General features: G+C 46.3%; 1 long non-coding RNA gene across 1 annotated transcript; it reads left to right on the top strand.

Moving 5' to 3' along the window:
* The first annotated feature begins 37983 nt into the window (after positions 1-37983).
* On the top strand, positions 37984-39114 carry LOC116874097. The gene is made up of 3 exons (XR_004383927.1): positions 37984-38011; positions 38216-38324; positions 38916-39114. It is a non-coding gene; the product is annotated as an uncharacterized LOC116874097 (long non-coding RNA).
* Positions 39115-72089: the final 32975 nt, after the last annotated feature.

The raw sequence follows: 72089 nt of genomic DNA, 5'->3' as shown, positions 1-72089 counted from the left end.
CAGAAGATTGACACCCTCCCACTACCCACTTGAGTTGAGTAATGGCCCCTCCTTGCAAGCTACAAAGGTATAAAATGACCCTTCACAGGTCACCTCAGTGGGCTGACTTGTCACTGTTTCGCCATACCACAATCCATAGAAATGGGTTATATTTAAAATGTGCTTCTTTTCATAAAGAAAATTGGAAAATTAGCAAGTAGTCATTAAAAATATTAAGAACTATTAATCAATGTTAAATATATCATGTTCACGGGGAAGAGCAAAAATGAAATTCCATGTGCATCACAAAGATCTTCTTGGCTCCACCTGTCTCTTGGTGTAGGCACTGCTGACATGACCAGTTCTAGGTAGACTCTGGCCATCTTCTTGGAGCTGCAGCCTGACTTTGTGTGCCCCGTGGTTCTTGCACTCACCCTGGGACTTCTCAGTTAACACCATCACTCATCACTGGGACCTAGAGAAAACCCACACACACCTATGCAAGAGCATCCCAGAAGTGTTGGGGGAGTCACCCCCTGGGGAAAGCCTCTGACCAAGGAGGGCTGGGAGCCAATGGAAAAATGCTTCTCTCTTTGTCCCTCCCACCTACGGAAGGTCTTCATATGACTCCTCAAATCGTTTTGGGTCCAGCAGTCAGCTGTGGCCAAGTTCCTAATATATTTGTGCCTACCCCACTCCCCTACTCCCCTACTCCTCATCACCACTCCCTGAAATCTCGTACCTCAGTCAAATACTTGCACAGAAACTGTTGTCTCAGACTCCGCTTTCCAAAAAACAAGACTGAGACAAGCATCACAATGTTAGAATAAAATGTGTTTATAGGGTCAGGAACTGCAAGGAAAAGGCCTAATGTGATGGTAATAGTTGTGCTGCGGGTAGGGGGAACAGGATTGATTTTGTTTCCCTTTTTCCTATTTTAAACAGTTTCTTAAATGAAGCTTTACATTTGTAGTGAAGAAACTCACATTTAAAAAATCATTTCCAGGGGCGCCTGGGTGGCTCAGTGGGTTAAGGCCTCTGCCTTCGGCTCAGGTCATGATCCCAGGGTCCTGGGATGGAGTCCCGCATCGGGCTCTCTGCTCAGCAGGGAGCCTGCTTCCCTCTCTCTCTCTGCCTGCCTCTTTCCCTATTTGTGATCTGTCTCTCTGTCCAATAAATAAATAAAATCTTTAAAAAAAAAAAAAAGCCTCTGCCTTCGGCTCAGGTCATGATCCCAGTGTCCTGGGATCGAGCCCCGCATCAGGCTCTCTGCTCGGCGGGGAGCCTGCTTCCTCCTCTCTCTCTGCCTGCCTCTCTGCCTACTTGTGATCTCTGTCTGTCAAATAAATAATAAATAAAATCTTTAAAAAAATCATTTCCATTTTAAAAGTCATTGTCAGTGCTGAACTGTTTAGAACACATGATGGGATGTCATTTGGAGACCTCTGCTCCAATGTTCATTGAATTCCTTAAGGGGCAGGGGCGAAGGAAAGAGCCTGGGAAGGCGCACTGCTGTTTGCGGGGCATGCCGGGAGTGGAGTCCAGCGGCCAGAGTGCTGCTAAGGAGAATCTGTCCTCTCTGCCCTGTTGGTTTCTGAATTTGCACCAAGTGGTCCTAGGCATTTTGACCAGCTCCAATTTTGGCATTTTCTTCTACTCACAAAGTCTCTATTAATACTGACACATTTAAACATCTCAGAAACATATGGGGCCCTTCTTTGGGAAAAGCTCTTCAGTTCCAATTGGGTCTCCTCACCCCACCTAGTCAATGACCAAGGTTTGTGGGGGCCCCTGGTGGAATGGGGTAGGAGGTGTGGGTCCTGCTGAGGGACAACCTAGGAGTTCCTATGGGCAGGAACAGTCAAGGCAGCATTTCTGGGTAGGAAGAAAACTGTTGGAGACCAGAGGAGGACAGGTCAACAGAAGGAAAGTCAGGAGCAGAGGAGGGCAGGGTAAGCAGGGATGTCCCCTTTGAGATGGTCTGGAATCTTATAGCCCTCCATCTTGAGACTGATCCTGGCAGGTGACACACTTGAGGCTGTTAATTCTAGTCAAAGAAGGGAAGCAGACACCTGGACATTCCAAACCCCAAATCCCTTTGTTAGCTGCATTTTCTAGCGACGTTTCCAGAGTCGTCCAGATGGGTTGGTTTTGCTTTTCATGCACTGATTTGGAAAATATCCCCAGAGAATCCCTGGTATTCTGGGAAGCCAGATGATAGGGCTTGGGGTAGTATGTTGAGCACTCTCTAGGCTTCCTTACACTCCAGGGAATCAATTCAATGCTCTGGGTAATGAAATGTCAGACTCAGAACAGGGTTCCCCAGGGCCGACCTTGTGCCTATAGCACCTCCCCACCCTAACACACACACTGACCCTGAGGCTGCCCTGCTTGTATCTGAGCCTTGAGAGTTTTTCAAACACACTTTCACAGTGCCCTGGAGGTGGCTGGGTCAAGCCTTCTGGCCTTCATATTAAGTGGTCTGTCCATTATACCCCAGGCCAGTAGTTTGCCAACTTCTCCTCCTCAAGATCCATACACTTTTAAAAATTATTAAAGATCCCAGGGCACCTGGGTGGCTCAGTCAGTTGGGCATCCAACTCTTGGTTCCGCCTCAGGTTATGATCTCATGGATCGTGGGATTGAGCCCTACATCGGGCTCTGCATTCAGTGGAGTCTGCTTGAGATTCTCTCTCTCTGCCCCTGCTCCTGTCCCTGCTTGCTGGCGAGCTCTCCTTCTCTAAAATAAACACTTTTTAAAAATATTTAAAATTCTTTAAAAATTTAAATATATAATATATATAAATTTAAAAATCAAAAAAAAAATTATTGAGGATCCCAAAGAACTTTTGTAAGCCCCATGAGAACAGGGATCACCCTTTTCTTAACTTTGTGTGCTCACCCACTCCCCCATTGAATATGCACACAGTAAGTAGGTGGTCCATTCTTGTGTCAGGATGAGACAGAGAGAGGGTGGAAGGGCAATGGAAGGAAAGACCACCCCAGGTCCAATGTCACTGTGGTGTTACCCACCCCACCATCTCACCAGTGCCTCCTCTAGATGTCCCCACTTTCCAGAAGCACCTGCCCCTTCCAGAATGTTGGACAGTGACCACTGGTTAGAGCCTGCAGCCGGTCATGGCTACCACCATAGAGCAGGAACATATATGGAGCACTTACTGTGTACGCTTACTGTGTACCAGACAGAGTTCTCTCACTTTACATGGATGGTATTTACTCTTCAACAAGAGCAACCCTATTTCTCAGCTGTTATTATTAGTACTATTTTTTTTTTAAAGAGCTGGCATATACTAAGATATTAGTTTCAGGTGTGCTACCTGAAATTCAGCCTGGAGTATTTTTACAGGTGAGGAAACTAAGGCACAGAGAGGCTAAATAACCCATCCACAGTCACAAAATTAATAAATAATGGAACCACAGTCCGTTCCAGGCTCTGTGAACGTAACGACTGCTGGATGCTGCTTCTCAAGGTGGGAAAGAAGAATGTGGGAGGGACTGCCACAAGATGCGAGGACATGAATGCAAATGACAAGAGGAAAACGGACAGGGAAGCAGCCTCTGGTCCACACTCACCACTTCAATCGTGTGTAAATATACCCAAGTTCAGTGGTGTGCAGGTAAATGTCTAACCATTCACTCTCTTGAGGGGCAGAGAACTAATGAGTAAGCATTTGCCCATTTGCAGGGTGCAAACGTTCCCTTACCATGGCAGATTTCAAGAGACCAATGGTTTAACACTAGTTTACAAAGTTTCTGAGTATTTAACAAGGTGCTCTTGGGAACCAGTATGAGCCTGCTCCAACAGATCACTATCCACGCCAGTCCAGCATCACTGATGTGGCTCCTTAGGTACCCAGCAACACACAAGACACTAACCAAACAACTGCTGTGATTATTATTAATCTCATCATACAAATGACAACATGAGTCTCCAAGAGATCATTTTCTCAGGGCTACAAAGCTGGAATGAGCAGGGACTCAAATTCAAGTCTCTAGACCAGCACTGGGCAGGATGGTGACCACGAGCCACACGTGACTACTGAAGACTAGACGTGTGGCTGGTCCAAGCTGAGATACGCTGAACATATAATGTACACACCAGATTTTAAAGACTTTGTTAGAAGAAAAAAGAATGTAAAAGACCTCATATATATATTTTTACATTAACTATATGTGGGAAGGATAGTATTTGGGGTAGGTTGGGTTAAATAAAGTACATGATTGAAATTAATTTCTTTATTTCCTAACGTGGCCACCAGGAAATTAAAAGTTAGATGTCTAGCTCACATTATATTTCTATGAGCATGACTCTAGACTCCTAGTCTAGTGCTCCCTCCCAAAGCACCAGGCACTTCTCATAGTCAGAGATACCCAAATCCCTGCAGGGATTCTTGTGTGCAAGAATGCATGTGTACATGCACACACTTATGCAATCCCACCTGTGCAGAGGACTGCTCCCACTCTCTGCCTCCCCCAAACACTCACCACCCCCCTCAGAGCCCCTTAGCTGCCATAAAGGTACGCAACCTCCGTGGCTGTCCTCAAAGCACCTGCCTGAGCACCTCATCCCCTACCCACCCCCACCATCGACCTTGACGGAAATGGAAATGCTGCCGGGGAGCTGACCACCTGCTGGGGGTGCCCCCCACGCACAGATCAGCAGGGCTTTATCTGGCTGAGTGGTGGGCAGGGGGCAGGCTGCACCTCTCTCACCAGCCTTCTTCTTCTTTGAGGAGCTCTTCCAAAGGAAGGACACTGATCTCGATGTGGCAATATTACAGTCCTTGGGTTACAAGAGCAACAGCTCGGGTGTTCAAGATGAGAGTTGCTTCTGTTCCGACCCTGCTTTTTCTTCCTCCTGCTTTCTGAATCTTCCAGCTTGAACTTTGGCAGAAGCTTTTCAGAAGCCCAACGCTGCCAACTTGTCAGAGCATTTGCACACCTTCGTGCATGTGTATGCGTGTGTATGTGTGTGTGTGTGTGTGTGTGTCAGGAAGGCAGGAAAATCAACACGTCTTCTGCCAGCCTCCTCTCTCTACCTCATTCACAAGCACACTTGCTCAGCACACCAATGGCTCTGCTCTGGCCTCACCACGCTGGTTCCCTAATTTTTAGGAGTTTGGCTTTTTCAAGTTCACAGCTGTTGGGCATCTCCAAAGGGTTTGTTTAAAAAAAAACAAAAAACAAAAAACAACCAACAAACCAGACCTCTGTCTCAGGAGACATGTATCTGACAATTACATGAAGGTAATTAACCAAACGCAGACTCTGGGTTCTATAAACAGACACGGTCACAGCCCTCACTGTGGCCCAGCAGGACCCTGTTTCCAGAGGTCTCGGCAACCCCCGGCATCCATCAAAACAGCCAGCGAGGGTTTATCAAGACGCATGGCAAAACACAGGTAGGCTCCGGAGATAGAGCCTTCCTGCTTACAATTGCTTAATTAGACGGAATCTTGCCTGCTGGATTCTAATCAGATGAGTTTCCGTAGATACATCTGACTACACAAGGCTCTGGGCTGATGGGGGCAGGGCAATGACAGAAGATTCTAGAACCTGTGCTATGCTAGGATGAGGCCTGTGTAGTCCAAGTGAGGTACGTCTCCTGTGTCACACTGCCATTTCTTCGTTTTGAGACCTGCTCGCGGGGCTGTCCCTCTGGGCCTTAGTTCTTTCCTCAGCAAAATGAGATGGTGGTGAGTCGGCCTCCTGCAGGCTTGGCAGTGTCAGGGCCGCACGTCACGGAAAACCCCAGTTCAAGCCCTTTTCTCAGTCGTTACTTCACATAACAAGAGGCAGAAGAGGGTGCCCCTGAAGCAAAGTGTAATCAGCATTCGATGATCCGATGTCATCAGAGGCCCAGGTATTTCCTCTGCTGACTGTACTGCCTGGGACATCTGATGACCACGTAGCCAGCCCGGGTGTCACATCCCAACTCACACTGCTCAGAACTAAAGAGAGCCCAACTCCCCCCCCCCCCCCCCCCCCCGCACTCTTTCCCAAAGGCTCCGCCCAGAGACGGCCCCTCTCACATCTCATTGGAGAAACCTGGTCACATGCCCACTCGTGAGCCAATCATTGGTAAGGGGCCAGGGACCACCGAGATTAGTTTAGGGCAGGTGTGGCTTTAACCTGTGTCACCTTTGGGTTGGCGGAGGCAGGCTAACACCTGAGAAACACCGAGGTTCTGTTTACAAGGAAGAAGGTGGGGGTGGATGTCAGGTGAGCGATCTTCAGTGTCTGTTATGGATACTACTTATATTTAATTGGAAAACAGGGCAGGTCTGGTCCTGTCCAAACTCTCCCCCATCCTCTTTTTTTTTTTTTTAAGATTTTATTTATTTATCTGACAAAGAGAGACACAGTGAGCGAGGGAACACAAGCAGGGGGAATAGCAGAGGGAAAGGGAGAAGCAGACTCCCCGCTGAGCAGGGAGCTGGATATGGGGCTTGATTCCAGGACTCCGGTGTCATGACCTGCATAGAAAGCAGGAGCTTAATGACTGAGCCTCCCAGGCACCCCCCATCCCCCATTTCAATGATCCTTCCCCCCCCCCCCCTTTTATCCCTCTATTCTACTTATAATTGCAGGGAACATAAGCCAAATCAACTTGACTTTTTTTTTTTTTTTTTAAGGAATTTATTGACTTACATTAACTGAGAAGTTGAAGGGGAGATGTGAGCCATCTCCATTCAGGGGATGGAATAGTATCATTAAAGAGGGCTGGCTCTTTTGCTCATCCTCTTCATTAGCCGCTCCGAGCCAGCTTATTTCTCAGGCAAGCTCTTTCTCTCTCCCACTCTACTCAGCAGGTACAGCCTTTGGCAACTTAAGGCATCCATGACCCTCAGTAGCAGGTTCTGGAAGGAGGGTGTGGTGTGGAACATCCTAAGTAGAAGGCACATTTCAGGAAGTTAAGTCTGACCATATGTGGGCTGGTTTAGAGAGAGGAGAACAGAGATAGGGAGACCAGATAGAGGTGAGAATTGACAGGAAGCTGAGTGGGGGCCCGGGGTTGGAGGGGGCACGTGTGTGGTGACTAATTCTCTGCCTGGTCCTTCCCAGCAAAGAAGAGTCTTGGTCCAAACTCCTGATCCTGTCATTCAAGACCTGACCATCTCTCCTGGAGCTCATCAGCACAAACCCTTATCTGCTTTTAGGCAGATCACGAGAACATGCCTGATGAAGCCCTTGTTCCACCTCTGCCCCCTTCTGGGCCTGTCTGCTCAGCTGCATCTTCAACCAACCTTCAAGGCGGAAGTTCACCCCATAGAGCTCACCCCCTCCTGACACACCCTTATAAGGCTTTCCTCCTTCCTTGAATAAATGCACTACCCATTCCCGTCCACTCTTGGAATCCGCATTGTCTTCTCCATCTCGTCCCCACTTGCAGACTTGGCATCTCCACCCCCAGGAAGGAGTCTCTCCTGAAGCAGGAGGAGTTTAAGGAATTCCCGGGATTCCATATGAAGTTATTCTGGTTCAGCGCTGACCTTGTGTCCCAGTATGGTAACTGGGTCCCTAACTTGTGCTCTCCGCAACAATGACATCCAACATTTCCAAGCACTGAGAGCTCCACTGGTGTTATTTCGTAGTAAAAGCAACACTAGGATGTTTCCTATCTTACACAGGCAACTGAGGCACAAAGAAGTTAAGTAATCTACCCCCAATCAAAGGAGAGAACACAGACTCCACCTCTTGAGGAGAAACTGGCGAACCGTTAGAACAGCAGGTGGAACTGGAACTACTGTTGGAACCGTTTATAGAAAATGCAGTCTACCACACCTTGCTGTCTTTTTTACTTTTTAATTTTTTTTTAAGCTTGCACTTATTTATTTATTTATTTATTTATTTTAGAGAGACGGCATGCACAAGCAGGGAGATGGGGCAGAGGCGGAGAAGGAGAGGGAATCTCAAGCAGACTCCCTGCTGAGTGCAGAGCCCAACTCAGCGGGGCTCAGTCCCACAACCCTGAGATCATGACCTGAGCTAAAGACAAGAGTCAGGCGCTTAACCAATGGGGACATCCAGGAGCCACCCCTCCCACCCTGCTCTCTTTTTTAAAAATAGCTTTTGATTTTCAAATAATTTTAGAATCATAGGAGTTGCAAAGTTAGTACAAAAAGTTTTCTATTCCCTCCATCCTGATCCCTCTACTGTTAACATCTTAAGTAACTGGGAGATGTTTATCATGGCACATTTAGCCATTAGGTTTCCTTAATCTCCAGAGAGTTTCTCTGTGCAGTTTCTTGGTCTTTTCTTATCTTTCATGCCTATGTTACTTTTGAGGAGACTGGGTCAGGTGTACACTCTCATTTTGATAAACATCAACTTTCATATCATGCTTCAATGCTTCCATTTAAATTTTAAATTTAAAATTTAAAAAGTGTGTAAAATCCGGGGTGCCTGGGTGTCTCAGCTGGTTAAGTGTCTGCCTTCAGCTCAGGTCATAATCTCAAGGTCCTCAAGTCCCACATGGGGCTCTCCTCTCAAGGGGGGAGTCTGTCTCTTTCCCTCCCTCTGCCCCTCCCTCTGGCTCATGCATTCTCTCTCTCTCTCTCTCTCTCTCTCTCAAATAAATAAATAAAATCCTTAAAAAATAAAATAAAAAATAAAAAGTAAAATCCTCTGACCACTGTAAAAAGTAATAAAGGAAGCTTGTTTAGAATGCAGTCCGAAGACAGGAAGGAGGAGCTCTCATGCCCTACCATTCATCTTCTATTGCAGACCCAACTGGAACAGACACACCTTGCAAAGTAATACTAAGTTAGCTACTACTTTACTCTCCTAGCAGGAATAAGAAAGGTTTCCTCCTCTCCCAGCAACAGCCCAGCCAATGAGACACTGTCACAACTCGGCCAATAAGAAGCTACTATGCTTGGAACTCCCAGTTTACTCCAATAGACTTTTTGTTTAGAACAGCCCTTCCCACTACCCCCCTTTCCTGTATAAAAGAGTGTTCCTCTTGTTTGTTCTCCAGGCTTGCCTATGGTTTTCCCTGGTTTGCCTGCAGGGGACTGCAATTCTCTCCTATTCCCAAATAAACCCTTTGTGTGTGTGAGTGTGTGTGTGTGTTGGTAAAATAACTGGTAGGTTTTTTTTTTTTAAAGATTTTATTTATTTGACAGAGATCACAAGTAGGCAGAGAGACAGGCCGGGGGTGGGGGGGAGCAGGCTCCCCCCTGAGGGGAGAGCCCGATGTGGGGCTTGATCCCAGGACCCTGGGATCATGACCTGAACCAAAGGCAGAGACTTTAACCTACTGAGCCACCCAGGTGCCCCAGGTTATTTTTTTTTAAGATTTTATTTATTTATATGACAGAGAGAAAGTACAAGCTGGGGAGGTGGAAGAAGCGGACTTCCCACTGAGCAAGGATCTTGATGTGGGGCTTGATTCCAGGACCCCAGGATCATGACCTGAGCCCCCTAGGCACCCCTGGCATTTTATTTTTAAGGTTAACATCACAAACTACCTGGTTGTGTGTTTTTCCCACTGTACCGGACCCATGACTGTATAGAGATTGTGATTTCCTCACCCCAGGGATATGAGCCTCTTTCTTATCTGGAAAACTATTGGCTAACCTGAGCCTCAGATTCCACATATGATAATAAAAGAGGTATAGGGTGGGCTAGATGATCTCCAACCTCAGCCCCAGCTTTAAAATTTTGATTCCATAGGACACCTGGGTGGCTCAGTCGGTTAAGCTGCTGCCTTTGGCTCAGGTCATGATCCCAGGGTCCTGGGAACAAGTCCCACATCGGACTTCTTGCTTGGCAGGGAGCCTGCTTCTCTCTCCGACCCTGCCTGCTTGTTCTCTCTCTCTCTCTGATAAATAAATAAATGAATGAATAAATAAAATCTTTAAAAATTTTTTGATTCCAGGAGCATCTGGCTGGCTCAGTCAGAAAAGCGTGCAACTCTTGATCTCAGGATTATGAGTTTGAGCCCCATAATGTGAATAAAGATTACTTTAATAATAATAAAAGGAGGGGCGCCTGGGTGGCTCAATGGGTTAAAGCCTCTGCCTTCGGCTCGGGTCATGATCCTGGGGTCTTGGGATTGAGCCCCACATCGGGCTCTCTGCACTTCAGGGAGCCTGCTTCCTCCTCTCTCTCTGCCTGCCTCTCTGCCTACTTGTGATCTGTCAAATAGATGAAAAAAATGATAATAATAAAAGGATGTCATTTTTTTTAAAGTAGATTCCATAAAATTTCACTAACTTTTTTAAAACATATTTTTTTTGAGCCTGAATAACTGGACCAATTTCTGCCTCGATTTTAAAGCAATTAAACAAATTGAGTCTTGTAAAGTCTGAAACCCAAGTGGCCTCTGTCTCTAGGCATTCCCCTCACCCCTACTTCACCCCTCCACACTCGAGCCTCTGGGAGAGCAGGGGTGAGCGTCAGGACCCCTCATGCCCCAGCACTCCGAGCATTTTGGATGAGACCAATCCCTTGCATGGGGACAGCTTAGATGCTGCCATGTTGCTCTGTTTCTATTACAAGTTCACAAACCCCTATAACTTCCAAGTACATTTTTTCCCTTCCAAAATACACAGTTAAGTCCTCCAGGGGAGCAACTATTTCCTTTCTGTCTTCTCACACTGCGCCTACTATATCCACCTGGGGGTGGGGGCGGTCCAGCCATGTTGTGGAATGACCCACTCGCTCCTCGAGCAACAGCGGGCCTGGCTCGGGGAGCACCCTCGTGGATGAATTTGCCATTTATTTATTCGACAAATATTTTTTGAACATCAAATATATGCCAGGGGCTTCTCTAGGTGCTAGACCCTATTTTCTTTGGAATAGGGTGGCCAGCCTCTCAGACAAGATGGCGCTGGAGCATTACTCTGAAAACCTTCCACCAGTTGATGGGTAAAGGGATCAGCAAGATAAAAGGAAGTACATGAGATACCCAAGCGATGTGTGTCTGGGTTTCAGATGTTTTATTCTGACAAAATACCTTATTGGTTTTGCTTCCTTTTGTTGGTTGGGCTCAGGTTATTGTGTTTTGTTTTGGACTCAAGTGGCCTATTCATGAAGAAAAGCCAGCGTGCATTAAAGCTGTAGAAATAAAATGCAATAAAGGTAATAAAAGGTAAAATGAGGTGTTTGGGTTGCGATCCCACCTGCTTTAGAGGACAGTTAGGCCCCGTGATGGGGGGCAGGGGTTAGAGGCTCATTGTAGGGCCAACCTTGCTTAGAGTTTTTCACTCTGCTCTGCCTTCCTTGAAACCAAGAGCTGTGATCTGGAAGTCACTAGACAACAGGAGACACCCAGTTCTTCTGGAAACCTAGCCCTCCTCCGGCTTGGCAACCCCTGCTCAAAGGACCTGCCAACCACACTCTGAAACAGCCTACCCTCCCTCAGGTTCTGGATGCATTTGGCACAAACCACATTTTTGAATTCTCTGTGCTGGAGGCACTCTCATGTCCCTCGTCTCTCTCTGTTGAAGAAAGAAACTCTTTTCCTTTCAAATGGAATCCAACAGTTTAAGGGGAAAAAAAAATCTATTGAACTTTGTAACTTCCTTTGGTCTCCTGGTAAGACAGATTTGGGTTTTGATTCTTTCAAAATGAGAAATTTGCCTTGTTCTGTAAGATCAGAGATTGGAGGAGTTTCTCTCTTTTCTCTCTCTTCTTTTTTTTTTTCCTTTTTGAAGCCCCAGGGGCGCCAACTGTTGAGGGAGTGGCGTCAGCTCAGAACTCCCCTGAGTGGCACCTGCTCTCCCAGGAGCATGACTCCCCAGCCAGCATGTGCTCCCCACTGCTGGGTTCCAGCCCTGTGTCATCAGGCAACCTCAGGGGGTACCATTCTCATCCTCACCCATGATGGGGCGATGCTGTGCCTGACCGATAAGAAGTCCTCTTAATGGACCCCCAAAGGCCTCGGTTGTTTAATGGAAGGAGTGAGCTCACAGTGAGCCTGCCTCGACATTGCCACGTGACCTTGAGCAGGGTGCCGAGCCTCTCAGATCTGTGTGCCAAGCGTAACATCTGAGGTTGTGCCAAACTGGACATGCTGGGCTTTATTCCTCGGACTGATGCTGATGTGGCAGGAGGCCACTAGGTTCAGGATCCTGAATCGGCCAGACTCAGCTGGCCCCATAATAAAACATAGAATAAAGTGTTCCTCTCATCCTACGCACCAAAAAGCAGGATACTTTTCTTGTTCCTGTTTTTGGCGGCAGTAGCCCCTGGAAAGAATACTTTGCAGGATAAAAGAATGAATGAGGAAGCAGAAGAGTGTCCTGGAGGGGAGGGGTGGGGGGGTGAAAGATCCACGTGCAGATGCAGGAGAAGACACCTTATGGGTCAACACTTCTGCTTGCTGGCATCTGTCCCTCTCACTCCACTGCCGGTTTCTCTTTCGGAGAACTCCTCCTGACCCCCTCTGCTCTGGAGGAACAAGGGGCCAACACATGTCCTGGGAGAGGCCAGCAGCCCTGCTTCCCCAAAAGATGGAGTGTGGACCCAGGGCCAAGCCCTGGAGCAGAGACCCTCCATTCCTTCCTGCTGTCTAGCTCCCCAGGGCTGCCTGCTCCTGTCTTCCTGAGACCCAGACGTTCAGCTCCGTCTTCAACTCTGTGTCGCCTCACATCCTTCCACCAAATGCAGCTTCTGTTTAAGTTAGTCCAAGTCGGATTCTGTTGCTTGCAAACAAGGGATTCTAACTGTCATGAGCATTTCATTTCTTCTCTCCCTCTCTTGCAACCTCATCTAAGACAACAATGACAACAACAACAAGGATAGGAGGGAAGAAATGAGAACAGATAGGGTGACATTAATGGGGTTTTTTAAAAAGATTTTATTTATTTGAAAGAGAGAGATAGCTAGAGAGCACAACCAGTGGGGAGGGAGAAGCAGACTCCCCACTGAGCAAGAAGCCCAGTAAGAGGCTCGATCCCAGGACCCCAGGATCATGACCTGAGCAGAAAGCAGATGCTTAAATGACTAAGCCACCCAGATGCCCCAACATTAGTGTTTTTAAGATTTGTTTTAGCCACAGAGTCATTTCCCCCTGATTAAATCGAATGTGCCCTACCCAAGAGAGATGAAACAGAGCTCCTTTTTTGTTTCAGCTTCCGCCAGCCTGTAACCCACAGCTGGCCAGCAGACTCTGCCTCCTGAAAAGTAATCAACGGTGTTGGATATTTTTCCCTTCTAGCCTGGTGAAGGGATACCAGGAGCCACCCCTGCCCCCTGGATCTGCTTCCTGAGATCCACAAATCCCAGCCACCACTTCCTCTGTTAATACTCACATGGGAGAAATTTCAGTTTCCTTTCGGGGTGGGGGCGGGGGAGGGTTGGATCAGGAGAGAGGGGGAGAAACAGCAGCTTTTAGGGAATACTGCCTGTGCTCCGGGGACAGCAGGGAGTTTCATATATGTTTTAGGTAGCACACTACACCCACAGGGTGGCTTCTGTTACTATCATTTTGCAGATGAAGAAACTCCAAAGACTAAGACACAGGCTGGAAGACGCACAGATACCAGTGCAGAGTTGGGATTTGAACCCAAGTCTCTTGTGACCTAACACGGGGAGATAGTCACTCATTAGGCTCTGATCTGGGGTACACAGTATACCTCTCCCTGCACATCGGTACTCCCAGCAATCCCTGCCCCGCTCCTCATCACACAACCCACCCCCTGTCACATTATTTCCTGTTGGCCCTTTGCTCTCTTTGTATTACCTTAAATCCTTCTGTTTCTTTTCTATCAACACAGGTCTTTGCTAAAGTACTGAGTGAAAGAACCAGGAACATATGGAAAGAATACAGTTTAGAGGTTAAGAATACAGGGTCTGTCATCAGACGGCCTGAGGAAATCCCAACTCCACTGCTCACCAGCTGTGTGGCCTTGGGCAAGTCACATAAACCTCTCTATGCCCCGTTTTCCTCACCTGGAAAATAGATAATAAAATTACCTACCACGGTAGGTACAATAATAGCCCCAAAGTTGTTCACCTCCTAATCCCTATAATGTATGAATATGTTACATTATATTGCAAAGGGGAAGTAATCAGCTGGCTTTAAAATAAGAGTATTCTGGATAGCCCAGCTAGCCCCAATGTCAACACAAGGGACTTTAAGTGTGGAAGAGGGAGGCAGGAAAGTCATTGTCACTGTGGAAGGACTTGACTGGCATTGGTGGCTTTGACGATGGAAGGGGCCCTGAGCCAAGGAACAAAGGCATTCTCTAGAAGTTGGAGAAGGCATGAAGATTAATTCTCTGTAAAGCCTCCAGAAAAGAACACAGCCCGGCAGACACCTTGACGTTAGCCCAGTGAGACCCATTTTGAACTTCTGACATCCAGGATTGTCGGAAAAGAAACTTGTTTTAAGCTATTAAAGCCATGCTACTTTGTTAAGGCCACCCTACGAGACTAACACACCTCCCTCAAGGGGTCGTTGTGAGGATTCTAAGAGAAGCTGGCAGGAACGCAGTGAAGTTGTCTGTCCTTGTTGGTTGGTGTGCAGCAGTGGGGGCTGTGGCGGGCAGTGCAGAGCTGTGCCCATTTCTTTTGACCCCGCCTGTCCTCCCATCCCTAAATGGAGAGCCCTGTACCTTCAGTGCCCTAATTACTTTGGAACATTGCTTTATAATCACACACCCAATGACTCCCTTCATCAGGCTGAATTCTGAATTGCACTTGAAGTGGCCCTAACAATGTCAGTCCTCTGATTAGCTTCTTTCCGCGCTCCAAAATGAGGGCAATCAGAGTGGAGGAAAGATCTTACCATGTGCCCTGGGAGGGAGGCAAGGGCAGGGGATCGCACTATCCTAATTTTCTAATTAAGGCTTTAAGAGCTTTTAAAGAGCCAGCTCATCTCACCCTGCAGGCCTGTGGTCATCTTCCCTCCAACCCCTCCACGCTCACAAATTCTGATTTGCCCTCCCAGGATCAAGCCAAGCTGCTTTCAGCATCTTCTCCACCCAGGTCTCTCCTTCCCCAGAGATTATAACCCAGCTGTGAGTCTGTCCTGCCTGCCCCTGAGATCTGGATCAGATTCCCCCATTGCACGGCCTGTGGAGTCCCACACCTTCTCTGAGGTCTCAGGGATTTTCAGGTGGGGTCTGGTTTTCCCATGGTCACATCTGCCCAGAGGAAGATTTCTAAGGAAGCCAATGAACTCTAAACTCCAACTGTGGGAGGTCGAGTGAAGTGTTCATATGGTCACAGGCTTCCGTAAAATCGTCAAAAGCTTGATATTTTTATATTCTTTTTCTTTAGAGAGATCCCACCAAACTGTAGAAACGTCAGGTATTGTGAAATTTGCCTCTGCCTCTGAACCTGGGTCCCTGGCTCTTTGCCACAGGGCCTTCGCCCCCATCCAAAGTTGAGACCTTTATTTCCTTCCAAAAGATGTCAAGGTGTTCCTGAGGGTGGTAGATTTCTCGAAAGTAAGTGAGTGTGTGAGGGTGCGCTGGCAGTGTGAGAAAGGGTTTATAACTTACAACTAGCCATCAGGTATCCTCATTCTTAGAAATTTCCTTTGGCCACCAGTATGGGCCCTCTGTTTCTGGGACCTTTGCCCCGAGGGACCCTCTCAGTAACTCTGGCTTCCTTCTGCCTCCTTGCTCTTTACTTCTACTCAGGAGCACAACAAATTCGTTTTGCTGCCTCATTTTTAACCATTACTTTTGGGTTCTTACCTTGTATCCACTCTGCTCGTTCTCCAAGGAGTCTGCCATGCTATTTTTCCCTGGCTGGCTTTCCTAAGAAGGTATGCTTTTTTACAGTCACTACATGCGATGAAAAGTGTTGAGCTTTTCTTTCTGAGGTTGGAGTGAGCAGACCCAAGGGCCTGGGGGATAACATAGGAATGGGGATACAGGGAGCAACCTGCAAGCAGAGGTGACTGGGAGAAAGGAGGTTGGCTGAGAGCCTTGGTTTAACCACAATCAAAGAATGTGTCGATTGAGATGATGATTCTAGATCCATTTTTTCTCCTTAGCCTTTTCAAAATCCCCAGGACTTACAGCCAGCTGAATAACCCCAAGAAGAGACCATTCCTCCTTTGTGCCTATCTGGACCCTAACAGTTGCTTGTGGCGGCTCCCGTAATACTTTATTGCATGTTTTTGTTTATGCATCTGTCTATCCCCCTGCAATCCTCTGCTTGTTGATGCCCGGACAATATGTTATTTCTTTTTTTTCTGTATCACCCCCATATAGTGTATTGGGCCTGACCCAGTAAACATTTCTTTAAAAATTCTTACTTATGAAATAGTGACCATATTAGTGGTTATACCTTGGAGTAATTTTATAGATTGAATGAGATGATCATCTAAAGTTCTTAGCTTTAATCATTAAAGATCATCTAAAGTTCTTTAGCTTTTTTTTTTTTTTTAGATGGTTGGGCACAGAGGAAATACATACTCAAAAAGTGTCCTTTGTTCATATTATTCATTCATTCATATTATTGAATGAATGAATGAATGAATGAGATGCTTTGGTTTAACTCATTAACACAAGACTACACAGGCCTGGAATTCCTTTTGTGTCCTTTTTCTTGCTATAGAGAACTACAAACAAAAACAAAATGGCACGAAAAAAAGGAAAGGAAGAAAAAGCAGTGGAAATCACAGCTACTCAGTTATATACATCTACAGATATAGCTTTTTCCCTTTTAAATTTCCGGGGGCCTGACAGTAACTAAAGACAGCTCCACCCATCCGCGGGAGGACTGCATCCACCATCAGCCAGAACATGCTGCCTTCTTGTTTTCGGAAGAATCACTAAGTTGAGGACTGGCCACTCATCAGACACACAGAGAATGTTACCTACACTCGCTCTTAGCTATACAGGACCCCTATAAAGTGCCTACTGGGTGGTAATGTGCAGCGAGAACAGAGAGGTGGGTGTTGAGACTCGGGATGAATTTATAATTAGGGGAAAAGGTATCAATGTGGGGCTTCCAAAGATGAAGGTCAGCTGGGGGGTGTGGGAGATGTAGTATCTAGGACGTCAGGGACCAGAATGCCAGCAGGTGGGGGAGGAGAGTGGGGTGGAAAGGGTCAAGGAGAACCCACAGGAGGGGTGAGAAAGGTGGAGGGTCTGATGGGGAGACCGAGGGACCTGGAGGAGGACCAGGGGCAGCGGTGAAGGAACGGGAGCAGAGAAGCAATGGAGGCATGGGACCCAGCGATTCGACTACAATCCCTTTGGAGAGGTGTGGGGATTGGCTCAGCCAAAGGAGCCCATGGGAGCTGAACCGGAAGTGGAAAGGCTGAGGGGTGGAAGGAAGAGGGAGGCATTGCCCTGGAAGCAGAAGTGTGGGGGAGAGGAACAAGTCCCAGTGGGTCCCACTGCCAATGTTCTCAAGGCCCCGTCATGTGGCAGGAAGGGATCGTGGAGAGCTGGTGATGCAGCTTAAGGCCGGAGGAATCCAGGAAGAGGGAAGGCGATTGCAGGGCGGAAGCCTAGACAGGAAGCCCTCTCAGAGCCAGGCTTTCTCAACGGTGGGGAGACCTGAGCGTGTTTATGGGCAGAGGGGAAGGACTCAAGGAGAAGGAGAAAAAGAAGATGGGAAAAGGGTGACTGACAGAGCCAAGTCTTGGACGAGGTGGGGAGGAGAAGAATCGGAAAGCCTGGAAGACTTCCAGTTCCCCTAGGACAGGCAAGAAATGAAACCCATATAAACCCAGAGCCCCATGTGACCCTGTCAGGGGATGGGTTGCATTTAATTAAACAATAAGCCTGCAGTTGAAAACAATAGAAAAGTATCCTACTAAATTCTTCCAAATCTTACCCCAGATACTTCTGTGTTTCTCTCTCAGATCCCCAAACCTCCTCTTTTGATGGAGACCATTGGGATCTGGTCTCATTTTCTCTCCCTCTTCTTCCCTCCCTCCCTCCGTCTCCCTTTCCAACCTTCTTCTCTTCCTCCTTTCCTCAGACTCTATTACAGAGATCAATCTAACCACTCTGCCTTAGTCTTAAATATCTATTCACTCAAATCTCATGTTTAGTCCTTCCTTTTTACCCATTCTCTGGATTCTGCAAAACAAAGGATGCTGACACAGTGATGTGCCAAGTCCTTCCTCCTTAGAAGGAGTAGGAGTACAAATACTTACTACTTGAAATCTGCTCTTTTAAAATCTCTACTAGAGGAGAAAGGGGGGAAACAGGGGGAAAAGACACCGTGAGGCAGCCGTAGAGACACAGGGAGGAGACAGGGGGCGCAAGATGGTGCAGCCAAGTGAAACCTTTAGGCCTCACTGAAGGTCTAGGCTCCCATGTCTGGATAGATGTAGTGAATCCAGAGTTTTTGGCCCAGACTTTTCCCCAAAGGGCAGCTAGGGAGGACCGAGAGGAAAATGCCACCAACCTTGTCTGGGTATTGGGAGGTGGATTGCAGGGTGGATTGTCGGGTGCTTTTCTGACGCAGAATGTCTCCTAAATGCAGAGTGAGTGCACATTATCAGAAAATCCACCTACACAGCTCAGGAAAATAAATAGATTCCCAAGCTGACTTGATTTTTGATAAGCACTGATCTTTGACTTTATAATCAGTTGCAAATTCTGCTCAATTCAAAAGGCCAGCTGCTCTCCTGTGGAAACCTAGATTTTGGGGGGGTGGGTGAAGAGAAATTTTTTAAAGTATTAATTTTTATTTTTTTTAAAGATTTATTTATTTATTTATTTGTCAGAGACAGAGGGAGAGAGAGCAAGCGAGCACAGGCAGACAGAGAGGCAGGCAGAGGCAGAAGGAGAAGCAGGCTCCCTGCCGAGCAAGGAGCCCGATGTGGGACTCGATCCCAGGACCCTGGGATCATGATGTGAGCCGCTTAACCAACTAAGCCACCCAGGTGTCCCAAAAGTATTAATTTTTTAAAAATATTTTACATTAAGAAGGCAATGTGTTTATTTGTAGTTTACAGTGAATTCCGTTAGGTCCCAGAGTATTCTAATTATTTGGAATTTACGAGGACTTTAAGAGCCATCTATGCCATTTCAATTACCCTGATGTGTCTGCCCTAAAAAGGATTACATAATAGTAGCCTAAGTTTATCTGCTAGTATGTAGTTTGCCTGGAAATGATTTCTGTTTCCATTATACCAAAGTTCCATAGGCCATTTTGGAAAACACTGTCATATATGTTACTACTAGAGCTGGGAAAGACTTCAAGGGTCTTGCATCTATCCCTCTGCCTCCTGGAAGATCTCTGACATTTGAAGCCAGCGATTGTTTCAGTCTGTTTTGGAAAACCCTCAAGAGTCAGGATTTCAGTCTCTTGTTTTTAGTACCTAATCACTATTCCTACCAGGATGTTCTCTCCAGAGAACTTGATTTTCTCCAGCTGCAACTTAAGCCCAGGTCTATGGGAAGCAGTAATGAACAATCAATGTGGTTTTAAGTGCTCATTTCCCCCAGGGTTAGCACATTTCTGGGGGTGCTGATTATCCTCTCTTTGCATCTTCCCTCGTCTCATCTTTGCCTTACTTGGTGTGTACCAGGAAGAAGGTCCCAAGGACTACATCACCAGAGATTCCCTCACCTTCCAGACCCTGGTTGAGGTGGCCAATGCAAGCTCCTGGCAGAGATTTAGATGGAGGAGGAGAGCAAGAGAGGGTCTTCTCTGTTGGGCACTGCTCTGGCCCTGGCCATGATCCCATGACCACAGCTTCTATAGGGTGGCCCTTCTTTCATGGCTCCAGCTCTCTCAATGCTCCTTGAATACCTTTTCCTCCTTGCCCATCTGGTCCAGGGTTAGCACAGAACAAACCCCCTCCTTCCCCCATTGTGGTTGGTCTCTGGGTTTCCTAAATCTGTGTGGACTCTGTCATAGCCTCTTCGCTGAAGTCTCTTGAAACGCAGGGCTGGGTTCTCTTCCAGCCAGGGCCTTGAGTGATGAACTGGATGCAATATGTTTTAAGCCTTTTTACATGGTAGGAGCACCACATCAGATATCACATTTATCCCGTCCTCCCCCCACCCTGGGTTGCCTCAAAGGATCTGGGTTTCCCAGTCGTTCTGAGATCAGTGGGACTTCTGTGGGTCAAGGACAAATCATCTGGGCCCGCCATGAGCAGGTGCTGGAGTGGAGAGCTCTGGGTAATAACAAATAAAATCTACTCTTCGGTCTAGTGCCAGAGGGGAGCCAACAGAGTAGACAATGCTGACTCCCTGGTCATTCTGTTAATGATGAAGGACACTTGTGGGGCAGAGTGGGGGCTGCAAAGACAGACCCTGACCACAGACCCGCCCCCCGCTTCTGATGCCCTCACTTCTGACACTTTGCTTTTGCCCCCGCTCGCAATTCTGTTCTCTACTCAGCAACCAGAGTAAAGCTTTCCAGCTTAAGTCAAAAATGAGCCAAAATCCTCTATAGTCTCCCCAGCTCACCCACACAACACCCAAAGCCCTTAAAAACCTTCCACAAGGCCTCAGTGATCAGTTCCTCCCTTAATCTTGGTTCTGACTCTCCCCCCATCCACTCCCATGGGCCACTCATCCATGGGCATTCACAGCTGAGACAGCCTCCATCTGGACCAGGGTGCACCCTGGGTGCTGGCAGGTGCTGCTCTAGTAGCTGCAGATACAGGGGTCAGCAGCAAAGCCCCCGCCCCCGGCACTCCCCTTGGAGTCCCCGGTGGGGCTGGGTGGGGCAGAAGCCAAGCACCCGGGCTCTGGCTCTGCGGGGATACAGACAGAACCCGCCTGCGCCAACACTCCGACAGCTGCTTCCCCCTCGGGCCCAGGAACACTTTGCCTGAACACAGTGACTGAGCCAGAAGACTTAAATGTGTGGTTTTAGGCCAGAGGGAGCTCCAAGTGTCACAAAGGGACATAGTCACAACATGGCTGAACCAGTGATGTGTGATTAGGGGACTCTGAGCTTAAAATTGGCCTCTGCCTCTTGGTGGCGATGTGGCCCTGGGCATGGCCCTGGCTTTTCCAAGGTTCCCGTCCTCAGCCCTCATCTGTACCACAAGAGAGATCCTAGAACCTGCCCCATGCTGTGTGGGTTCAGTGAGAGAGTGCTGGGAGCTCTGGCCCTGCACCTGCCCTGAGGAAATGCATGCACCCAGCTGTGGCCATAGGTATTATGAGCAGGAAAACGTCGTCAGTGTGTGCTTCCAAGACACTGACACCTTCTCTCGCAACAGAAGGGCACAGCCCAGTCACCAGAGGGGACAGGCTCAATTTTCAAGAAACGTGCACTAATGAGAATAATATACTTTTTTTTTTTTTTTAGCAGATCGAAGCACCCCTCCCAACCTCCTACCTTGGCCGGCTGCTTTTGGCTCTTCCCAGCGTTTCAACATCTCCCCTTTCCTCTCATCAGCAAGGTAGGACAGATGAAGGTGGGGAGACGAAGGGGTGGCAGTCCAGCCTGCGCTGGGGTGTCCCTCAATGGTGAGCTCTAAGGATTAGTGGCCGACCGGCCAAGGCTGGCAGCGTGGTATTGACTAGCCTGAGCATCCCTTTCACTGAAAACTCGGCCTTCTAGGCTGGGGGCAGGGTGTCCTCCTGTCCTTCTGGGACTCTGCATTCTGCCCAGGCTTATCCCACTCCCAGGAATGTCTCCCTCCTGAGGGGCAGCGAGCACAGAGTCTTCTGTCTCAGTGGTCCCCTTCTGCTCCAGGGCACCATGGCAACAATCATACCTCCTCCAGCCCAGGCTCTTGCAGCCCCTGACTCCCAGCACTGCTGCCGTCTGGCCCAGGTCGATCGACCTCAGGAGGATCCACAACCATTTAGAGCAAGTGTCCCTTCCAGGTGCTACCCCTTCTGGGTGATAAAGCTGGTCTGCTGACCTGCTTCCAGAGTCACCCCGATAGCAGGAGGGCCCTCCTCGAGGTCCTTCCACCAACCCCCTGGTTCTGCACACTTCGAGGAACTGGTATCTGTGTCCTCACTACGTTTTGAGAATCTTGAGGACAGTACCCTGTGTGTGTTCACTTTGTACACATTACAGGTGCTCGCAAAATGTTTGCACTGAAAGCCTTGGGCCAGGCCTGCACAGTGTGCTGGGAAGGACTGGGCACTTACCAAAGATGGACAGCTCCCTGGTTGGGAAGCTCACCCAGAAGCCAGGAGCATGGCATCAAGGCAACCAAGCAGGGGCTGAGGGCAGGGCTACCAGGATTTGCATTCGAACTCCACCGTGTAGGTAGCGCATGACGCTGGGAAAGCCTTTTAAAACTTCCATGCCTCAGTTTTCTCATCTGTACAATGGAAGAGATCGAACTATCTTTCCTTCCCTATCTACTTGAGAAGACTAAATGAGATCATACCAGTACAGCACGGCAGATGGGTCCCGAGACAGAGCTAATGATCCATTCGTGTTGACTGGGAATAATTAATAATCTGGGTAAACTAAGGGGAGAAAACTTAAACAACAGAATAATTCATGTGAGCTATTATTACATATACGCACTGAGAAACTAAGGAAGCAACTACTTACACATGCCAAGGAGGGTTACCTGTAGCCGGTGGAATTATGGATGACTTTTAGTCGTATTTTTCAAATATAATTTTCTACTTTTCTACTGTGAACTTACCTAAAAGCACTTTTGAAATTAGATCATCGAAAAACCAACTTGAAAGCCACCTGGGACCTGTACCACCTCCCCCCGCCCCCATCCTGCATATGATTTTAGTTTCTAAGGAGACACCCCTGCTGCTTCCAATCGCCCAGGGAGTCAGAGGAACCTGCTGAGACATTTCAGCTGGAGTGGTTGAGGCTACGTTTCCCCAGTATTTTGCTTGTACTCCCAACTAGAAAATGAGACATCTTGTGTTTTGAGTGAATCTCTCCCATTAATCACGGGGATACTCAGGTCTATCCAGCAGAGTGATTGGTATAATTACAGCCTCCATCTGCAAGGATAACGCCTGCCGTCAAGAGCAGCGAGTGTAAAGCGAGCCTGGGGCTTCCTGGAGCTTGTAGAGAGAGGCTCCGTCCTGGAGCCTCGCAAGCCAAAGGTGAGAGGAGGGCTGGGTGGCCCCGAGATTTCCGGTGGAGACAGAAGTGTTGTGATAGCTTCAAAGAGGGTTTCCCTGGGACTGTCCAGTATGTGAGCAAATGCAGTGTCGCCTGGCGTAGGAGACAAGGATTCCTACCATCCAGGAGGGGCCTTAGGGACAGATTACCCACGTCTGACAAGTGATTTCTCCAGCCAGGCTCTGTGTCTTTTTTGCCAGTGAAAGCAGTTTGTACCCATCAAAGAGTTGTGGACTGGTTTTGAAGCTCAGCCACACACTTCACACTAAAATGTCAAAATTTTAGAGCACAAATCAGTGGACGGAAAAATGACCAATAAAGCATATCCATTCCCAACCACGGGGTCGGTCATCTTCCCTGGCTGTTCCCTGCTCTCTTTGGTAGCGATGACTCCCCACAGGTCTTTGAACAATGCCAAGAAGATAAGACCCAAGCCGGCTCTGGGAATCGTAGAAAACCTCACGCCCCTCACTGGTGGTGGTCCACAGCGTTAATCAAGGGAACAGGTCTCGAGCAAGGAAGAAAACTTTACTAGTGGTTCCCACAAGTTGCGGCCTTCCCTGTAAATAATTATATAAAACCCAAACCCTACTCTGCCTTCCCTGTAAATGATCATATAAAACCCAAACCCTACTCTACCTATATAAAACTCAACCCTACCCTTCTCTACTCAGTCCATCACCATAACAACCTTCATCCCCTAAGAAAAAGAGAACCTATCAAGACAGACAGGATGAACAGCCCTGGTTTTTGGCATTTCGAGATGTACAATATGTATCAGTGAGCCCTATAACTGTCCCCAGGGGCTCCTGCTGCCAGCGATGATCCTTAAATCCCTGTTTGTCCTAACTTGGCACCCAACCTCAAAATAGGCTGAGCTATGTTAATCATGTCAGGCAGACAGGAGAAAGATGAAGACTTGGAACTACATCTACCCAATTGCACCATAATCCCCAGAGGAAAAGAACGGAGCCCGAAAATAGGGTGCCCCTGGGATAGGGAAAATGCGATGTTCAGAGAAGGGATTTGCTATCCTAAGGGCTAACCAAGGGGCTGTGGCTACTGCTCTGGGAGGTCACGCTTTGGCATCTGGCAGTGGTCTGGCAGTGGTCCTGGGCATTTGGAGGGAGAATTTTGAGAGACACTGGTGTGTCCGCGGCCTGTCCCATTCTCTAACCAGTGGCGACCTTCAGGGTTTTTGCTTTGTTTTGCTTTGCTTCTGCCTCTCGGGTCTAGAAGAACTTCAGTTTTGGCCCAAATCGAACTCAGAACCATACCAGGAAGGGGATCTTGGGAAATGCAGTTCTTGGAATCAACACGTTGGCAGTGGGACAATCTAGCACAGATTGCTAACCGAACTGGGAGGAAGTCATCTCTGCCAAAGAAATGCAGGCCCTTGGAGGACAGGAGAATGCCTGATCTGGAAGGCAGAGGGAAGAGAGCGGGGATCCAGGGCGGGCTTGGAGTCCTCCATCCCTCCAGCTGTCTATTAGAGTTCGCCCCAATTGCAAGATGAGAATCTTCTCTGGGAAGTCAGTACAGGAAATAGACAGAAACAAATGTCATACCAGAAATGGAGCACTTACAAAGGGAAGGGTTAGGGAAGTGGGGTCTGGGGGCCACTCCTGAACCATAGGCTTCACAACCAACCCCCCAGACGAGACCCAGAGTCAGGGCACCGCTGTGACTGCCTCCAGCCATGAAGCTGCCACCGCAGTGAGTGCAGAGCCGGCCCCCACGACCACTCACATCCTCCTGAACTCGCCACCAGCAGCCTCTGCCTCATGTCCAGCCTCTTGTATTGGTTTGCCTGTGCCACCAGAACCAAGCACCTCAAGCCAGGGGACCTAAAATCAGATGCATGTGCTCTCACAGTTGGGGAGGTTTCAAGTCTGAAGTCAAGGATTTGGTGGGGCGCTGCTCCCTCTGAAGCTCTGGGTTAACATCTCCTTGCCTCTTCCGAGCTTCTGGTGGTGGCTGTCAATCCTTGGTGTTCCTTGGCTCACAAATGCTTGACTCCAGCCTCTGTCTCTCTTGTCTCGTGGAGTCTCCCTGTGTGTCTTTGTCTTCACATGGCATTTTCCTCTTCTGACCAGGACACCTGTCATATTGGATTGGGCCCCGCCCCCCAGTGACCTCATGTTAACCTGATTGCATTTGCAAAGACCTCATTTCCCAATAAGGGCATATTGGCAGGCACTGGAGGTGAGGCCCTCAACTTGTCTTTGAGTGGGTGGGGGACACAGTTTAGCCCATAATGCTCCCTAGCTGTGCAGGGGGGTGGCATCTCTTTGGTAGGACCTCTTTCACATTCAGACCCCCAGCCGAGGAATCTAGGAAACAAGAGTTCGCTTTCAAGTTCTCCAAATCAAATGAGGGGAATAGAGACGGGCCCGCCCGTCTTTGTAACCTTCTGTGTAACCCTTGGCTTCCACACCTGTAAGCAGGGATAATACCAGTCACTATGTCTCACGGTTTGTGTGAGGATTGAGTTAGACAATGGACTCAAAGTCCCGAGGGCCAGACATATAGTGAGCAGTCTACAGATGGTAAGTATCATTCAGTAATCAAACTTATTACATTTCTTCTGTATCCATCGTGGTAGGGAATTGGATGAATCACAGAAGTATGGATGAACTGTATGTAAGGGTCCCCTGGCATGTTTAGGACTTTATGTAAGCATCAGAAACTCCAGGAACCTTAGCCAAAGCATAAATCTCCCGATGTAAGGGTTTTCTTACTCAGAGCTGTGGTCCACCGGAATATCAAGAAGCTAAGGGATTTACCTCTGGAATAGGTTTCTCCAAGCTCTGTTTGTGATTACCTAACTTTGGTTGATGCCAGAAAAAGAAAAGCAGGAGTCAGTTTATGTGTGGGTGTTTACTTACACCAGGACTGTGACATGTTTATGTTCCTGACAAAGAGAAGTAGAATTCATGTCAACCATGTTTGGGGTTCAGATCCCAAGTGCTTTTTTAGTTTTAAAATGCACAGTGGAAAAAAAAGTAACTTTGTGATGATCAGCATGACTTGGATGGAGATGCACCCTTTTACTATTTTTTTCTCTCTCTCTGTGAGTGAGATAGAGCAATTGAGGCAGAAATCAGACTTTCATTCCTCAGACTGGGCCATAGGGAAAATTTTGCCTACTAAAAATAAAACATCACAGTTCAATAATTTAAAAAAACAAACAATCCAGTACAAAAATAGGTAGAAGATTCGGCCAGATTTTTCACCACGGAAGATAAACAAATCAATGGCTAGTAAGCAAATGAAAAGATACTAAGCATCTTTAGTCATCCGGAAAATGCAAAGTAAAACCACAAGGATACATAATAGCACAGTGATTAGAAGGGCTAAAACAAACAAACAAATCAGCAACCTATACTGACAGCACCAAGTGCTGATGACAGTGTGGAGCCACTAGAACTCTCACCCTTTGCTGGTGGGGATGCAAAATGGTGCAGCCTCTCTGGAAAACAGTATGGCAGCATCTCTTTAAGCTAAACATTAATTGGGGCACCTGGGCGGCTCAGATGATTAAGCGTCTGCCTTCGGCTCAGGTCATGATCCCAGGGTCCTGCGATCAAGTCCCGCATCAGGCCCCTGCTCAGTGGGGAGCCTGTTCTCCCGCTCTCTTTGCCTCTCCCCCTGCTTGTGCTCTTTCACGTGCTCTCTTTCTCTCTCTCTCTCAAGTGAATAAATAAAATCTTAAAAAAAAAAGAGGTAGACATGAATTGACTATATGACCAGCCATTCCACTCCTTGATGTTTACCTAACTGAGATGAAAACCTGTGTCCACACAAAGATGTGTGTGTGAATGTTCACAGCAGCTTTCTTCATAATCATCCCAAACTGGAAGCAACCCAATATTCAGCTGGTGAGTGGATGAACAAATTGCACAGGACACATTCAGTGGAATACTAGGCAATAAAAAGGAACAAGAGAGCAATTCATGGAACAACACAGATGGATCTCAAAAACACTATGTGAAAGTGAAAAAAATAAAAATAAAAAAAGCCAAACACAGAAGACTATGTGAGAGCATTTATGTGAAATTCTAGAAAAGGCAAAACTGTGACAGAGCGACCCAGTGGTTGCTTGAGGCTGGTGGGGGTAAGGGGGTGAGGACACAGGGACACAGGGATTTCTTAGGGTGAAGGGGTGTTCTCATCTAGATTGTGATGGTGACTACTTGACTGCATACAATTACTCCAACTCATCCGACTGTACTCTATAAATGCATGAACTTTACTAGATGTAAATAATACATGAATACAGAAATAAGCATGAGTTCTGATGTGACAGCCTTGGGGAGACAGAGCATTCTGAGGAACAGGACTGGGGTGCCAGGGCAGGAGGGCTGCTGGAGGGCCTGGCTCCCCTCTGTGATGCCTGGACCCAGTGATTTCTCCTTCATGGTAAACGCACCCGTTATAAGCTGGACCCTCGTACAGCCAAGCCCCGTTCCAAGAGGAGCTGTTAATATCATACCTATAGAGGTTTCTTTTTCATTAAACAAATTTAGTGCTTTTTTATTGTCGTATTGATTTTTATTACAGCTGCAAAGGGAGGTGAGGATAGATATCATCATATATCAAATAGCAAAACAGGAGTGGTGAGGGTGAAGCTAAAGGAGAAAGCATATGTGAAGGGGAAAGTTCACTGACGACAATGACAAATGACATCGGCCATAGTTTTATGTGCCTGTTGTGGTTGTGGTCGGCATCGCAGCGTGAATCCAGGCTTCTGGCATGGGAGAAGCATCACAGATTGCTGGGAACAGGATTAGAGCACTGGTTCCCCAGCCCTTCCATCCCACCGACTTCCCTTTATAACAGACATTTTAGGAGACCCTTTTTGCTATCCTGAATTTAATAATCTACCCATACACAGGATTTTTTTTTAAATGAACACAATGCCTAATTGTAGAAGAAGGAGGAGGAAGGGGAGGAAGAGAAGCAAAAGGAGAGGAGTGTATAATAAAACAGCATTCATTTCAATGTGCTTGAATGCCTGAGCACGATTCTGCTAGAAAACACCATTGACACAGACACGCATGTGTCTGCTCTGAAATGCAGACTGGGAAAGGTGAGTTGAATTAGCAACTCAAATACCACCAGTGGCATCGCTAGTGGTGACATGATTTTCCCAGACGGCGAACAGCTCTTGGAGAAATTCCAAACAAAACAGTATCAGCCAGGGTTCCAGACTGTAAAAACCAGGAAAGGCAAAATAAGATCCTAGGTGGAGAGCTCGGGACAGACACGATTTGCAAAGGTGAGGGCTGGGTGCAGGGGCCCTAGAGGCTTAGCCTGGGGCTGGGGAAGAGTGTGTGTGTGTGTGAGTGTGTGTGTGTGTGTGTGTGTGTGTGTGTTCATTCCTGAATCCTCTTCCCAGGATCTGAATCTATCCTGAAGAGGGCCCAGAGACAGCATCTTGCCAGTTTGGGACCAGGAGTGTGAAAACTGGAGAATGGATGACCGTGGTCTTTTCCCCTTTGTCCACAGCAGGTTTCTAACGGAGCTGTTTTCTTATAAAGGCATTTGGTGTAAAGAGAGCTTAAATGATTTAAAACATGCAGGTGGGTGGGAAAGAACTGTAACAGGTTATCGTAAATTGTTCAAGGTGGCTGCTGAAGCACCTTCCGCCTCCAGCTGCTCAGTTTCAAATCAGACTTCCTGTTTCCGGTGTCTGGGGCTGCATGGGGACCAGCCCAGCCCCAGACCTCATTCAGCCCCCGCCCCCACCTTGCCCTTGATCTCTTCCTCCAAGCTGGATTGCTGCCTTTCACTTAATCCTGGGCAAGGTGAGCGGCAGGTGAGCCAAGATGCAGAGAGGTGAATTCCTAGAACAGCTGAGGGGAGCAGAGACATCCCGGAGCCTCCCTCCGCAGCCCAGCCGGAGTGGCCCTTGGTATCTGAAGGGGAGCAGCCGTGTGTGGATTTCTTGCCCCTCCCATTAAGCCCATGTGTCTGCTGCAGCCTTTTACAGAAAGAGTCAGTGATTCCTCCAGTAACTTTTATGGGCCAGACACTGCCCCAGGTGCTGGGGACCCCAAAACAAATGGGGCAAGTCTACCTCTCGGGCACTCACAGTCTGATTGGAGAACATGGAAAACTCAGAACCGGGGGTTAGAGAGACGCTCCGGGAACACAGTGGAAAATAGCTCTCTGCACACTGTTTTTTAAAACAGAAAATTACTTTCTATTTCCTTCCCATTAAAGAATTTTTTAAAAATATCAACCTGGGGGTGCCTGGCTGTCTCAATCGGTAGAGCATGTGGCTCTTGATCTCGGGGCTGTGATTTCAAGCCCCACATTGAGTATAGAGATTACTTAAAAATAAAACCTTAGGGGTGCCTGGGTGGCTCAGTGGGTTAAAGCCTCTGCTTTCGGCTGAGGTCATGATCCTGGGGTCCTGGGATTGAGGCCCTGTGTCGGGCTCTCTGCTCATCAGGGAGCCTGCTTCCCTTCCTCTCTCCCTCTGCCTGCCTGTCTGCCTACTTGTGATCTCTTTCTGTCAAATAAATAAATAAAATCTTAAAAAAATAAAAAAATAAAACCTTAAAAAAAAAATCAACCTGATGGGACAGCAAGGTATCTGTCTGCACAGGGCGTCCTCATGACCCAGCTAGCCTGGACTGGGCTTTCTTTGGAGGCGTGAGTCTGCTTCTGGACCCATCCCAGCTCCCACCCTCAGCAGTCTTCAGAGGTGCAACCCTCTAAGCCAGGCATCTCAGCCTGACGGTGATCCTGGGGGTGGGGCGTTTGCAGATCAGACCCCAGTGAACCAGGGAGCTCATCTGCAGTTCAGCCAAGGGAAAATCAAGAGGCAAATCCAAGCAGGTCTGGATTGAGCAGGCACAGATGGAGCAAGAGGGATGAAGTGGGAAGTAGGGAGGTACACAAGGTCAGGTTGTGCACTGAGCGTTATCTCGGTGGCTTAGTACAGGGTCCCCATGATCACAGGAGGGGACACGTTCTGAGGCTTATTGGGATCACCTGGGAGTGTACATTTGCAAAGGCAGCATGTACTCAACCTTTGCCGTGGGACTCCTCAGTGCCAGGCACTGTGCCAGGCGCTGTCTCTGTGCCATAGACCTTGCTCTGCTCAGCGGGTCATACGTTCCAGCCTCCACCCCACAGAGAGAGCAGCTGTGAGTGAGCTCTGAGATGGCTTTTCATTTTGCAACTTGATAAGAACGACATACATGACATAGGACGATTCTTCTTCATATAGCTAAAAATCCCTTCAGACAAGAAATGATGGATAAAATTCTACTAAAGAGAAACCCAAGGGGCTAATGAGCATATGGAAGTCTGCTCAGCTTCCTTAAATCATCAGGTATGAACACTAAATTAGATACCCTTGTGTTTTCATTTATCAAAATATTTTTTACAGACAATTCCAGTTTGGTGAAGTTTAGGCAAAATGGGCAGGCTCGGACATGGCTGGCTGATGTAAACATGAATCAGTTGGGGCATCCTTTCAATGTGCATCAAAAATCTTGTGCATATGGGGCACCTGGGTGGCTCAGTGGGTTAAGCCTCTGCCTTCGGCTCAGGTCATGATCTCAGGGTCCTGAGATCAAGCCCCACATCGGTCTCTCTGCTCAGCAGGGAGACTGCTTCCCCCATCTCTCTGCCTGCCTCTCTGCCTACTTGTGATCACTGTCTGTCAAATAAATAAATAAAATCTTAAAAAAAAAAAGAAAATCGTGTTAAAAAAAAAAACTTGTGCATAATTCTGGTCTAGTAATTCCATTTTGGAAGAGGATGAGGCTTTGTGCGCAAGTATGGTTATTGTATACGTAGAGGACGCCAATTGGAAAGTGCCCAAATGCCCAACAAGAAAACAGATAAAATAATGGATCTCTCTGTCTCTTGTCTCTGCCTCTGTCTCTCTGTCTCTGTCTCTCACTCTTTCACACATGCACACACACGCGCGCGCACACATACACATTACCATGCAAAGAGACTGTGAGCTTAATTTTGTCTTTAAATATAACATTTATGTCTTTTTTCTCTTGTTCCTGTTTTATATACATCCAGAAAATAAGAAACTGGTAAGAAATGCACCAAAATAAACTTATTGGGGGATGGTAGGGATATCTTTACATCTTTAAAAAATTTTTTTCTATAGTGAATTTGAATTCATTTTATTACCAGAAAGAAAATTATTTTAAAAATATCCATGAAGTATTCTTGCCAAAAAAGGAATCTAATTGAGACTTGAGCCCTAACTCCCACTTGGCAAGAAAGAGAGAAACAAATAAAATGACACCAGAAGAAACAATTTGACAAATTCCAGAAGGTAGAACATTCTATGAGCAGTCATCTTCTCTGAACGTCCACATAATTGGGGACCAAAAAACTGGGAGAATTATTCTATAATATCAACAAAACCAAACAGACACAGCAACCAAAAGCCATGCTCAAATCTGGACTGGGCGCTGACTCAGAATGAGGTCTACATGGTAGGATCATTTGGGGAAAGTGAAATAGGGGTTTGTGTTTTCTCCCTTGGCCAAACCACGGACGTGCTGGCCAGTTGGCAGCTGCCTGATTTACAAGAGCCCCACCCCCAGAATCCCATCGGGCACTCAGAGAAACCATCACAGTAGGCCCCTGACCTATGAGGAATTCTGCACAACTCCAGCACAGCACATCTTCTCCTTTTTACATAAAATGCCCATCAGAAAACTCTCCAGAGCCAGTTCAAATAACTAAACTAAAGTGGGTACCACTTGGGAAATGGGAGATTCTTAGCTTACTGCACAGTAATTTCTCCTGTGACTCCCACCCAGAGGGGGCGAGGTAAGGCGCTGAAGATGGGCTGCAGGGAGACCAAGCAGACGTCCAGCACTGACCCCCAGCCCCTCCAGCACCAGATATCACTCTGATCCACCCTAAGCCCAGGAGAAGGTGGGGGTGTGTGTCTACTCCCGAATAACAAAAGGTAAGAAACTCTTGGTCGAGAGCCCAGAATTTCTCAACAAATGGCTGATTTCGCCTCAGTGGATTCTGTTATTTGGTTCAAAAGCTTCCATTTAAGGGTAGAGGGACAAAAGCGTCTAACTGCTAATAATTGTCCCTGAAGTTTATGCAGCCGCCAACAATTTACAGAATTCTTTTACATATCACATTTAAAAGACTTCAAACCTCCCAAGTGGGTAGCTGTTCCTTTTGATCCTGGAGTGTGTTCTGCTGATGAGAATTTTTGCTAGTCTCTGTTTTCCTCTTTGGTGCCGGGGTGGGGGTGAGTGGGGGACCCACAAGTCTATGTGGAGGGGGAAATAGGGAATTGTTATCTCATTTTATAGACTTTATAAAATGTAAATAGACAAATACATAATGGGAAATATGTATTTATGTATAACGCTATGCATTTACATACTTATAAAATAGAAATTTGAAATACAGGGGATAGATACTCAGAGAGGTGCCAATTGCCAACTCCTGCCAACCTAGATAGCCCACAGAGCCAGCAAAGCTCAACTCACCACTTTCTTCTGCAAGAGAGGCACTGGCTCAGAGCATCAAGGTCAAGGATGCCATAGTTATATGATTCGGGGGGGTCTGGTTTAAGGTAGGTCTTTAATAGTGAGGAGCTGATTGGGATTGAACTGAGTTTTTTTTTAAATATAATAGTTGAAGATTGGAGAACAGAGAAAGGAAGGTTTTTAAACAGTTGTGGGGTGCCTGGGTGGCTCAGTCATTTAGCATCTGCCTTCGACTCAGGTCACAATCCCAAGGTCCTAGGATCGAGCCCCAAGTTTGGCTCCCTGCTCAGCGGGAAGCCTGCTACTCCCTCTCCCTCTCCCACTACCCCCCTGCTTGTGTTCCCTTTCTTGTGCTCTCTCTCTCTGTCAAATAAATAAATAAATAAATAAATAAATAAATAAATTCTTTATAAAATAAAATAAGAGTAAAAAGTGTTTGATAAGCCCAGCTGAGGAACCTGTTGTTCTGGGAAAGGGGCTATTTACCCTGGCGAAGTCTAGTAGAGTAATAAATACAAGTTCAGATGAATGGCTCTTTGGAATGCTCATGAGGCAAATAATAAAGTTATGTGTAACCTCATCTTCCTGGGCAGGAATTTCCTGCAGAAACTGGAGGGCTCCTCTTTAGATCACAGTCTTAGAACTTAATCCTGTTAAGCTGTGGGGCTGTAGGGAGTTTCATGCTCTAAGAGTAGTGACTTAGGGGTACCTGGGTGGCTCAGTTGGTTAAGCGTCTGCCTTTGGCTCAGGTCATGATCCCAGGGTCCTGGGATCAAGCCCTACAACGGGCTCTCTGCTCAGTGGAGAGCCTTCTTCTCTCTCTCCCTCTGCCTGCTGCTCTGCTTACTTGTGCTCTCTCTGTCAAATAAATAAATAAACTCTAAAAAAAAAAAAAGAGTAGTGACTTGCCCAAGGTCTTCTGGAAGTTGACCTTGGTCTTCAGATTCAGGTCGAGCTCACCTTGCTCAGACTTTGCCAGAAAACCCCTCCAGTGGAGTTGCAGCAGGCTCTGTGCCAATGCCATCTCATGACGATGGTGGCCCTGTGACAGGTATTGGGGTGAGGGCACGGGGCAGAGCAGCAGGGGAGGGGGGCCCCTGGCCCTGAAGTGGCAAGGGAGGATTTTTCCCTGGGACCATCAGAGGGAGCACGGACACCTTGATTTTGGATGTCCAGCCTCCAGAACTGTGAGAGAATCAATTTCTGTTGTTTTGAGCTCCCCACTTCAGTCCCACTCTGCCAAGTACAGCACATGCCCTTTACTCAGCACCTCTGATGGGAAACAAGTGCCCTGGGGTGTGATATGCGTCTCCCCGGGGCTCTGAGGAGGTGGGGAAATCGGATGAGGGCTGAGAGTCCGTGTCCATGTCGTAGTTTTTCTGGCAGCCTGGCCACTTTGCCAACATTGAGGGAGGGACCCTTTAAAAAAAAAAAAAAAGATCCCAACCAATCAATTCTGGAAAAGCTTCAAAATGCAACACCGCTCCCCATGGAGCTCCCCGAGTCTCTCCTCCAGAGGGGACAGCCTGATGCCCATCAGGGCTACACAAGAAAGGGCCAGAAGGTGTGGAAGGGCAGGGCTCAGGATCCTGCCCCTTGGTGCATGGGTAGGCGTGGCCACGGGCACAGCCTTTCCTTGAGGACAGGAGCACTTGGAAATCTGGGTCACTTCGGAAGCCTCCCCACAGGAACCGGCAGCTGTTCCAGAGGAGGCCAGCACTGCGCTCTGAGGTCACCGGCCAGCCTGAAAATAGCTTTCCCCAGGAGAAACAAGGTTCAGCAATAACGAATTTGGCAAAGGATGACGGGATCACTGTGGTGACTCCGCTGGCAATCCAGAGACAGAGGACAAGGTTGTGAGGTCCCGCCCTCCAGGGAGCCATGGGGGAGAGAGAGCTAGGTGTGGAATGCTGGAGTTTCCCAAGTGGGTCCTTCCATATCCCTTTCCCACCTCTTGCTGATGAGAAGCCTGAGGTTGGGGGGGCTGATTTGCCCCCGTAGCCGGCGCCCTCAAGAAATCCTACCACCAACAGGGGGCTTGGCACCAGAATTCATTTCCAGGTTCCAGGTTCCTCCGGGGACACAGGATGTTCACACATCCCCGGGGACAGAGGGAGGAGTGGCAGGTGTCGGGAGGCAGCGGGAACCCAGGGTCGAAGTTCCAAGTGGATCCTTGGGTGGTCGAGGGAGGAGCCTGTTGAGTTCCCACCATGGCAGCAAGATGGAAATCTGAGGGCCCCCAAGCACCTGCGGGATTGGAGGGTTTGGGGGACCTGGAGGAGGGAGAGAGCAGAACCTCAAATATTGTCTTCTGACACTATCTCCAGAGATGTAAGAGCAAAGGGTGGGAAACACAAAACACTCCTCATGACTTGAAAGCTGAGGTTCATAAAACTATCATGGGGGGTGGGGGAGGGGCTTAAAAGTCCAGAGGCCTTGTCGCATCCCCAGGGATTCTGTCACCAGGGACCTGGTGGAGCCTGGGTCTGGGGTGTCAGAGCCGGGGGCGGGGGCGGTGGTTCCAGGAGTATCCACAATGGTAGACCCCTGTTTTAGAGGTTTCTAAGTTTTCAAAATCCTGTGCTGGTGGCTGCTGTTTCTCGTCCTTTGAAGAATTATACAAGGAGCCTTAGGGTTTGTAGGCAGGACATGAGGTTAGCATCAGGCAGGGCAGAGGCCCACCCAGGTCTGGGTGAAGGGAGAAGTCTCAAGGGACACTGGGTCAGTGTGTTCTGCGTGTGCTTAAACTTAGGAATAATTTCCATATCATAGAATTGACCCTTTGAAGTTTACAGTTTAATGACTGTTTTGACAGATGACTATAATAGCGTGACCATCAACCACAATCAAGTTCTAGAAAGTTCTATCCCCAGGAAATCATCTCAAGAAACACTTTTGGATGCAGTTCCAGTGGCATGATTGGGGACAGAGGTTCCAAAACCTTACCCCCACCCCCACCCCCAAATTCTCTGCCCCTCTGCAAGTCGTGTGTCAAAGGCACGTGTTTCTGGCCCAGACAACTTCCCTGATAGTTGGAAGTAATTATTCCCCAGCAGCCCCACTCTGCCTTGTTAGAGTGTCTGTTGAAAATGCCAGGTTGCTAATGTCACTTCTCTTGCTTCCAAGTTCAATTTTCCAGACCCAGACAACACCCACAGTCGATACCTCCCACGGTGGCTAGAGCCACTTCTGGTGGCAGAAAAACATTCACCTGCTACCCAGAGCAATTACAAGTGCTTTCCTCACGCAGCTGTTCCCCGCTCCTGAGAAAACATTTAATTGGTTTGGAGGTCACAGGATCCTCTTCCAATTTGGGTCCTATCACGAAGCTGTCATGTGCACCAGGGACCATCCAAACTGGGCTTCTTCATAGGACACACCATCGTCCACTCTTAGAAACAGCATTAGTCCCTTTAGCTATTGTCTGGTTCCCTTCAAAAGACAGACAGCTCTGTAGGCTGGAGCTCGTCTTGGTCTCCAGGTCAATTATTTGGGAATCAGGATGGAATGGGCAAAATCAGAGTTTTCAACTCAGCTTCTTCCCCTTTTCCAGAGCAGCCACCGTAAGGATGGAACAGGGTTGCTAGGGCAGCAAAGGGCCTGGGAGAGCTGACCTTTCAGACTTAATGGAAGGAGAGTGGCCCACCTGGGGGCCCATCAGCATGGCTTCCAGGCCTGGGAGGAGACCTGTGGCAGGCTAAACGGCAGGAACGCCATGAACAGGGAGCGGTATGCGTGTGGACATTACATTCAACAAAATGTTCCCATTAGGGAGGACTTTGGAGAAAGTGGGGAGGGCTGGGATGGGGCTTTAGTCCCAGGGGAAAGTCAGCGAAATGCCCACTCACAGGGATTCTCCAACACAAAGCACTCTGGTAAGTGTGTGATGTCTGCTGTGCTCCTGCGGCCCCGGTGACGAAAGGGCTCGGTGCTCCCCTGGGCCCTGGAATGACTTCTGTTACAGCAGAGCCTCCCAGACAGACCAGGGCTGGGCGTCTTCAAAGGGAGCTCAGCAGCTGAACCTGCAGCGGAGAGGGCTCGTCTGGACACCTGCTCACTCCCAGCACACTTGGTTTTTTGTTTTCTATTCTGGTTGCCTTTTTTTTTTTTTTAAAGATTTTATTTATTTGTCAGCAAGAGAGAGAGAGAGCAAGCGAGCGTACAAGCCGGGGGAAGAGCAGAGGCAGAGGGACAAGCAGGGTCCCAGCTGAGCAGGGAGCAAAATGCAGGACTCCGTCCCAGGACCCTGGGAACATGACCTAAGCTGAAGGCAGATGCTTAACAGACTGAGCCACCCAGGCGTACCCCCCCCTTTTTTTTAAACACTTGGTTTCTAGAACAGTCTTAGGTTCAACATGAAATTAAAAGGGAGGTACAGAGATTTCCCATTTGCCCGCTCCCCTCCACCTCCATGCCCAGCGTCCTTGTCAACACTCCCCACCAGAAGGCTAGACTCATCAGGACCGATGAACCCAGAGAGACACGTCGCCACCCCTCAAAGTCCACAGTTTACAGTAGGGCTCGCTCTAGGTGTTAGACTTACTATGGGTTCGGACCGAGCTGAAATGACATGTATCCATCATTCCAGTCTCATACAGAGAAATGTCACTGCCCTAAAAAAATCCCATGCTCTGCCTACGCACCCCTCCTCCCCCGACCCCAGGCAACCACTGATCTGTCTCCATAGTTTTGCCTTTTGCTGAATGTCACGTAGTTGGGCTCACGCAGAGTGCAGCCTTTCCAGATTGGCTGCTTTCACTTAGTAAAATGCATTTGCGTTTCCTCCTTGTTGTTTCATAGCCTGCTAGCTCATGTTCTTGTAGCACTGAATACTCTTCCATTGTCTGGACGGACCACCATTTATTTATCCATTCACCTCCTGAAGGACATCTTGGTTGCTTTCAGGTTTTAGCAATTATGAACAGAGCTGCTATAAACATCGGTGTGCAGGTTTCTGGGGGGAACAACATACTTATTTTTCACCAGAGCAGGGAGAGGGATCACCGCTGCTCCAGGGAGACAAACAGCGCCCCGGTGACAGCCAGGTCCCCTCCTCTGTCTCTCAGAGTCTCTTCTCTGGCTCTTCTACCCACTGTAAGCCCCATCCCACCTAAGCCTGCATGCTGTTCAACGTCTCAGATGACACCATGTCCACAAAACTGTCCCCAAGTGCCCCAGTAGGAAGCAACGTCTCTTTTCCTCGTTCCCTTTTAAATAGCCTTCTAATTTGAGAGTCATTTTAGATTCACAGGGAAGTTCAAAGATAGTAGTGAGAGCTCCCATAGACGCCACACCCCGCGTCCGCTATGCTCTCATCTGTTACCATGGTACATTTGTCAAAACTAAGAAATTAATTGGTACGTGAAACCTCACTCGCTATTCTGTTTTCGTTAGTTTTCCCCTGATGTCCTTTTTCTGTCCCGAGACCGCCTCCTGGATGCCACATTACATTCAGTTGTCATTTCTCCACAGGCTCCTCTGATTCACGACAGTTCCTCCGTCTTTCCTCGATTTTGATGATCTCGGTAGTTTGGAGGATTACTGAGCAGGTGTTTGGAAGAGAGCCCCGTGGGCTGGGATTGTCGGATGTCTTTTTCCTCATGCTGAGATGGGGCTGTGGGATTCTGGGAGAAAGGGCCTGGAGTGGGAGGTGCCCCCCATCCTCACTCTTACACCTTGCTCTTTGTTCTTTTCTGCTCCATCCCTCTGGCCTCTCTTCTTCCCTCCGGTCCAGCCCTGTCTGTCCTCCACAGAGCACATCACAAGAAGGACCCACCTTCTTATGCGCCTGCGGGACCATACGTTGCCTGAGTGAATGCCACTGTCCTTGCCCTGAGGTATGTAAGATGCTACCGGAGAATGGTAATGACAATTTCAAATACCCTTTCCTGGGTGCTTGGGTCGTGGCGCTGGGAAGACGATCAGGAGCAAGGATGGTCTCCCGTGACTGGGGGCCGGCCGGGTGCTTGGTGTCTCTCTGGTTCTCTCTGTCCGTGGATGTTCTCTGCAGAGATGGTGTGTGTGTGTGGCCCTCGTGAGGTGTGTTCTGCCTCAACTTGGTCTCTTTTGTTACTGAGGATGCCCTCAGAGAGAGATGGCTGGGCTTCTTCTAATCCAGGGGGAAGAAACAGCTCCCTCCACCCTACTGCAAGAATGAGGTTCAATTAGTGGCTGTGTTTGAGTGAAGTGCTGGCTGGAGAAGGCAGATGTGGGTCAGGAGGCAGTGGGATGGGACTGGATAAGTCCCTTTAGTGCCCTGGACAGGAAGAGACATCTGTCATGCCTCTTCCCTATATGTAATTCCAAATAAAAATCACAAAGCACAGAATTTACATGCATGTTGAAATTAGAATATCTTCCTACTTACTAATCTGGCTGCCATTGTTCTGCAAAGATCTGTTGATCGTAAATTTTCCTCCTTGCTTCTGCTTTGTCTCCCAGCTGCGAAGCCAGGCTCAGGTGGGAGGTCCCTCACTGCCTTCCCAGCGTCTTCTCCCCCCCCCGTCCTAAAGGCAGGCCGCCCTCGTTCTCCTCTAGATCATCCATCGGGCCCACAGAGCCTCTTCAACCACTGAGACCAGTTATTTTGCAAATCCCACTCTTGTGAAGCTCTTGGATGCTTTCCCCCCTGAGAGTAGAAAAGCAGAACTCAACTCCCTCCCCCACCCCCACCACCTACAGCCGGTGTTCCTTAGCTGCAGATGGACCAAATCTTTCAGAAAATGCATGACCAAGCGCCATAAGGATGGCAGAGCCCATCAAAGAGACCACGGGGCAGCCAGCAGCATCACTTTACTCCCATGGTGCGTCTGGCCCCCGCTTCTTCATTGATGCCCCCAGCCACGTTGTGGGAGCCCCTTCTGCTGGCTCCCAAGAGCCCACTGAGTGCATCTCTTCCAGACTCTCTTTGATGACATCGTGTTGGGAATGATTACACCAGAGCAATTAGCAAGCACTACAACCCAGGACTTCTCTCCCCAGAGCTGGAGGTTAAACATATTCGGTTTCCCACCATGACAAACTGGCACCATGGGTCCTCTCCAAAAATCCAAATTGATGGGGGCTCCCTTCTCCTCAAATGCTCCACAGAAAACCTCTTGTTTCTATAATTCCACTGGGGCACCTGGGTGGCTCAGTCATTCTGGGTGGCTCGTGCCTTCTGCTCAGATCATGATCCTAGGGTCCTAGGGATCGAGCCCCGCATTGGGCTCCCTGCTTAGCGGGGAGTCTGCTTCTCCCTCTGCCACTACCCCTGCTTGTGTTCCCTCTCTCGCTGTGTCTCTCTCTTTCAAATAAATAAATAAAATCTTTAAAAATCAATCAATCTACTACATCCATAGTCAAGCCTCCAGGGTCCTTCCTAGCTGCGTGACTTTGGGCAAGTCTCTGGGCTTCTCTGGCCTTCTGGTCCCCCATCCATGAAACAGGGACAGTACTATGTATCCCTTTCGCAGGTGACGTCTAACTGGGCTTTAGAATGCGCCAGTACCGCTGTAATGAGTGGACCAGTGGACCATGTGAAACCTCTCTGCAATGTGGGGGAAAAGGTCTTCCCCTTCCTCACAATCCACTCCCCAGGTGGGATCCTGCCCATGGATGTGGGGTCTAACTCTGACAGCAGCACGAGTAGGGGCCAGTGAGAGTGGTCTGCCCTGGGAGTTGGCAATAAGGGAGCAACAGTCCGTAGAGAAGTGAAAAAGAAGACCAAGACTGACTGAACACCAAGACTGGTCTGCTTTTTAAAAAAAAAAACATCATGTGCCCATGATTATAAGGAACATCAATGATAAAATACTCCCCCTCTCTCAGCTGGGGGAAACTCTCCCGCTGTCCCTCCTCTTTGGGAGGCATCTACTGGCAGCTGCCCATTGTAGGTGCTCAACAGCTAAGGGAGGGACCTGGTTACAGAGAGGCTTTGGACACTCACAATCATGGTCCCTCAGGTCTCTCCTTGCCCCCCGCAAAAAACCAGCTCTCTGGGGTTTAGAGAAGATCCGTAGCATTTTCCTGCCTTGGCATCAACGGTAGTTTTCCATTATTTTGCCATTCATTCCATCAAGTCATGGAATCAATCTCTTCTTCCATCTGGGCTCGGCCATGACTTGCTTTGTCCAACAGAATGCTGTGGGAGGGATGATAACCAGGTTTCAAGCTCAGGCCTCAAGAGTTTGGGCAGAACCCTGGTGCTACCATAGGCAGAAGCATGGAAATGTCCACGAACTAAACACATGGGGACTTTCAAACCCTGGGGAGTGAAGCAGCTTGCCCAAGGTCACAAGAATGGAGAGTGATAAAGCCAGGATTCAGACCCAATGCCAGAAAATATTGTGCATACTCTGTACCAATTGTCTGGAAAGGAGAATACACCATGCGGGTCACTTCTACAGCTCCGAACTTGGTGGGCTTTCCTTTCTGTAAAGAAGATAAATGATTTTAGGACCTTGTAACAGCAATTTCTTGGAAAATCTGTGCCAGCAGATAGCCCTCCTCCCTACTCAATCATACTTCTGCGCTGCCCTGGGACAATGTTGCACTAACTGACCAGATGTTGCCAGCATCAGCCCTGAGGAAGAATCACCTTCTGCCCAAACACTGAGAAAAATGGAGCACTCAGGTTCAGAGTCTGCCTTCCCCTTCCCCAGGTCCCTAGCAAGACAGCTTGGATGAGGTCTCAGAAGGAGACAGGTGCAGAAGGAAAGGAAGACCACCCACATGAGAACAAGCAAAGGCTATTTTTCCAGAGTTTTCGGTAGGAAGGGAGCCAGCCACCACCGCTTGCCTTTGGCAGAGATTCACAGGCAAGCAGGGGAGTGGGAAGCTTTCTAGCAAGAAAGAGAAGGATCCAGGGGTGCCCCAACTAGAGGTGTGGACATGGGGGAGCTAGAAGTGGGGGCATCCTCTGTGATTGGTTAGGGAAGCATATTTGGCCTTCTCCTATTGGTCCTAAACTGGAAGGGGGACACACAGGAGGGAAGCTGGCAGTTACATCCAGCCATGGATGACAACCCAGTCATTTGGTAAGGATTGCTACAGGAGTTGCGGGTTTGCTTCCTGAACTAGTGGTTGTACGTTGTGGGTCAGAGTTCTGTTTTTATATATGGCTTGGTCATAGCTATTTGTATGCTTACCATCACACAGAATTCAAGTCCCAGCATATTTCTCCTAGCCATTCAGCCCTGTCCTTATTTCTCTCAGAACAATCCAGTGTCACAGTCTCCACAGTATGTAAAATATGCCTTCCCCTAAACCCCCAGGCTCTCAGCAGCCAGAGGACACAGCTGAGCAGAGCTCCAGCAAGACTGCCACCTCTTTGGGGACTCCAGCATAGAGCTCTGTTCCTGTTCATGTCCCATCCATCATCTGAGATGTCTGTGGAGGAAAATCCACATTCTGAGTCACCTAGAACCCGCGTCACACACCCCCGCCATGCCACCCCCATTTCCTCCAACTCTGATCAGGTATAGTCAATGACCTTCACATTTTCATTCTGAGGAGAGTAATTTTGCACAAAGGACCTCTTAAAGCCAGTAATTGTGAATAAACAGACTTCAAGGGACATTCTACTCTCTGGCTTCTTTTCCTGTTTAAGCAAGAAGGCTGAGAGACTTAAGACTTAAGGCTTAAGGACTCCCTGCTCACTTCCCATGCTCGGTGCAGACTTTCCCCCAAGTCTTTTCAATTCAATCTCCAGAATCTTTCTCAGTTCCATCCAGTTTCCAACTCTCTCATCCCCATCGCCCCTACCCCAACCCCAACCAGCAGCATCTCCCTACCAGGCTTTCCCTACAAGTCTCCTGGGTTCATTTAAATGAGCCCAAGCCACCAAACTCTGTTTGAAAAAAAATTACAAAGGAGTAGGTTTTTCTTACAAAGAGATAAGAAGGGAATGATCAATGTTCTCCTCAGGGCTTAAGAAAGAAACCTCGCAAGTACTTATTTTTGTAAAATAAAGATGCCATTTTATTTTCTGTTTTGTGTTTGTTTTCTCTATAGTTGACGTACAATGATATATTCATTTCAGATGTACAACATAGTGTTTTGACAAGTCAGTACATTACACAATGCTTACTGTGAGAAGGATGCATTTTAAGTCTTATTACCAGGGCAAACAGTTAAAACCAGAGATATCTTGGAGTTCATAGGTCATAGCTATACCTGCAATGCAGCCATGTCCAAAATCTAGGCGTCTTAGAGAAGACCTTGTCAGATACACCTTTTGCAAAGACAGTATTAAGATGTGGGATAGTATCCACTTCTCTACAAGGAAAGAGGAAATATTTATTTTTTATCTTGATGAGAATTTTTTTCACCAGCAGTTAGAAGGACCTGCAGTTTCCAGATCAAGCACTAGAACTTGATTAGTAAACGTGGAAGAATTTGCCCAAGTAACTCGAAAATTGTGGGAAAAAATGAAAGAGGAGAAATCACAACCAACACCAAAGAAATACAGACAGTTAGAAAGACATATTATGAGCAACCGTATGCCAACAAATTGGGCAATCAGGAAAAAATGGATGCATTCCTAGAAACCCTAAAAACATAAAAACTACCAAAACTGAAACAGTAAGAAATAAAACACGTGAGCAGACCCATAACCAACAAAAAAATTGAAGCAGTAATAAAAAATCTTCCAACAAACAAGAGTCCAGAACCAGATGACTTCCCAGGGGAATTCTACCAAACATTTAAAGAAGAATTAATACCTATTCTTCTGAAGTTGTTTCAAAACTTAGAAATGGAAGGAAAACTTCCAAACTCATTCTACTAGCCCAGCATTACCTTGATCCCAAAACCTGACAAAGACCTTGCCAAAAAGGAGAATTACAGACCAATATCCCTGATGAACATGGATGCTGAAACTCTCACCAAGATATTAGCCAATAGGATCCAACAGTACATTAAAAGGATTATTCACCACAACCAAGTGGAATTTATTCCTGGGCTGCAAGTTTGGTTCAACATCCACAAATCAATCAATGTGATACATCACAATAATAATAAAAAAAGAGCAAGAAACACAGATTCTCTCAATTGATACAGAAAAAGCATTTGACAAAATATAGCATCATTTCTTGATTAAAAGTCTCCACAATGTAGGCATAGAGGGAACATACCTCAATATCATAAAAGTCATAAAAGAAAAGCCCATAGTGAATATCATGCTCAAGGGGGAAAACATGAAAGCTTTTCCCCTAAGGTCAGAAACATGACAGGGATGTCCACTCTCACCATTGTTGTTCAACATAGTACTAGAAGTCCTAGCCTCAGCAATCAGATGACAAAAAGAAATAAAAGGCATCAGAACTGGCAAAGATGTCCAACTCTTACTCTTTGCAGATGACCTGATACTCTATGTGGAAAACCCAAAACATTCCACCCTAAAATTGCTAAAAGTCATACAGGAAGTCAGCAAAGTGACAGGATATAAAATCAATACACAGAAATCAGTTGCATTTCTATACACTGACAATGAGACAGAAGAAAGAGAAATTAAGGAGTTGAACCCATTTACAATTACACAAAAATCCACAAGATACCTAGGAATAAACCCAACCAAAGAAGTAAAGGATCTGTATTTTAAAAACTACAGAATAAGAATACTTATGAAAGAAATTGAGGAAGACACAAAGAAATGGAAAAACTTTTCATGCTCATGGATTGGAAGAATAAATATTGTTAAAATGTCTATGCTACCAGAACTATCTACATATTCAATGCAATCCCCATCAAAATACTATCAACTTTTTTTCACAGAGCTGTAACAAATAATCCTAGAATGTATGTGGAACCAGAAAGATCCTAAATAGCCAGAGGAACATTGAAAAAGAAAACCTAAGGCTGGTGGCATCACAATTCTGGACTTCAAGCTCTATTACAAAGCTGTAGTCATCAAGACAGTATAGGAGTGGCACAAACACAGATACATTGATCAACAGAACAGAATAGAGAACCCAGAAATGGACCCTTAAATCTCTGGTCAACTAATCTCAACAAAGAATATCCAATGGAAAAAAGACATTCTCTTCAACAAATGGTGTCGGGAAAATTGGACAGCCACATGCAGAAAAATGAAACTGGACCATTTCCTTATGCTGCACATGAAAATAGACTCAAAATGGCTGAAAAACTTAATGTGAGACAGGAATCCATCAAAATCCTAGAGGAGAAGATAGGCAGCAACCTCTCACCTTGGCCACATCAACTTCTTGCTAGACATGTCTCCAAAGGCGAGGGAAACAAAAGCAAAAGTGAGCTATTGGGATTTCATTAAGATAAAAAGCTTTTGCACAGCAAAGGAAACAGCTGACAAAACCAAAAGACAAATTACAGAATGGGAGAAGATATTTGCAAATATCTTACCAGATAAACGGCTAGTATCCAAACTTTATAAAGAACTTAACAAACTCAATACCCCAAAACCAAAAAATCCAGTCAAGAAACAGGCAGAAGACATGGACATTTCTCCAAAGAAGATATACAAATGGCCAAAAGACAATGAAAAAAATGCTCAACATCACTTGGAATCAGGGAAATACAAATGAAAACCACAGTTTTCATGGCTAAAATTAACAAATCAGGAAATGACAGATGTTGGTGAGGATGTGGAGAAAGGAGAACCCTCCTACACTGTTGGTGGGAATGTAAGCTGGTGCAGCCACTCTGGAAAACAGTGGAAGTTCCACAAAAAGTGAAAAATAGAGCTACCCTTCAGCCCAGAAATTGTACTACTAGGTCTTTACCCAAATTATACAAACCTAGTCACTGGAAGGGAATTGCACCCCAATGTCCACAATAGCCAAACTATGGAAAGAGCCCAGATGTCCATTGACAGATGAATGGATAAAGAAGATGTGGTGTAATATATGTGTGTGTGTACACACACACAATGAAATATTACTCAGCCATCAAAAAAATGAAATCTTACCATTTGCAATGATGTAGCTAGAACTAGAGGGTATTATGCTAAGTGAAATAAGTCAATCAGAGAAAGACAATTATCATATGATTTCACTCATATGTGGAATTTAAGAATCAAAACAGAGGATCATAGGGGAAAGGAGGGAAAAATAAAATAAGACAAAATCAGAGAGGAAGACATACCATAAGAGACTCTTAACTCTATGAAAGAAAATGAGGGTTGCTGGAGGGGCAGTGGGTTGAGGGCTAGGGTAACTGGGCAATGGGCATTAAGGAGGGCATGTGATGTAATGAGCACTGTGGTTACATGCAACTGATGAATCACTGACCTCTACCTCTGAAACTAATAATACACTATATGTTAATGAATTGAATTTAAATAACATCACATTTTTAAAAACTTGTGGGAAAACAAATGGCAGAAAGAGAGCTCTGACAGTGGGATGCAAGTGTGAAGTGTTGCTTCTGTGCCCTCCTTCCCCTCCTCCCCCTCTAGCTCAGCTCCCCACTCAGCAGCCAGAGGGAACCTACGCACCCTCCACCCACCCTCGTCTCTGTGTCCCTCCTCTGCTTAAACACACCACTTGACTCTGGGACCCACTGCTTTTGGAGTAAAGACTCTCCTGCTGGGGATGATGAGGTCCTGCACATCCCTTCCACCCCATCCCCATCCCTGGTCCAGTTGACTTTCCTGTCCCTGTCCCTGGATGTGCCAGCCTCCTGGTCTTCCTTCACCATTTGGGGAGAAACACCTGTCCATCAGGAACATTTGCTTTAGACTTGTGATGAGTGAAGAATTAGTCCCTACCATATCTGAGCCTGTATTTCATTGTTAGGATTGTTCCAACAGCTAGCATGACCTTAACTGACCAGCCAGACTATTCAATCAACAGCTCTCAGAGTCTCTTTTCTGGTTTTTAAGAGGAGGATTACATTACCCACCTTCTGGGGTTGTTAGAGGATGGTGTGAAACTCCCAGCATGGGGCCAGCTCAACGACAGGGGAGCTAAGTCATAAGAAGGCAATGCGGCTAGAGCTGTCAGATTTGGAAGCACATTTCCGGCTAACGGAGAGAGGAAGAGAGAAACAGAGTTGCCTCTGATAATAAGGATCTCTCAGAAATAATAGCTTGTGATTGCATCAGAGCCAAGTAGAAAAATTGAAAGGAAAAGAAAAATACAGTGGTTGAATGTCAGAGTTTGAAGTTGGACAGAACTAAATCTGGGTTCCTGCTTTATCACTTACAAAGCTCTGTTGTCTTTGACCAGTCTTTTAACTTCTTTGAGCTCCTGTTTCCTTGTGAAGATACCAACCAACTAACCCTATGGGGAGGGAATCCAAGGGCATTAATGAAGACTCTTGTCTGCAAGCAACCAAATCTGTCCTAGCTAAGGAGTTTATTAAGGAGACTAGAAAACCCACAGAACTATTATGAGGGCTGAGGAAGTTGCCTCTAAGCCAAGCTTCCATAAACAACTACCCAAACTACCCAAAGGTCGACCAAAAGGGCTGCTCCCTTGCCTGATCAGAAACCCACAGGATCCAGAAGCAGCTGATGCAAGAACCGTGCCATGTCTAGCCCAGCCTTTGCCGGGAAAATGGACAGATGCCCCGCCTCTCTGCTCTAGTGCAGATCAAAGTCTCACACAAGATCATCCCGTACATGGGACCCACAACACAGCTGTTAGGGCACCTGGAAAATGCCTCGCTTTCCAGTCTTTGCAGTGTAAGAAGTCACTTGAGAAAGAGGTCAGAAAGAGTACTGAGTGAGCCAATACCTCTACAGAAAACATCTAGTGGGGTCTCTAGCACACAGAAGCCACTCGATACATTTTAATGAGAGGTAGCAGAGATTAGATGTTAAGGATCTAAATTCTGCAGCCTTATAGCCTGGGTTCAAATCCCTGCTCTGCCACTATTTCTGTGTCCATCTACTTCCCCTCCCTCTCTTTCCACTGACATGGTTAGGCCAATGACTATAGGTCATATACCTTATAGGCTTACTGTGAATGTCAGATGGTTTAGTAATGCTTGGAAGTATCTGGTTCATGGAGGCTCAATCACATGACCTGCCACCAACCCACTCTTTGTCCTGGTCTTCATGACTCCAAACAGCAACTGCATTCACTAGAGATCTCTAGTGGGCATGTGAACTTTCCAGACTCTGCAGGCCAACCTCACCTCTCATTTGAACATCTCATTCCTTCCCCCAAAAGCTATGGAGTCACTGAAAGCCAGCTCCCCACTCATGGTTGCAATGTACTAACCTGCCTTCCTTTTTATGCTTTCCCTACTTCAAATGCAGCAGAGCTATGCTCTCCCCGTGGTTCGGGTTTGATCTACTCAGATCCTTGGAGTACAGCAGTAAATAAGAAAAGGTCCTCACTTTCGAGGAGCCTGCAGTCAGTCAGGGAGACCTAGTAGAGAGACAGTTAAAACATGGTCCATGCAATGGGGAGTGTGAATAAGGCACAGAAATAACAGAAAAAGAGCCTTAGGTTAACTAGGGTTTCAGACAAGAGCTCCAGGGAGGAGGTGAAGGGTGAGGGGGTGTTACGAATGCTAAATTTGAGGCAGAAAGCAGAACAAGAGGTGCGTCTGGGCGGCTCAGTCAGGTAAGGAATCTGCCTTCAGCTCAGGTCATGATCCCAGGGTCCTAGGATGGAGCCCCCATATCAGGCTCCCTGTCCAGCAGGGGGTCTGCTCCCTCTCCCTCTGCCCTTCCTCCCCACCTTGTGTTTTTTCTCTCTCCCTCTTTCTCTCTCACATAAATAAATAAAATCTTCAAAAAAAAATTTTTTTAAAAAGCAGAACAGGAGAAGATATACCACACAGAGGGAGCATTACGTGCAAAGGCACTGTGGCATGAAAAGCAGCACGGGGTGTCCGGGCGATGACAAGGAGATCTATGTTTTGGAAGTACAAGGTGTGCTCTGTGGAACAGCAGAATATAGGATTAGCAAGGATTGTGAGAAGTCTTGAAAAGCTGCATTAGGGCATTGAGGAGGCAGGGGAAGGGTAAAGATTTTTAAGCAGCTGAAGTACAAAGTATGACTTGCATTTTAGAACAATTCCTGTGTTGTAGGCAGGTCTCGGTGCAAATGAAAATGTGGGGCCCCTTGTTCAAAAAGCAGGAGAGACATGCTGTTCAAAGTACCAATGTACTAAGTTTTTTTCTTTAAAGTTATTCTATTACTTATAAAAGGAAAGTTTTGTTTTTCTACTTTCCATTTGTATTGATTTCTGTTCTAATCCATATTTTCTTTCTTTGACTTGCTTTTGGATACAGTTTGCTCTTGTTGTGCTAGTTCCCTGAGATTGAAGGTTAAGGTATTGATTTGCAATTCCTTTTTTTTTTTTTAAATGGGCACTTAGAGCTATAAATACCCCCTCTAAGCACAGCCTCAGCTTATCTAGTAAGTTTGGGGAATGTCCTGTTTTTGTTTTCATTCATCTAAGTATTTTCTAATTTCCCCTGCCACTTCTTCTGCCCCATTGGCTCCTTAGGAAACCAAGGTAGAAGTTTAATTTCCCCATATTTGTGAATTTCCCGACTTCCTTTCTGTAACTGATTTCTAATTTGATGGCATTGTGGCCTGAGAATGTACTTTGTACAGTTTCATCCTTTTAAAAAAAAAAGATTTTACTTATTTATTTGACAGATAGAGAGAGATCACAAGTAGGCAGAGAGGCAGGCAGAGAGAGAGGGGGAAGCAGGCTCCCTGCTGAGAAGAGAGCCCAATGCAGGGCTCAATCCCAGGACCCTGAGATCATGACCTGAGCCGAAGGCAGAGTCTTAACCCACTGCGCCACCTAGGCGCCCCAGTTTCATCCTTTTAAATCAATTGAGACTTGCTTTATAAATTGGCACGTGGTCTATCCCAGGGCACGTTCCATGTGCGCTTGAGAAGAATGTACATTCTGAGTGGAGCATTCTAGAGAGGTCTGTTAGAGCTGGTTGTTTACGGTGTGGGTCGCGTCTTTTTTTATCCTTGCTGGTCTACTGTCTAGTTGTTCTATCTGTTACTGAAAGTGGAATATGGAGTGGCACTGGGCTGGTTCGGTCGGTAGGGCGCTTGACTCTTGATTTCAGGGTCATGAGCTCGAGCCCCACGTTGGGTGTGAAGCCTACTTTTAAAAAATAAAGAAATAAAGTTAAATAAAAATAAAGAAAGTGGAAGATTGAAATCCCCAAGTGTTATTGTTGAATGGTCTATTTCTCCTTTCAGTTTACTTTTTGCTTCAAGTATTTCAAGGCTTTATTGTTAGGTGCATGTGGTGTGTCTTCCTGATGGAATGACCCTTCTATCATTCTAAAATGTCCATATTTAACTCTAGTAACATCCGTGTTTCATTCTGTTTTGTCTGATATCTGTATAGCCACTCCAGCTCTCGTGGGTGCCATTTGCATGCTCTATCTCTTTCCATTCTTTTACTTTTAATCTACTTGTATCTTTGAATCTAAAGTGTTTTCTCAGAGAATTGGCACCCACAAGGGGTAGGGTGGGAACACAGCGGGCTTTGGAGGTAGTACTCAGTTCGAAGATTTGAATCCTGCCTCTGGAAGCCAAGTCACTTTTGTTATGCTTCGTAACTTCCGTGAGGGCTGGTCTTGTTACCTGCAAAATGGAGACAATAATGCCTACTATCATGGATAGTGGCATGGGATGCATGAAGCTCTCGCCAACATTCCTGGTACCTAGAAGAGGATCAACAAAACTTTAGGACAATGGCGATGAGCAATTCTAAGTTGCAGACCCAGATAGTGCTGAAGGACCGTTCAAACTTTTTGAAAGAGGTCTTTAGAGACATCCTAAGGCAACTCATTTCTTTTTCCATCTAGAAATTTAGAGCTTGGTCTTTAAAGGCTCTGCAGCATAATCCTGATTTCAACGGACATCTCTCTGGCTGTCCTTTACACATAAAGCCATCGGCTGTCTTTGCTCTCATCCCCATCCCCTCACCCCCCACTAACACTCCTCTCCAGTTTGACACCAGACTTGATGAAAAGATGAGCGTTTCCTTCATGGACATGAGAATTTTGTTCTGACAAAAGCTGGCCGAATCCTCCTTGGATGTGTTGACAGCATTTTTATCACCTAGACATCCTCTAAAAAACTTGAACATGTCTAGCTTTTAATTGCCTTGCCCACCCACACAGAAGCTGTTTGGAGCATTAATCTGGGCTGTTTAGTACTTTCTGATTGCAACTCTACTGATGTAAATAGAACTACTGCTCTTTGTCAAGATGAGGGGAGACTTTACATTTCTTTTTTTTTTTTTCTTCTCTAGTAGGAATTTCTCAAGAATCGATCACCAAAGAGCCCATCCACTTCATAATTTTAAGGGATAGACAACTATCACGAGGACAAGGTCAAACTACAAAGATAAAGCCTGAAGTAGAAGAAGAGGGGAGGGCGAGAACTGTAACAGAAAAAGCTGATGGGGAAAATTGTTATTTAACGGGATCAAAGCCAATAGCATCATAAATAAGAGGAGAGTTGCATGGGGCAGGCATGCATATTGTGCAACCCCTGCACATCAGCCACTGCATCACAGAGAACTTAAATCAGGAGACTCTAACCCAAGGTGGTACCACCCATGCTGGTGGCTAAGAGAGAGGGGCCATTTGCAGCCACAGTGGCATCTTGTAGAGGCAGAAAAAGTCAAATCATCCCAGCAGTACAGTAGTCATGCTTGTGGCAGGAAGGGACTTTCCTCCTATTGAGACTGGACTTGTATCAGGAGGAAACAAGGTCAGTGCTCATCTTGTAAGGGTGCTTCCTCCTCAGATAACTCCGTGGGGAAATCTGCTGCAGCTCTCATAGTAGGGGGTTGAATGGAATCAGAGTACCCACCACCACCAGCAGCAAAGGGGTCAGAGAACATCAATTAGCTTCTGGCCAAACCTGAGGTGTCCATGATTACACAAGAGATGGAGGGAGACGAAGCCTTTCCCAGTTGGCATACAGCAGTGGCAGCACCGAGGTAGAATAACCATGCCACCAGCCCACACCACCCCAAATAAAGTCCTAACCCCACACTTGTGGAAAAAAAAAAAAAAGCATGTGGTCCTCACCCCCATTTCCCTGCCTTCTGGGGACATTGCTACATTCTGATCTCCTACTGTCAACATTCTGGAGCTCAGTGAGAGGAGGGAATTGCTGATGGAGAATAATGGGGCTCTGGACACTTGAAAGAAAGTCTTTGGGGTGACGTAAAGAGGGATTTAGAGGAAATAAAGAGAAAGAGAGATAAATTCCACATGGGAAACTTACCTCTTACTCATTAGTTTCTTTAGGACCTCATGAACTCAGAATTAAGTTGATCAAGTTCAATATGTCAACAATTGTCACCAATCCATGCAAGCCCTCTCTTTTGTTTTATTATTATTTTTTTAATATCCAATCTCCAGCCCCATAATCTATTTCATACAACCTGATGTCTTTGCAGACAGGGTGGAAGTAGGATGTGACGACTGACAGATCTTTCTCTATCTTGGGTCTCTGTCTCTCTGCATTCCCTCACAACAATTTCTCCTTGTGTATGGGACTAAGCTGTTGGCTTATCTTCCAGTTGCACCTCTAGAGATAGACTCCAAATCTCTCTTCTTCCAATGCCAAAAATTTAACACCTACAAGGTGTTAGACTGGTGCAGTCTGGGTCTGATGCCCAACTCAGACCCATCACTCTAGTTGGGGAGTTTAAGTCTTATTTCAATATGGCTCTCCAAGTGAAACCACAGTGTTAGACTGAGAGAAGGGGCATTTCCTAGAAGGCAGACAGTACGTGCTTCTCTGGGCAGACAAAACAAGGGATGTCTACTTGGGGAAATTGCTCAAGTTCCTGGGTTCTTCATCCACCTTAGGAAGGACTTTTTGCTTTTATGCTCATTAGAGATTGTGAACCCAGCAGCTGTCTGATATAGTCATGCACCAGTCTTTCACTTTCTCCACAAAAAAACTTGATGACTCCCAATCCTAGTCTCTCACTGTTCTTTGAGCTACAAAGAGATGGGATGGTGATTACGGTGATACTAATTACAACAACTAATAAGAACTTACCATGTGCTACCAACTCTACTGAGTACTAAGTAACTTCCATATATTAACATTCATTCCATTTTCACAATAACCTCAAAACTTAAGCACTATTAATATCCCATTTTATGAATAAGGAAGCCAGTGCATAAAAATTAATCTGCCCGAGGTCATAAGGTTTGTATATGATGGAGCCAGGATTTTAACCCAGGTGCGCGGGCTTCCAAAATCCATCTTAAGCTCCAGTGAATGTTAGTGACAAGGCATGAGCTAGAATATGCATGCAGAGAGCAGAGAGAACAGGAACACACTTTTTGTTGTCTCCTAGAGCACCAAGCACAAGACTTTGCACATCATGGGGACCTATGTGTTTCACAAGCTGAGTTAAATTATGTGGCTCAGGAAAACCTGCCTGGGTTCTTCCCCAAGACAGTGAAGCAGAAGTATGCTACATATACCTGAGATTCTTGAATAAGGGAGGTGGGTGGATTGTTCAGAGTTTGTTGCAAAATATATTGTAGGCAGTTTAGAATTCATGTGTATTTAGAGCAAAAGCATGCAATTGTGGGACATGCTGATTTGTGTTCCCTCTGTCATATTATACTGTAATATCCATAATTTTCAGATCTAAAGAGACTTATATCTGAGTTCTTGAGTGTTTTTATGGACCAATAACAGTAAGTCTATCCACATGGAAGTTGCGTGTTTAGAGAGGTTAATGAGTTTAAGTCACTTGTTGTCCACTGATTTGGCAGATACATTGATACACTATTTTGTAGTCTCTCGATGATCCCCACTAAGAGTCCAATTCGACACCAAATGTAGTCTTGATGGGAACTCTGGTTCTAAGGTTAAGGGTGTTTGTTTGTTTTGTATTATTATTGAGATTCTAGGGGGGAAAATGGAGAAGTGGACAGGAAATCCAAGAATAGGAAATTTGGGAGCAGGTGAGTCCTAGACCTCACCTTTAACACATGAAGCACAGGAATAGGGCACATAAAGAATGGAAAGCATCCTGGGATGTCTGGGTGGCTCAGTTGGTTAAGCATCTGCCTTGGGCTCAGGTCTTGATCCTGGAGTCCTGGGACTGAGTCCCATCTTTGTGGGGCAGGCAGGGTTGGGGAGGTGTCCCTGCTCAGCGGGGAGTCTGCTTTTGCCTCTCCCTTCTGCTCATTTCTCTCTCTCTCTTACTCTCAAATAATTAAATAAAATCTCTAAAAAATATATTTTTTAAATAAAATAAATTTCAAAAAAAAGAATGGAAAGCATCCTGAGAGAAAAGCTTGGCAGATGTCTTACCAAGAAGTTGATGGAGAGTTAAACATGGTAGGGGTGGCAGAACAGAGCTGGAACTCTCCAGATTAGGATCTGCATTTAGCAGGTCTGGGTTCCCCACTGTGTTGTGACCCACACTTGTCAGAGGTCTGCAGCACCGGGGATGGCTCTGAGCTCCACTGAAGCATGAACCCCTTGTTTAGGTTGCCCTGATCCCATTGCCCTTCTTCGGGAACCCTCACTCCATGTTCACTGTGGAATTTCATCCTAGGTACTCATTAGTCACTGGCTCAAGTGAGACTAATCCTGGGTTGCCATGTGACCCAAGTTTGGCCCATGAGAGCCCTGCATCCCTCTGCCACTTAACTGATTCAGTGTCACCTTCTATTTTCAGACTTGGAAAAATCACAGAGTACCCAGGGTGGGCACCAAGGGGCTAGATGATGCAGTGTAGAACTGGAGGGGGGTGGGTGGGGGGTGGGATATGTCCCAATGAGGTGAACTCTGACCAAGGGGAACAGGTGATGGGAAAGAGCCAAACAGAACCTGCACTCCTTTCTTCCTTTCTTCCATGGATGACAATAAAGGGTAGCTCTCCCCTGCAATTCTTTCGAGAAGTCCCATGTGCTGAACAAACATGTCTACTAGGTTACCTGCTTTGTCCCTTCTCGGCTTGTCATGAAGTAGCATCCAGGGTGATAACAAGTTGCGCCATGTTGTTTTCCTTCCTTTCTTCCCCATCCCCACTTCCCTTCTTTCTCCCTCTCTCCACCCCAGCCTAGGCACTTCTCAAAATGTCAATGATTTCATCTTTGCTTCAGCCTTGCTTTCCGGAGGACCCCAGCTAAGAAACCCTTCTCATTATGTTCTGATAGTCACCCAGGTGTTTAATTGATCAAGTCCTGACTTTCCAAATCCTTAAAGGATCTGGAATTCATCACGATTCCTCCTTCCAGAGAAAGGAGGTGCACAATTTGTGCTCAATTTTAGTCTCAGTCACATGAAATGCAGCAGCAAAGCAATGTAAAATTTTACAGCTACTCACTGAAACCTTTCTCTGTAAGGCAGTTGCATTACCCCCTTTCACAGGTGACAAAATCAAGACTCAGAGATGTTTTATCACTGAAGTGGTTGAATGGGGACTCGTCTCTCATTTTCTGAATTCCCATTGACTTCTGGTACCTCTCAGGACTAGGTCTTAAGTCCCCAACCCAGTAAGCTGCCAGAGAGCAACGGGGTCTCCCTACCAGTAACCAGCATGCACCTGAGCTCAGGTTGGTACAAGTGAGATGGCCACAGTCCCCACTCATGCTGAGCCCTTCTTCTCTTCTTCTCCAAGATCTGAACTTCAGCCTTGATTTTTTTTCCATAAGAAAAATGGTGCTATGTCAACACTTCACCTACCAGGGGTCCCTCAGAGCAAGGAGCCAGAGTGTCTGGAGGCTTATGGAAGAGCTCACAAAACTGAAATCCGGTTTTCTCTCTGACAGCCAGTTCTTTTCTGACAAGAGATTAGCAGGCTGGCCTTTGTTACTTTTTCGCTTCCTTGATACCCCATTGACTTCTGATCATTTCACTGTCAGCCCCAGGCAAGAGAGGAGAGATGGCATACCAGTCAGTCTGTTTGCTATTTATAGATGCTGCCGTTAAAGTTTTCACAGGAGAGAGATGCTTGCATTAGGTGTGGATTTCTTTAAGCCAGTGCTACTCAAAAGTTTGGTCCCAGACTAACAACATCAGCAGTATCGGGGAATTTGTTAAAAATGCAGGATCTCAGGCCCTGCCTCTGACCCACTAGACCAGAATCTCTGACGGTGCGGCCCAGGAATCTGTGCTTTAACAACCTCACTGGGTGATGCTTGTGTACATTCAAGCTGAAGAATCACTGCGTCCACCGATTTCCTTCTTCCCCTCCTTAGTACAAATACTGAGGATTGGCCAAGCCGCTGAAGTGGCTCTATGTGACAATTGGAGAGGCAGCTTGCAGGGTAGATAGCAATGGACTCTGGAATGCAGCAGAGCGGACCTCACTCCTCTCTCCCCTACCTGTGCTGTGACCATGAACTGACCTTACTGAGCCTTGGACTCCTTGTTGATAACATGGAGATGATCATAACCACTTTATAGAATTATTGAGGATTAAATGAGATAGTGATTGCTAGCCCTTTGCTGCATGGTGGGAGCCTAACAAATTGTCACTGTAGTGGAAATCCACATTATCCCCATCTCGTCTTTAGTGGCGAGTGTGTGGGGTATGCTTGAAACATTTGTTTTGTCTTCTGGCTACCCAACACTATTGGGGGGGCACGCTTTTATTATATCTGATTTATTTTATTTTTCCCCAGTATCTTTTGAACACTGCTGCTGATCTTGGGAAATAACCAGCTGTCACAGTTAGTTTGATTAACTGTTAGTCTAACTAACTAACTGACTAACTAACTAACTGAAAGTTAGTTAGTCAGCTTGGCTAGACTACAGTACCCAGTTATTCAATCGAACGCTAATCTAGGTGTCATCGTGGAGGGTATTTCATAGACACAGAGATTATCTTTGACAATGGGAGTGATCCTCACCCCATCGGTGGAAAATCCTTAAAAGCAAAACTGAAGTTTCCCTGAGGAAGGAAAAACTTTGCCTCAAGACTGCCTATACCAGCTTCTGTCTGGAAATTTCCAGCCTGCTGGACTGCCCTGAGGACTTCAGACTTGCCAGACTCCACAACCACGCAAGCCAGCCTCTTATGATAAATCTCCTATGAATTCTGCTCCTGGAGGGTAGAATTCAGAAATCTCAGTTCCCCAGCCTCCTTTGCTGTTGAGACACAGGCACATTACCTCTGTGCCAACTTTCAGACTCATCTGCTTGAGATCTGATTTCAGAAATAAGCAATACAAAGAAGGAAGCTACATCCAGAACCTTCTGCAGGATGGTGGCAGAAGCATCTGGCTTTCAGGGTCAGCCATGGATACAAGGTTACTTCTTGGGGAGAAGCGGCCTCCAGGGTGGGGGGATGAGTAGGGGGATCCTTGAGTGCTGGAAGGGGTGGTGTCCTTATCAGGTCAATTCTGCAGTGTGATTCTGAAAACTTAGCCTCGAACATGATTCTCCAGCCTTCCAAACACTTCTGGGAGCTGTGGTATGTTTTTTTAATAAACACCTTTTCTACTTACTCAGGGTCAGCTTTTCCCCATATCCAGACACTGGGACCAGAAGTCGTTGCCAGCTACAGAACCTTGGGATGTGGGTTTGGTTATCTGACTCCGTTGGAAGGAGCAGCACTCGGGAGTCAGCTAGCATTAAGGAATGGGACCTGGCAGTCCAAGCCATGAGTCTTGAAAAGAGTGAATTCAGCTATTTCCTGGGGTCACCTTGAAGAGCACATTGAAGGCCAAGTTCAGAGGGATCTAGCTATGCTGCCATCAAAGGATATGAAAAGTGTGAGGAATTCAGGGCCAGTGGGGATAAACTGGCTTTCTCCAGCGATGCGGGACAGCTTAATGAGAGCAGCACCAAGCCCCACTGCCTTGCCTTTGTCAGAACAGTATTCTCTTCCTTCCTTGTTTTCAGAAGCTCTCCCTGCCTTGCTTTTGAGGCCCTGCAACGGCTCACCTGCAGAAGTTACCTTGCCAGGGAACTCCAGTTCTCTGCAAGTTCCCTTCAGCCTCTGCCAGCACCAATGATTGTCTTTTGAGACCGATAAGGAGAATCAGACCCTGACAGTCACTGGAGGCCACCTACAAAGTCAAACCTGGCAGGAAAAAGTATTTATATCGAACGAATTGCAAGTACTTGCTAATGGATGCCAGAAAGAAGCATGGAGGTATGCATGGGAATTACTTCTGAAGACGCAAGACGGGGGAAGGAGGGACATCGTGTAAATAGACTATACTTGTCAATAGGAGATTCTGTGTTTAACATGCTACCTTGAGCAATTGGTTGCGGTTCTAATTACTCTTTCTAATTGATTGGTTGACTTAATCCTGGATTCATTGACAGCCAACATAAAACAGAGTTCCAGAAATTCCGTGGCGTAATGTGGGACAGCATCTCTCAAGCCTGGATGCACATTTTAATCACCTGAGGGCCTTTTCAAACTACTGAGTCCATGGTTGCACCACAGACCAATTAAATCAAAATTCCTGTGGATGGAGATGAGCCATCAGTATTTCGCAGAGCTCCTCAGGTGACTAAAAGGTATACCTAAAGTTATGAAGCTCTGATGTGGAAGAAAGAGCTAAAAATGTTGGACTGGATTAAGTCTATGAGATCTGCTTACTTATTCCCTAATTACATACCTTGAAAGGACCCTGGAGACACTCTCCTTGCCAAAGTACTAAGAATTAGGTTAATAAGGAACGAATCAGAATCTTTGGAAGGTGCTATTGTAGCTCTTACCCATAGATTGGACGTGCCGGAGGAGAGATGCATTAACATGGGCTCCCTGATGTCAGTGGGGGTTGAAGGGATATGGAATTGGCTGAGGCCAAGAGGTAGCACTAACTACTAGAAGATGCTTCAGGCTGCCAGCAGTCAACAGAGGGGCTGGGGAGGCCCTCAGAGTAGTCTGACCAATGAGGTTTTGGGAGTAGCCAAATGATTATGGGGTCTATGGACTCAAATGGGCTGGTGGCTAATTAGGACCCTATAGGACATTATAACCCCAAACCCCTAGTATGGCCAACCAGTTAAACCAGAGTTTAACTTGAGCCACCACATAGCAGTCCCCAAATCTGAGTTATTTAGAAGACCCAGGGCCCCTTGATAATGTGATAATATTAAAAGTATGTACATCATGTCTTATAACTAGCCTGGGATAAACCAGCTTCTTTCAGCTGCCCTGGAAAGTTTAGTGAGAAGAGTGTCAAGTTCCACTAATCCACTCTTGCCAGAAAGTGTCCTTTCCTCCCCAGTTTGAAGAAGTTCCTCCTGCCTTGCTTGAGGCCCTGTGATGATGTCACTTAAAGAAGTTACTTTCATGGGGAAATCCAAATCTCAAATTCCCCCCTCCCTCCCAGTTACCACCCTCCCAAAGGGACCTGTGACTGTTCCCCAAGGTAACTATGTCCTGGGAAAAGGGAAATTGTCAGACCATTTGAGAAGAATTGGACATCTACTCTGAGGGACTCAGGGCTCCACTATGGTCCTTTGGATCCAGAAAGAACTAGTCCATCCCAGTCAGCCTACTGATATCTTACACACTTCTATCCTAGCACATAATGGCTAATTTCCCAGTTCCTGAGTATACAGTTGGAATAAGCATATTCATCAAGAAGAATCCACACACTGACTCTCCAACCTTGGATTAAAGACAACTGTAGTACAAAAAGTCATGAAGGAGGTCCCAGAGCTTCTCTTGAAATCTGAAATTATGAACCAAAAAACAAGTCTACATCCATGAGAAAATTACCAAAATTAGTCAATATGAATTAAAAATTAATGTTAAATATATTCAAAGATGTAGAAGATGTAGGGGTATTGATTTCTAGCCTATCCCCCCATTTAACTCACCAATTTTTACAAAGAATTTATGAAGATTTAAAAATGGGTCTTGGATAAAGACAACAAATTATCATAAGGTTAGTTAGAAGAGGACCCCAACTGCAACTACTGTTCAAACATAGATATTTAATAAGCGATAAATAAACATAGTTTCTGGAACTGTTCATCTAGGGGGAAAAAAATGTTCCCCATCTTAACAAACAGAAAAAATGGAAGCTGTTTGTTTTCACTTGGCAGGGACAGCCATCCACCTTCACCATCTGCCTCAGGGCTGTGTCAATTTTCTCACTCTGGGTCATCATTTAGTCTATAGGGATCTTACTTGTTTTGCCATCCTGTAAGATATCATATGCTCCCCCAATAATATCATGCTTCTAGAATCTAAAAAGCAGGAAGTAGATAGTGTTCCAAGAGGCTTTGCTAAGACACATACATGCCAGAAGGTGAGAAAGAAATTCCATGGAAATAGCTGACATCTTGGTGAAGTTTCCAGGGATACAGTAATCTGGGAATTGATGCAATAACTCTCTTAAAGTGAAAGCCAAGTAGTTGTACCCAACACTAAGAAAAAGGCATAACACACATTGGGCTTCATTGTATTCAGGAGGGAATATTTGCCATGTTTGGATGTGTTCCTCCAACTTATTAACCAAGTTACCCAAAAGACAAGCAGCACTGAGTGAGGCCCAGGGCAAGAATCAGCTCTCCAGATAGTGTAAGCTATGGTTCAAGAAGCTCTGTGTCTTAGAGCTAATGGCCAGAGGATCCAACATTGTTCACCCTAGATATGGTAGACTGGGATACCATGCAAAGTATACAGCAATGCGACAATTATAGCGCAAGCCCAAGGGTTTTAAAGAACTGAATCTTCTTCACAATCATTTGTCTTTCGAGAAACAATACTTGTCTTGCTTCTGAGCCTTAGTTGAGACCAAATGCATGACTGAAGGGCAGAGATCTGAACTTTCCCTGAATAACTGGGTATTATCTGATATACCAGGCTGTAAAAGCAGGCACAGTGGAAGTGGAAACAGTACATATAAAATGAATATGAGCAGTTCTGACGCCACTGATGAGTTGTGGGAACAAGTTGTATCTTCTCTATTTAAATTGCCACCTCTCCTTCAACCCACACCTCCAGCTTCACAGGGAATTCCTGAGGCTACTGGCTGAAAAGAAAGATGGTTAAGTGTAGCTTACAGATGGTTTTCTATTTTCTGAAGTTTTACGGATTCATTCAGAGGTAGCTTTGAAGGACAATAAGAAGTAAAACTCTCAGAGGAAAGAACTTTTGAGTTATCTACTTTTCCTGGAAGGGAAGATGGCCAGAGGAATGGATCCATCTTGATTCATGGGCTATGGCTAATGGTTTGGCTAACTGGTCAGAAATTTGGAAGGGACAACATTGGAGGCATAGTGTCAAGGAAATTTGTGTGGGGGGTGGGAAGATGTTGGAATGGGCCTCTTAGAATGGGTGCAGAGTGTGTGATAATGTTGTGCCTCATGTAGATAGTCACAAAAAGACCTCTTCTGGGGAGGAGGCTTTCAAAAATGAGACAGAGAATCTGATCAGGGATATCAATCAGCTCTACCACCCCACCCGGCTCTCAGACAAAGGGATTATATTGGCACTGACACAGATCATACATGAGCTCAACAGCAGAGAGTCCTCCATACCAAACTGACCTGGCTACTGTCACTACTATTTCCCCAACTTGCGCAATAAAGACCAGACCTAGGCACTTGTTAGGGCACCTACTTCACCAGAATAGCCAGGCACCCAGAGGCAAGTTGTTTACACTGGTCCCCTTCTGTCTTGAAGAGGGCAATGACTTATCCTCAGGTCATAAAAGCCCACTCTGGATTTGAATTTGCCTTCCATGGGTGCCATGTTCCTTCCAACAAGATCATCAGTGGACTTACTGAATACTTTACTTCATCACTGAGGTATTCCACACCGCACTGATCTCAGCAAGGAATTCATTTAGAGTGAAAGAACTAAGGAAACCAGACAGAGAATATGGGATTCATTGGTCTTACAGAAGGTTAAAATGTTTAAGAAAGACTCAGTAACAGCGTTGGCTAGAGAAAGCCCCTTGCAAGGTTGGGGTGCTGTCCCATTGGTTGAGTCTATGCTTTAAGCTAGAAACCAGTATATGGGGCTGGGTATCCTACAGGCAGAATACTTGGGTCTGGGCAACTAAGTGGGTAGAAGTGGAAAGGCATCTCCTGCTACAACACCTAACCATGCAGTTGCAAATTATTTTATTTCCTATGTGTGTTGGTTATTCTGTGTTGATTCTCGAAGATCCACTCTCCCACTTCCTGCCCTGCTATATAGCCCTGCAAACTCTTGGCCTTCCACACTGGCTAGTCTCTCAATCAGCCAAGGGAACAGCACAAGCAGGTAAGTGGAAGCCAGAAGAGAGAGGCAGCAGGGCATTTCTTCCCCATTATGTCTGCCAGAGGCTACTTTTCCCCATAATATGACTGCTGTCCAGTGACCCCCACCTCAGCTCCACCCTCACTGGGCTGAAGTTCACTGTTTCCCCCCCTCCCCCCTTCAAACCAAGGGGTGGCATCTGCTTTCTACTCTGTGTTAGTCTCTGTGCACCTCAACATCCTGAATTAGGCCCCAACCCTGCCCTCCCCCTTATAAGTGGTCCCCCACCAAAGTCCCTCCTTTTAAATCAAGTGAGTTGAATTCAATTTCCCAGTGGGATCCAGACTGGCATATTATTCCTGTAACTCATCTCTGCAGGCTTTGAGGGCAAACACCCAAGAAAGAAGACAAAAGAAGGGTGCCACTGTATTGAAAACTGAGTCTGCCACCTGTCCATGTCAATGTCGTCATGCCACTTGGTGAACAGGCATAAAGAGGGTTAGCAGTAGGCTACAGTGACAGGTGCTGGTATATAAATAACAGGCCTGGGAGCAATGCCGCCTACATGACAGGGAGGGCGATACCTGGTTAAGTCAGGCCCAGTATGACAAAAAAGTTAATGGAAGACTTCGTTTGACAACCCCATTCAGGCAGGACCACAGGGACTCAGATTCCTTAGAAATCACAGTTTGGGGCACCTCGCTGGATCAAGAACTCTGTCCAGTGCAGTGCCGCTAAAGAGAAAGGCCACATGAGTAAGTGTGTTAGGGGAAGGATGTCAGAGACACCACCCAAGGCTCTGGGAACAGGATGATGCTGGTTTGAACTGACTGACCTCTAGATTTCTTGTTCTATAGAAGATGGTTCTTCTTATCCTTTAAGCTACCTGGAACTCAGAATGTTACTGATGATCAAACTCATCTCAACTAATACATGTGTGCTCTGCTAAACGAGAAAATTTATGCATATCACACTTGGCACAGTGCTTGGCAGTGTGTCCTCCTCCCTCCCAAGCTTCCATGGGGACCCTAACAGAAGCTGGGCTGTGGTCACTGCTGTTAATTCTGCTGTGGGAGGAGTCAGCGGGGGCTGCAGTGCAAAGAGGGGCGTCCCAGAAGTGACACCCTGGGGCGAACTGAGTCGAGGTCTTGTGAAAGGCTTTTGCTGTTGGGCAGACATCTGATAAAGCCAAGGCAGTTGTGAAGTAAGAACCAAACCAACCTGAAGTGTGGGGCAAGTGAGCACCCTCAGACATGTGCCCTGAGATAGGGGGCGTGGATCATGGGAGCTGAGCATGTAAGGGGGAAGAGTAGCCACTTATAATTATGTTTTTCCTTCTTCCCCCATTGTAGGGGTTGCCCCATGCACAGAAAATCAGACGGAAAGCCAGATGAAAGATAAATGACTTGATACCATATTTGGGCTTCCTCTTGCCTTTGGGTCAGATAGAAAATAATGTGTTGCTATGAACAAAGGACTTGACTTCAGATGCCTTGATCAATTTATCTTTAGGGCAGATAAACAGCCCCTACTAGAGGCAGGTGGTGTCTCACGGAGCTGCTTTTTACCTGGCTGGTGCACCTATGCCCCAGCTGCTGTGAATGTCAGCCACTAATGGCTCACAGCTGTTCCCTTCCCTGGCAAATCATCCCCAACAAAGGGAACACCTCACCTAGAAAAGCCTGGAAGTTTCTGCCCTCCCCAGGGGCAGCCCACAGCCAGTGGTGACTGATATGGGTGCACAAAGGCCAAAGGCCTTACCTCTAGGTAAAGCATCTCATGCTTCCAAGGTCCACTGAGACAAGACTTCCACTGAACCCTCATGTTTTCCCAGCCTCCCCGCCAATCCTGTTTCCTCTGCCCCCTTACCTTTGCCTCAGTAAACCATAGTCTAAGGCTTTGGGGGTCAGAAGAGGAGGACTCTGCAGAACAGAACTTGTGCATGGAATGAGGCTGGCTCCTTGCTGCTCTGACCTCTTGCTTGTGTTTCCACCTGGTCAGTTCTGCAGGTGTTTGGGAAAGCTGGTAACCTGGTCCTGTAACCAGGACCAAGGCCCAGGAGAAGTCCCATGAAAACCCACCCACTGCCAGGTTTGCTCAGCCCACATTACTTGCAAGTCTGGAGAAGCTGGGCAAGCTCATTAGGTCCATCTGTGACACCTTCCAGCACCTTGAAGTGGGTATTTTTAACTACATGGCACCTACTGTATCCCTGGGTGTCTTGAGGGAGGTCTATGAGTCACCTGCAGGATTGGCAAGAGTGCCAAAGGGCATCCTTGTTATATTTAGCTGGAACTATTTTGTTTTTTTTTTTTTAAAGATTTAAGATGGGAAGGAAAAAATAAAGTTTCATGGTTACATCTTGTGCTATGCAACACACAGCCAAAAACCCAGGAGCTGGAGTGCCCTGGCTGAGGTGGCCCCTGTTCTCCATGTGGCACCACTGGGGCAACCAGCAGACCCCAGAGTGGGTGGAGGACCAGGACTGAGTATCTCTCTCGGTGCTGTTCTTCAGGGGTCATGGTGGGCTCTCCCAGTGCAGGGGATGTGTCCAGGGGATATGTAACTGCAGTGCCCTGGGACTAAAGGAGAGCAGAAAGCATTGGCAATTGGGGTCTGAAGACCATCATCCAGGTTCTAGCTTTGACCTCTACTAACCACATTTCTTGGTGCCTGTTATTCTCCCACTTCCCAGTTGCTTTTCCTTCCCTGTAAAGTAAGAATAATAGCCCATTCACAAGGTCTCTGGGGAGGGGAATATGTGAAAGGACTTAACAAACTGTAAAGTGCCAAGCAGAACACCAGTTGTTAAGGGAGACCAAAAGAGGAAGCTCGGAGGTTCCAGGATTTCCTTTCCCACCTAGGCAGGGCTGGTTGACCAGCTGGCCAGGCAAACTAACTCAAGGCCCTAAAAGAAGAATCCCAGGGAAAAAACTTTTGTCAAGGCAATTTTTTCTCACGAGTTCCTCTGTGAAGTGTATTTTTAGGGGTGTTTAACTGATGCTGCCTGTTTCGGTGTGGGCAGCGACATGCTCAGACAGGATGGGTTAGAGTCAATCTATGCTTTGGTGGTGGAAAAACTTAATTCCCGGGCTTGCTCCACAGTCGATATCCTCCTCTGTGACCACACAGTCTTAGACCCACTGCCTACCAACAAACCATGGACGCCAACCCTTGTCTGCAGCAGAGGAGCCCTGGACTTCTTTTCTCCAAGACAGCTGTCCGAGGAGAGATTTTTTTTTTTCTGTCTTGCATACAGTCAATAAGTGAGAATGTGTTTGCATTTCTCACGTCCTGTGAACCACATCAGGGAGAGAGACTCAAGGAAATCCTTTCTTTCAGTTAGTTCTCAAAGAAAAGACCTATGTTTCATTAGGAGGCAATTGTTTAGCCTTTTCTGGGGACCTGGCCTTGTGCTAGGAATGTGGGTGAGGTCTCAATCAATGGCAGCATTCTGGTTCCTGGTCACAAACCACTAGCAGAGAGGAGTGGCCTTGCAGTGAAAGGGACACTGGCCAAGTTACCTAACCTGGGACTGGTTTCCTCATCTTGAAAGTGGGGGTTCCAAAGATTGTTATGGAGATGAAATGAGAAAATAGATAGAGACATAACACATCACCAGGCACAGAGAACGGTGTATTACAATGCGATTGGGAAATAGTGGAGCTGGAAAAGACCCTGAAATGGGGTAGCTTCTTTCTTCAAATATCCCTCCCACCACCAATAACCACGCCTCTCAGTATTCATCCCCTCAGATCATAAGAAGCCTTGAAGCATCCATGACCGAGTCTCTTGGAAAGTTTATTTTGGGGATATGCACCCTTAGAACCCAGCTCCCATGCCATGAGAAGCCCCCCAAGTCACATGGAGAAGCCATGTTGGGCAGGCGGACTGATGGCCACGGCTGACCTCCCAGCCAGCAGCCAGAAGTAATTATGAGTCATGGGAGTGAGCCCTCTTGATGACCCCAGTCATCATCTGACAGAAACTATATGAGAGACCCCAAGTAGGAAGTGCTCAGCTGAACCTAATTCAACCCACAGACTCGGGAATGATAAATTGTTGTTTTAGCTACCAGATTTCACAGCGCTCAGTGATATGGGTACCCTTGTGGCCCACCAGCTCTGGCCAGATGGGCAGAGGTAGAGTGGACATGTGAATCCACAGTGCTCAGCCCATAGGTGAAGAGCTGGGAGCAGGTTTTAGAGAAGCGGGAGAGGTAGGGTATCACCCCTAGAAGAGTCCACCACACACTGAAAATTGCTTGTCTATAAGCATCTTGTGAGCTGGTATCTTCTACCACTAATTAGAAAGGTGATCTAGATACTCTAATCAGCAAACATTTTGATGGAAACATTGAAGTTTTGCTGAAAATAGAGCCTGTTATGTCAGGCAGAAGCACTAGGACCCTTTCATCTGGGCAGAACAAGGAAACAAGCCAGTTACTGGCTCAGTGCTTGGCATAGACGAAGTCATTACCATGTGAGGTGAACATTATTACCCCATTTCATATATGGTGAAAGAAAGGCTCAGAACAAAACACTGTGCTACTCACAGTGCTTTTTTGCTAAGAATGAGGCCACAAGATTACATGAGCAACCAATCCCCAGGCCTTGTTAAATAACAAACAGCAACAACCAAAAAAAACCCAAACCTGAATCTGCTCCAATGATTAAATGATACTTGACAGCATCCAGAGTTCTGCCCCTAAGACTTGAGCAGAAGAGAACCATGGATGGGAAGACATTGAGGGCAGGACGTTCCTGGTATCTGCCTCTTTGATGGAAGATTCTAGATTGTTGAGTTAACCTTGAGCCACCAAGTGGCCCACAGGAAAATCTGGAGCGAATTAGCACACAGTGCATCCCAATAACAAATTAATTCATTCTCTGGATGCTGAGGAGGGCCAGCTGGGAGCAGGTAAGTGGGGTTTGGCTTAACTGGCATGGGCTGCTTGGGCTGGTGGCATTAAGCCAGGAGAACCAGCTTCCCCTACATCTGATGTCCCCTGATCTCCAGAGAAGAGTACCTTGGCCTTCCTATTTGCTACACTCAAAGAGTGGGCATCTTGTTCAGTCATAACACTGCCACTTAGCAGGAGTATAGCCATGTATGAATTCCCTTATATCTCTGTGCCTCAGTTTCCCTATTCATAAAGCATCATTAGTGCCTATCCCAAACTGTGGTTGTAAAAAGTAAATAAAATATAAGTAAAATGCTGAACACAGTGCCTACTTGTAGTAGGCACTCAGTGAAGATTTACTATAGCCCATAACCCAAAACCCACCCCCCATATCATATGAATAAAAAGGGAGGAGAGGTGGTTGCCACCATAGGAAAGGGTCAGTAAACGACACTGCAGTGCCTTAGAGAATTAGGCCACCATTTGAAAAAAATAAAAAGAAAAAGAAGTGATGAAAGCTATTAGTAACCAAGAAGAATGCTTAGAAGGAAAGAACCAGGACTCACACTTGTATGTTAAATTGTACCTAGGACAACATAGTAAAAGGAAATACACCTCAGTGGTACTAGTGGTGGGATTAGAAAAGTGGGACATGAATTATTAAAACACTTCTCTGTAATGGGATCATCATTTTTATAAAAAAATTGAATCTCCCCAGGCCTCACCAAACTAGAGAACAAAGTCGATGGCCACAGTAGCAGTAATACTATTCCATTGGCTTTGACTCCTAACAGATTGGTAAATTGATGGAAGCTGCTCACAGAGTCACACCGTGGCTTATTTTGAAGCACCACTGAAGATCAAGGGCACAGTATGTTGAAATCAATTAATAATGTCTGCCCTGGGAGCAGAAGCGGAAATAGTGGTAGGTGAGCTTTATTCGTCATCCTAGACCTGGAGACTCCAAGTTGCCTATGACTTTGTTTAACTGAGATATAATTTGCACACAGCAGAGGGCAATGATCTTAAGTAATAGATTTTGGTAGTCGTCTACACGCTTGGAACCACCACCTAAAACGAAATATAAAATATTTTTGTCGTCCTGGAAGTCTCCCTCATGTCCTCCCAGTCACCTTCTCCATCCCTAACCACGTTCTGATTTCCACCACCACAGTTTTCAACTGTTCTTGAATTACCTAGAAATGACTGTGGATTCTTTTACTTAGCACAATGCCTGTGAGATTCAGTCTCCTTCTTGCATATGCCATTAGTTCTTTCTTTGAAATTACCAAATGTGTTTCATTATATGGAAAATTTATTTATCTAGTCTCAAGTTGACGGACATTTGGGTTGCTTTCAGTTTGGGGCTTTATATATAAAATCAGTTATGAACATTCATATACAAATTGTTTTATGGACATGTGTTCATTTTTCTCTGCTTAAATGTCTAAAAATGGAACTACTGGATCATAGGGTGGTCATTTATGTGTTCAATTTTATGAGAACCTGTCAAACCATTTTCCAAAGTGGTTCTACCATTTTGCCTTCCCTCCAGCAGGTGGTGCCATTCCGAGATTAGCCATCAGTGACGTGAAATGGTTTTTCATTGTGGTTTCAACTTTCATTTCCCTGATGACTAAAAAATCTGAGACCTGTTTTATATGCTTAATGCCACTTGTTTGGCTTCATTTGTTAAGTGCTCCTGTGTGTTATTTATCAAGTATTAAAATGGTTTCATCCTCAAAAGGAAGTATATGGGAAGCTCCTCTGTGGGCTAGGATGTGGCTTCTGTATCAAGGATAGTTCATTGTTACCAGGTTGCTATGGAATTCAGAAATTTCCCATGCCCATCTGGATTTCTCATCTCTAGAAACCAGGTGCTTTTTTCCTCCTACTTTTCTGGCCCTCTGAGCTCTCTGTCTCGGGACCTTGCTCTCACTCTGCCTTGAGAGGCTGCCATCTTGAATTCTGCTTGTCATCCTGCCACATGGCCCTGGGTGTCCTGTTGGGTACCATCTCTCAGGTCCAGCTGTAGCTGGTCCAGCCCTGCCTCATCTCCCAGCTCCCCCTGCATCAGACCTGGGCATCTGGAAGTGTCCAGTCTGGGAAATCTGGGGTTTCAATAGTATTGATTAAACACCCATGAATAGCAGCTGCAAAAGAGACAGGGCGATCCAGCTGTCTGGCTGTCAGGCTTGTTCTATACCTGATTTAAGTATTCTGTGGGTACTTTTTTCCCACCTGGAGAAAAAAAAAAAAAAACAATTTGTCACTACTCTCTGTGGGAAAGAAGAATGTCAGCAACCCAAGGAGACAGAATTGCCACCCTCTCTTCTTCTCACAAAAGCTTATTGTCTCCAGACCCTACTGCCACTTTTCCCAGCACCCTCCCTGTGCATTATTTCATAATTACAATCAATATTTTAACTGTAAAGGAGTCTTAATCATGGGAATAGAACGTGCATGTCTCTCGCTGCACTTACCAAGACAAGTTAATGGCATAATCTCCTGCTGGGTGGTTCATGGACAAATGAATAAAAATAAGGTAATTACCAGGGCTCTTTCTGCCATGGTCCCAGTTGCCTGGCATGTCCAGGCTGGAAAGACAGTGGACACAGCTGGCAGAGTACCAAGCACCAAAGCTGTGGGGGGGTTGCCACAAACCTGCTTGATGATCTGTTTCCAGAATGCATGAGGGCATTGGGTTGGTGGCATGACTGCACTTAGACTCAGCTTTGTCAAGAACAGACCGTGACTTGGGCTGGTTCTTATTCTCCTCTGCCCTGTTTTCACCTCTGTAAAATGAGACTAACAAAGTCTGTCTTGTCTATTAACGCATTGAGCAAATAAATATTGAGCCCTGTGCCAGCTTCTGGGGATAGCTCTTGAACAGACAGAGACCATCTCTAGCTTCACAGGGCAAACAACCTGGTTGAGGAGTTGGACATTAGAATCAGGAAGTTACACATGATATGTTTTATGATGGGGAAGTACACAGAATGATGGAAACCCAGAGGAAAGGCAGTTAAACAGGTGCAGAAAGAGGGTCCTCAGGGAGGACCCCATCTAACCAGCCCCCAAAAGAAAGTGAAGGAATTGATCAGCCAAGGAGATATGAGAAGAGCATTCTGGGCTGGGAAGTATGTGTGTGTGGAGGAAGGACCTCGGCAAGAGAAATGCAGAGTGTGTTAAGGAAGCTAAGGCTTTCAACTGGCTGGGCCTAGAAGGCATAGTGAGCAGAGCAAAAGGGGTGTTAGAGAGAACTGAGACTTTGAGATCACATGGAGCAGAGACAACTTGCCCTTACTGTGTCCTGTTCAAATTCTTGACCCAAAGAATCCATGAGAAAAATAACAAATGGTTCTTGTGTGTCCCTAAGTTTTGGAGCAAAGTATTATGAACCAATGGGAGCAAAGTATATAAGTTATTTTAATGAAGTTCAGAAAAAAATTATTTTTTTAAGATTTTATTTCTTTATTTATTTGAGAGAGAGAGAGTTAGGGAGAGAGAGCACAAGCAGGAGGAGATGGAGAAGCAGACTCCCCATTGAGCAGGAAGCTTAATGTGTGGCTTGATCCCAGGACCCTGAGGTCATGACCTGAGCCAAAGGCAGATGTTCAACTGACAGAGACACCCAGATGCCCCCTGGGAAAAGAGTTATTTTAATGAAGTTCAGGAAGTTAAACAGAACAAAGAAATTGCAATGCCTACAAAGCATTCATCCCTCCTGCCCTGTGTCTCAAATATTCACAGTGGTGCCCCAAAGGGCTTCACTTCAGCTTGGTACAGATACAAGTTTTAATTTTAATACACGTTTCTTTCACAGATACCAAGGAATCCTATTCATGCCTTAACAACTCATTAGTCTTCTGTTCTCAACTCTCTAGTACCCTAAAACTCCTAAAACTTCTCACTCTTCTGCTCCAACAGCTCTCTCATCCAGGCTGTCTTTTCCCACCATCTTGGTCTCTTGAACTCTTCTCTACAAATGCATTTCCACCCAATATGCTCCTTTTACCTTGCATAGTCCCGTTGTACTAAGAAGCTTTAGGAATTCTTATTATGCCATGGTTGCCTTTCTTTTGATAGTCAGCCCATATATTTTTGGTCTTGATCTTTAAAGCTGGAGAAGTGGAAAAAGTGACCTAAGAAGAAAGAAAATATGAACATACCTATATCTATAAGATTATTGAATTTATACTTAAGGGGAGAAAAGGGGGTTTACTAGAAGAAACTAGAAGAAAACTGTAGGCTTACTGGTGAAGTCCAGCAAATATTTGAGGAAGGAATAATATGAATCTCACATAAACTCTTTCAAGAAATAGAGGAGGATACTGAGGCACCTGGGTGGCTCAGTGGGTTAAGCCTCTGCCTTTGGCTCAGGTCATGATCCCAGGGCCCTGGGACCGAGCCCTGCATGGGACTCTCTGTTCAACAGGGAGCCTGCTTCCCCTTCTCTCTCTCTCTCTGCCTGCCTCTCTGCCTACTCTCATCTCTGTCTGTCAAATAAATAAAATCTTCAAAAAAAAAAAAAAAAAAGAAGAAAGAAAGAAAGAAAGAAAGAGAGAAATAGAGGAGGAGAGATTCCATTTCATGAGGCTAGCATAGCTCTAATATTAAAAGTTGACAAAGACATTACAAAAGAAATATAGACCAATATCCCTCATGAGCCTGGACACAAAAATCCTTAATAAAATATTACTAAGTCAAATCCAACAAAGTATAGAAGGAAAATATATCATGGCCAAGTGGAGTTTAGCCCAAGAATGCAAGATTTATTTCACATTCAAAAAGTGGTTGATGTATATATTAGTTATCTATTGCTGCATAAAGAAATCATCCCCAAAATTTAGCATCCTAAAGCAATGAACATTTATTCTCTCACTGTGTCTGTGGGTAAGGAATCCAGGTGCTTTTTAATGGGGTTCTCTGGGATGGGTTCTCTGGCAGAGTCTGTCATGAGGTTAAAGTCAAAGGGTCAGCCATGGTGGTGGTCTCATCTGAAGATCTAACTGAGAAAGGATTTTTTTCCCAAGTCACCCATGTGGTTACTAGTAAGAGTCAATTCCAAATGGGCTGTTGGAACGAAGCCCTCAGTTATTCTCCAACTAATGGTCAAAGCTCTCTCCATTCCATGCCATGTGGACACCTCCACAGTTAGCTTACAATATGACAGCTGGCTTTCCTGGGAAACAGATAATTGAGGGAAGTCACCCAAGATAGAAGCCCCAGTGTTTTTATAACCTAGTCTCAGAAGCCCTGTGCCCCCCACCTCGCCTGCATTATTTTCATTATAAAACAAATCACTAAGTCCAGGTCATTCTTAGGAAAGGGGATTACACAAAGGCCTGAACACCTTTCACGGTATTGAAGAGAGGGTTTCTGGGGGCCATCTTAGAGGCTGTGAACCACATTGTAATTCACTCCCATTAACAGGATAACAGAATTATGTCTCATTAATGAAGAAAAACTCTTTGACAGAATTCAACACCCATTCATAAGAAAAACTTTCAACAAATAACAGCAGGCAAATTTCTCAACCTGATAAAGGGCATCTAGGAAAAACCCAAAGTTTACATGGTACTTAGTGATGAAAAATGAATACTTTT

Source organism: Lontra canadensis, unplaced genomic scaffold (assembly GCF_010015895.1).
Source record: "Lontra canadensis isolate GAN:19392208 unplaced genomic scaffold, GSC_riverotter_1.0 scaffold35, whole genome shotgun sequence".
Classification (NCBI taxonomy): Eukaryota; Metazoa; Chordata; class Mammalia; order Carnivora; family Mustelidae; genus Lontra; species Lontra canadensis.
The sequence above is the reverse complement of the archived record's forward strand: the minus strand, read 5'-3'. Positions and strand labels throughout refer to the sequence as shown.